Source organism: Hemiscyllium ocellatum, unplaced genomic scaffold (genome assembly GCF_020745735.1).
Source record: "Hemiscyllium ocellatum isolate sHemOce1 unplaced genomic scaffold, sHemOce1.pat.X.cur. scaffold_864_pat_ctg1, whole genome shotgun sequence".
NCBI lineage: Eukaryota > Metazoa > Chordata > Chondrichthyes > Orectolobiformes > Hemiscylliidae > Hemiscyllium > Hemiscyllium ocellatum.
The window spans coordinates 22239-94327 of record NW_026869278.1 but is presented as its reverse complement, the minus strand read 5'-3'; positions in this window follow the sequence as shown (position 1 = coordinate 94327).

Genomic DNA, 72089 nt, shown 5'->3' with positions numbered 1-72089 from the left:
GCAATTATTTAATCTCAGGGGCAATGCACTGGATTTATTTACAATGGAGGGGTTTGTCATTATTTAATCTCTGGGCAGTGCACTGGATGTATTTACAATGGAGGGGTTTGCAATTATTTAATCTCTGGGAAATGCACTGGATTTATTTACAATGGAGGGTTTGTAAATATTTAATCACTGGGCAATGCACTGGATTTATTTACAATGGAGGGGTTTGCAATTATTTAATCTCTGGGCAATGCACTGGATTTATTTACAATGGAGGGATTTGTGATTATTTAATCTCAGGCGCAATGAACTGGATTTATTTACAATTGAGGGGTTTATAATTAATTCATCTCAGGGCAATGCACTGGACTTATTTACAATGGAGGGGTTTGCAATTATTTAATCTCAGGGCAATGCACTGGATTTATTTACAATGGAGGGGTTTGCAATTATTTAATCTCAGGGCAATGCACTGGATTTATTTACAATGGAGGGGTTTGTAATTATCTAATCTCTGGGAAATGCACTGGATTTATTTACAATGGAGGGGTTGGCAATTATTTAATCTCAGGGCAATGCACTGGATTTATTTACAATGGAGGGGTTTGTAATTATTTAATCTCAGGGGCAATGCACTGGATTTATTTACAATGGAGGGGTTTGCAATTATTTAAACTCAGGGACAATGCACTGGATTTATTTACAATGGAGGGGTTTGCAATTATTTAATCTCTGGGCAATGCACTGGATTTATTTACAATGGAGGGTTTGTAATTATTTAATCTCTGGGCAATGCACTGGATTTATTTACAATGGAGGGGTTTGCAATCATTTAATCTCGGGGCAATGCACTGGATTTATTTACAATGGAGGGGTTTGCAATTATTTAATCACTGGGCAATGCACTGGATTTATTTACAATGGAGGGGTTGGCAATTATTTAATCACTGGGCAATGCACTGGATATATTTACAATGGAGGGGTTTGTAATTATTTAATCTCAGGGCAATGCACTGGATTTATTTACAATGTAGGGGTTTGCAAATATTTAATCACTGGGCAATGCACTGGATTTATTTACAATGGAGGGGTTTGCAATTATTTAATCACTGGGCAATGCACTGGATTTATTTACAATGGAGTGTTTTGCAATTATTTAATCTCTGGGCAATGCACTGGATTTATTTACAATGGAGGGGTTTGCAATTATTTAATCTCTGGGCAATGCACTGGATTTATTTACAATGGAGGTGTTTGCAATTATTTAATCTCAGGCAATGCACTGGATTTATTTACAATGGAGGGGTTGGCAATTATTTACTCACTGGGCAACGCACTGGATTTATTTACAATGGAGGGGTTTGTAATTATTTAATCTCTGGGCAATGCACTGGATTTATTTACAATGGAGGGGTTTGCAATTATTTAATCACTGGTCAATGCACTGGATTTATTTACAATGGAGGGGATTGTAATTATTTAATCTCTGGGCAATGCACTGGATTTATTTACAATGGAGGGGATTGTAATTATTTAATCTCTGGGCAATGCACTGGATTTATTTACAATGGAGGAGTTTGTAATTATTTAATCTCTGGGCAATGCACTGGATTTATTTACAATGGAGGGGTTTGTAATTATTTAATCACTGGCAATGCACTGGATTTATTTACAATGGAGGGGTTTGCAATTATTTAATCTCTGGGCAATGCACTGGATTTATTTACAATGGAGGGATTTGTAATTATTTAATCTCAGGCGCAATGAACTGGATTTATTTACAATTGAGGGGTTTGTAATTAATTCATCTCAGGGCAATGCACTGGACTTATTTACAATGGAGGGGTTTGCAATTATTTAATCTCAGGGCAATGCACTGGATTTATTTACAATGGAGGGGTTGGCAATTATTTAATCTCAGGGGCAATGCACTGGATTTATTTACAATGGAGGGGTTTGTAATTATTTAATCTCTGGGCAATGCACTGGATTTATTTACAATGGAGGGGTTGGCAATTATTTAATCTCAGGGCAATGCACTGGATTTATTTACAATGGAGGGGTTTGCAATTATTTAATCACTGGGCAATGCACTGGATTTATTCACAGTGGAGGGGTTTGTAATTATTTAATCACTGGTCAATGCACTGGATTTATTTACAATGGAGGGGTTTGCAATTATTTAATCTCTGGGCAATGCACTGGATTTATTTACAATGGAGGGGGTTGTAATTATTTAATCTCAGGCACAATGCACTGGATTTATTTACAATAGAGGGGTTTGCAATTATAATCTCTGGGCAATGCACTGGATTTATTTACAATGGAGGGTTTTGCAATTATTTAATCTCAGGGCAATGCATTGGATTTATTTACAATGTAGGGGTTTGCAAATATTTAATCACTGGGCAATGCACTGGATTTATTTACAATGGAGGGGTTTGCAATTATTTAATCTCAGGGCAATGCACTGGATTTATTTACAATGTAGGGGTTTGCAAATATTTAATCACTGGGCAATGCACTGGATTTATTTGCAATGGATGGGTTTGCAAGTATTTAATCACTGGGCAATGCACTGGATTTATTTACAATGGAGGGTTTGCAATTATTTAATCTCAGGGCAATGCACTGGATTTATTTACAATGGAGGGGTTTGCAATTATTTAATCTCTGGGTAATTGCACTGGATTTATTTACAATGGAGGTGTTTGCAAGTATTTAATCTCAGGGGCAATGCACTGGATTTATTTACAATGGAGGGGTTTGCAATTATTTAATCACTGGTCAATGCACTGGATTTATTTACAATGGAGGGGTTTGTAATTATTTAACCTCAGGGGCAATGCACTGGATTTATTTTCAATGGAGGGGTTTGCAATTATTTAATCTCTGGGCAATGCACTGGATTTATTTACAATGGAGGGGCTTGCAATTATTTAATCTCTGGGCAATGCACTGGATTTATTTACAATGGAGGGGTTGGCAATTATTTAATCTCAGGGGCAATGCACTGGATTTATTTACAATGGAGGGGTTTGCAATTATTTAATCTCAGGCAATGCACTGGATTTATTTACAATGGAGGGGTTTGCAATTATTTAAACTCAGGGACAATGCACTGGATTTATTTACAATGGAGGGGTTTGTAATTATTTAATCACTGGTCAATGCACTGGATTTATTTACAATGGAGGGGTTTGCAATTATTTAATCTCTGGGCAATGCACTGGATTTATTTACAATGGAGGGGATTGCAATTATTTAATCTCTGGGCAATGCACTGGATTTATTTACAATGGAGGGGTTTGCAATTATTTAATCTCGGGCAATGCACTGGATTTATTTACAATGGAGGGGTTTGCAATTATTTAATCACTGGTCAATGCACTGGATTTATTTACAATGGAGGGGATTGTAATTATTTAATCTCTGGGCAATGCACTGGATTTATTTACAATGGAGGGGATTGTAATTATTTAATCTCTGGGCAATGCACTGGATTTATTTACAATGGAGGAGTTTGTAATTATTTAATCTCTGGGCAATGCACTGGATTTATTTACAATGGAGGGGTTTGCAATTATTTAATCTCAGGGGCAATGCACTGGATTTATTTACAATGGAGGCGTTTGTAAGTATTTAATCACTGGGCTATGCACTCAATTTAATTACAATGGAGGGGTTTGCAATAATTTAATTTCTGGGCAATGCACTGGATTTATTTATAATGGAAGGGTTTGCAATTATTTAATCTCAGGGGCAATGCACTGGATTTATTTACAATGGAGGGGTTTGCAATTATTTAATCACTGGCAATGCACTGGATTTATTTACAATGGAGGGGTTTGCAATTATTTAATCTCTGGCAATGCACTGGATTTATTTACAATGGAGGGGTTTGTAATTATTTAATCACTGGAAATGCACTGGATATACTTACAATGGAGGGGTTTGCAATTATTTAATCACTGGCAATGCACTGGATTTATTTACAATGGAGGGGTTGCAATTATTTAATCACTGGGCAATGCATTGGATTTATTTACAATGGAGGGTTTGTAATTATTTAATCACTGGCAATGCACTGGATATATTTACAATGGAGGGGTTTGCAATTATTTAATCTCTGGGCAATGCACTGGATTTATTTACATTGGAGGGGTTCGAAATTATTTAATCTCTGGGCAATGCACTGGATTTATTTACAATGGAGGGGTTTGCAATTATTTAATCACTGGGCAATGCACTGGATTTATTTACAGTGGAGGGGTTTGCAATTATTTAATCTCAGGGCAATGCACTGGATTTATTTACAATGGAGGGGTTTGCAATAATTTAATCTCAGGGCAATGCACTGGATTTATTTACAATGGAGGGGTTTGCAATTATTTAATCACTGGGCAATGCACTGGATTTATTTACAATGGAGGGGTTTGCAATTATTTAATCTCTGGGCAATGCACTGGATTTATTTACAATGGAGGGGTTTGTAATTATTTAATCTCTGTGTAATGCACTGGATTTATTTACAATGGAGGGATTTGTAATTATTTAATCTCTGGGCAATGCACTGGATTTATTTACAATGGAGGGGTTTGCGATTATTGAATCTCTGGGAAATGCACTGGATTTATTTACAATGGAGGGGTTTGCAATTATTTAATCACTGGGCAATGCACTGGATTCATTTAGAATGGAGGGGTTTGCAATTATTTAATCACTGGGCAATGCACTCGATTTATTTACAATGGAGGGGTTTGCAATTATTTAATCTCTGGGCAATGCACTGGATTTATTTACAATGGAGGGGTTTGCAATTATTTAATCTCAGGGGCAATGCACTGGATTTATTTACAATGGAGGGGTTTGTAATTATTTAATCTCTGGGCAGTGCACTGGATGTATTTACAATGGAGGGGTTTGCAATTATTTAATCTCTGGGCAATGCACTGGATTTATTTACAATGGAGGGGTTTGTAAATATTTAATCACTGGGCAATGCACTGGATTTATTTACAATGGAGGGGTTTGCAATTATTTAATCTCTGGGCAATGCACTGGATTTATTTACAATGGAGGGATTTGTGATTATTTAATCTCAGGCGCAATGAACTGGATTTATTTACAATTGAGGGGTTTGTAATTAATTCATCTCAGGGCAATGCACTGGACTTATTTACAATGGAGGGGTTTGCAATTATTTAATCTCAGGGCAATGCACTGGATTTATTTACAATGGAGGGGTTGGCAATTATTTAATCTCAGGGGCAATGCACTGGATTTATTTACAATGGAGGGGTTTGTAATTATTTAATCTCTGGGCAATGCACTGGATTTATTTACAATGGAGGGGTTGGCAATTATTTAATCTCAGGGCAATGCACTGGATTTATTTACAATGGAGGGGTTTGTAATTATTTAATCTCAGGGGCAATGCACTGGATTTATTTACAATGGAGGGGTTTGCAATTATTTAAACTCAGGGACAATGCACTGGATTTATTTACAATGGAGGGGTTTGCAATTATTTAATCTCTGGGCAATGCACTGGATTTATTTACAATGGAGGGGATTGCAATTATTTAATCTCTGGGCAATGCACTGGATTTATTTACAATGGAGGGGTTTGCAATCATTTAATCTCGGGGCAATGCACTGGATTTATTTACAATGGAGGGGTTTGCAATTATTTAATCACTGGGCAATGCACTGGATTTATTTACAATGGAGGGGTTGGCAATTATTTAATCACTGGGCAATGCACTGGATATATTTACAATGGAGGGGTTTGTAATTATTTAATCACTGGGCAATGTACTGGATTTATTTACAATGGAGGGGTTTGCAATTATTTAATCACTGGGCAATGCACTAGATTCATTTCCAGTGGAGGGGTTTGTAATTATTTAATCACTGGGCAATGCACTGGATTTATTTACAATGGAGGGGTTTGCAATTATTTAATCTCTGGGCAATGCACTGGATTTATTTACAATGGAGGGGTTTGTAATTATTTAATCTCTGGCAATGCACTGGATTTATTTACAAATGGAGGGGTTTGCAATTATTTAATCTCAGGGGCAAGGCACTGGATATATTTACAATGGAGGGGTTTGCAATTATTTAATCTCAGGCAATGCACTGGATTTATTTACAATGGAGGGGTTTGCAATTATTTACTCACTGGGCAACGCACTGGATTTATTTACAATGGAGGGGTTTGTAATTATTTAATCTCTGGGCAATGCACTGGATTTATTTACAATGGAGGGGTTTGCAATTATTTAATCACTGGTCAATGCACTGGATTTATTTACAATGGAGGGGATTGTAATTATTTAATCTCTGGGCAATGCACTGGATTTATTTACAATGGAGGGGATTGTAATTATTTAATCTCTGGGCAATGCACTGGATTTATTTACAATGGAGGAGTTTGTAATTATTTAATCTCTGGGCAATGCACTGGATTTATTTACAATGGAGGGGTTTGTAATTATTTAATCACTGGCCAATGCACTGGATTTATTTACAATGGAGGGGTTTGCAATTATTTAATCTCTGGGCAATGCACTGGATTTATTTACAATGGAGGGATTTGTGATTATTTAATCTCAGGCGCAATGAACTGGATTTATTTACAATTGAGGGGTTTGTAATTAATTCATCTCAGGGCAATGCACTGGACTTATTTACAATGGAGGGGTTTGCAATTATTTAATCTCAGGGCAATGCACTGGATTTATTTACAATGGAGGGGTTTGCAATTATTTAATCTCAGGGCAATGCACTGGATTTATTTACAATGGAGGGGTTTGTAATTATTTAATCTCTGGGCAATGCACTGGATTTATTTACAATGGAGGGGTTTGCAATTATTTAATCTCAGGGCAATGCACTGGATTTATTTACAATGGAGGGGTTTGCAATTATTTAATCACTGGGCAATGCACTGGATTTATTCACAGTGGAGGGGTTTGTAATTATTTAATCACTGGTCAATGCACTGGATTTATTTACAATGGAGGGGTTTGCAATTATTTAATCTCTGGGCAATGCACTGGATTTATTTACAATGGAGGGGGTTGTAATTATTTAATCTCAGGCACAATGCACTGGATTTATTTACAATAGAGGGGTTTGCAATTATAATCTCTGGGCAATGCACTGGATTTATTTACAATGGAGGGTTTTGCAATTATTTAATCTCAGGGCAATGCACTGGATTTATTTACAATGTAGGGGTTTGCAAATATTTAATCACTGGGCAATGCACTGGATTTATTTACAATGGAGGGGTTTGCAATTATTTAATCTCAGGGCAATGCACTGGATTTATTTACAATGTAGGGGTTTGCAAATATTTAATCACTGGGCAATGCACTGGATTTATTTACAATGGAGGGGTTTGCAATTATTTAATCACTGGGCAATGCACTGGATTTATTTACAATGGAGTGTTTTGCAATTATTTAATCTCAGGGCAATGCACTGGATTTATTTACAATGGAGGGGTTTGCAATTATTTAATCTCTGGGTAATTGCACTGGATTTATTTACAATGGAGGTGTTTGCAAGTATTTAATCTCAGGGGCAATGCACTGGATTTATTTACAATGGAGGGGTTTGCAATTATTTAATCTCTGGCAATGCACTGGATTTATTTACAATGGAGGGGTTTGTAATTATTTAATCTCAGGGGCAATGCACTGGATTTATTTTCAATGGAGGGGTTTGCAATTATTTAATCTCTGGGCAATGCACTGGATTTATTTACAATGGAGGGGCTTGCAATTATTTAATCTCAGGGCAATGCACTGGATTTATTTACAATGGAGGGGTTGGCAATTATTTAATCTCAGGGGCAATGCACTGGATTTATTTACAATGGAGGGGTTGGCAATTATTTAATCTCAGGGCAATGCACTGGATTTATTTACAATGGAGGGGTTTGCAATTATTTAAACTCAGGGACAATGCACTGGATTTATTTACAATGGAGGGGTTTGTAATTATTTAATCACTGGTCAATGCACTGGATTTATTTACAATGGAGGGGTTTGCAATTATTTAATCTCTGGGCAATGCACTGGATTTATTTACAATGGAGGGGATTGTAATTATTTAATCTCTGGGCAATGCACTGGATTTATTTACAATGGAGGGGTTTGCAATCATTTAATCTCGGGGCAATGCACTGGATTTATTTACAATGGAGGGGTTTGCAATTATTTAATCACTGGTCAATGCACTGGATTTATTTACAATGGAGGGGATTGTAATTATTTAATCTCTGGGCAATGCACTGGATTTATTTACAATGGAGGGGATTGTAATTATTTAATCTCTGGGCAATGCACTGGATTTATTTACAATGGAGGAGTTTGTAATTATTTAATCTCTGGGCAATGCACTGGATTTATTTACAATGGAGGGGTTTGCAATTATTTAATCTCAGGGGCAATGCACTGGATTTATTTACAATGGAGGCGTTTGTAAGTATTTAATCACTGGGCTATGCACTCAATTTAATTACAATGGAGGGGTTTGCAATAATTTAATTTCTGGGCAATGCACTGGATTTATTTATAATGGAAGGGTTTGCAATTATTTAATCTCAGGGCAATGCACTGGATTTATTTACAATGGAGGGGTTTGCAATTATTTAATCACTGGCAATGCACTGGATATACTTACAATGGAGGGGTTTGCAATTATTTAATCACTGGCAATGCACTGGATTTATTTACAATGGAGGGGATTGTAATTATTTAATCACTGGAAATGCACTGGATATACTTACAATGGAGGGGTTTGCAATTATTTAATCTCTGGCAATGCACTGGATTTATTTACAATGGAGGGGATTGCAATTATTTAACCACTGGGCAATGCATTGGATTTATTTACAATGGAGGGGTTTGTAATTATTTAATCTCTGGCAATGCACTGGATTTATTTACAATGGAGGGGTTTGCAATTATTTAATCTCTGGGCAATGCACTGGATTTATTTACATTGGAGGGGTTTGCAATTATTTAATCTCTGGGCAATGCACTGGATTTATTTACAATGGAGGGGTTTGCAATTATTTAATCACTGGGCAATGCACTGGATTTATTTACAGTGGAGGGGTTTGCAATTATTTAATCTCAGGGCAATGCACTGGATTTATTTACAATGGAGGGGTTTGCAATAATTTAATCTCAGGGCAATGCACTGGATTTATTTACAATGGAGGGGTTTGCAATTATTTAATCTCTGGGCAATGCACTGGATTTATTTACAATGGAGGGGTTTGTAATTATTTAATCTCTGTGTAATGCACTGGATTTATTTACAATGGAGGGATTTGTAATTATTTAATCTCTGGGCAATGCACTGGATTTATTTACAATGGAGGGGTTTGCGATTATTGAATCTCTGGGAAATGCACTGGATTTATTTACAATGGAGGGGTTTGCAATTATTTAATCACTGGGCAATGCACTGGATTCATTTAGAATGGAGGGGTTTGCAATTATTTAATCACTGGGCAATGCACTCGATTTATTTACAATGGAGGGGTTTGCAATTATTTAATCTCTGGGCAATGCACTGGATTTATTTACAATGGAGGGGTTTGCAATTATTTAATCTCAGGGCAATGCACTGGATTTATTTACAATGGAGGGGTTTGTCATTATTTAATCTCTGGGCAGTGCACTGGATGTATTTACAATGGAGGGGTTTGCAATTATTTAATCTCTGGGCAATGCACTGGATTTATTTACAATGGAGGGGTTTGTAATTATTTAATCACTGGGCAATGCACTGGATTTATTTACAATGGAGGGGTTTGCAATTATTTAATCTCTGGGCAATGCACTGGATTTATTTACAATGGAGGGATTTGTGATTATTTAATCTCAGGCGCAATGAACTGGATTTATTTACAATTGAGGGGTTTGTAATTAATTCATCTCAGGGCAATGCACTGGACTTATTTACAATGGAGGGGTTTGCAATTATTTAATCTCAGGGCAATGCACTGGATTTATTTACAATGGAGGGGTTGGCAATTATTTAATCTCAGGGGCAATGCACTGGATTTATTTACAATGGAGGGGTTTGTAATTATTTAATCTCTGGGCAATGCACTGGATTTATTTACAATGGAGGGGTTGGCAATTATTTAATCTCAGGGCAATGCACTGGATTTATTTACAATGGAGGGGTTTGTAATTATTTAATCTCAGGGCAATGCACTGGATTTATTTACAATGGAGGGGTTTGCAATTATTTAAACTCAGGGACAATGCACTGGATTTATTTACAATGGAGGGGTTTGCAATTATTTAATCTCTGGGCAATGCACTGGATTTATTTACAATGGAGGGGATTGTAATTATTTAATCTCTGGGCAATGCACTGGATTTATTTACAATGGAGGGGTTTGCAATCATTTAATCTCGGGGCAATGCACTGGATTTATTTACAATGGAGGGGTTTGCAATTATTTAATCACTGGGCAATGCACTGGATTTATTTACAATGGAGGGGTTGGCAATTATTTAATCACTGGGCAATGCACTGGATATATTTACAATGGAGGGGTTTGTAATTATTTAATCACTGGGCAATGTACTGGATTTATTTACAATGGAGGGGTTTGCAATTATTTAATCACTGGGCAATGCACTAGATTCATTTCCAGTGGAGGGGTTTGCAATTATTTAATCACTGGGCAATGCCCTGGATTTATTTACAATGGAGGGGTTTGCAATTATTTAATCACTGGGCAATGCACTGGATTTATTTACAATGGAGGGGTTTGTAATTATTTAATCTCTGGGCAATGCACTGCATTTATTTACAAATGGAGGGGTTTGCAATTATTTAATCTCAGGGCAATGCACTGGATATATTTACAATGGAGGGGTTTGCAATTATTTAATCTCAGGCAATGCACTGGATTTATTTACAATGGAGGGGTTTGCAATTATTTACTCACTGGGCAACGCACTGGATTTATTTACAATGGAGGGGTTTGTAATTATTTAATCTCTGGGCAATGCACTGGATTTATTTACAATGGAGGGGTTTGCAATTATTTAATCACTGGTCAATGCACTGGATTTATTTACAATGGAGGGGATTGTAATTATTTAATCTCTGGGCAATGCACTGGATTTATTTACAATGGAGGGGATTGTAATTATTTAATCTCTGGGCAATGCACTGGATTTATTTACAATGGAGGAGTTTGTAATTATTTAATCTCTGGGCAATGCACTGGATTTATTTACAATGGAGGGGTTTGCAATTATTTAATCTCAGGGGCAATGCACTGGATTTATTTACAATGGAGGCGTTTGTAAGTATTTAATCACTGGGCTATGCACTCAATTTAATTACAATGGAGGGGTTTGCAATAATTTAATTTCTGGGCAATGCACTGGATTTATTTATAATGGAAGGGTTTGCAATTATTTAATCTCAGGGCAATGCACTGGATTTATTTACAATGGAGGGGTTTGCAATTATTTAATCTCTGGGCAATGCATTGGATTTATTTACAATGGAGGGGTTTGTAATTATTTAATCACTGGCAATGCACTGGATATACTTACAATGGAGGGGTTTGCAATTATTTAATCACTGGCAATGCACTGGATTTATTTACAATGGAGGGGATTGCAATTATTTAACCACTGGGCAATGCATTGGATTTATTTACAATGGAGGGGTTTGTAATTATTTAATCACTGGCAATGCACTGGATTTATTTACAATGGAGGGGTTTGCAATTATTTAATCTCTGGGCAATGCACTGGATTTATTTACAATGGAGGGGTTTGCAATTATTTAATCTCTGGGCAATGCACTGGATTTATTTACAATGGAGGGGTTTGCAATTATTTAATCACTGGTCAATGCACTGGATTTATTTACAATGGAGGGGATTGCAATTATTTAATCTCTGGGCAATGCACTGGATTTATTTACAATGGAGGGGATTGCAATTATTTAATCTCTGGGCAATGCACTGGATTTATTTACAATGGAGGGGTTTGCAATTATTTAATCTCTGGGCAATGCACTGGATTTATTTACAATGGAGGGGTTTGCAATTATTTAATCTCAGGGCAATGCACTGGATTTATTTACAATGGAGGGGTTTGTAATTATTTAATCACTGGGCTATGCACTCAATTTAATTACAATGGAGGGATTTGCAATAATTTAATTTCTGGGCAATGCACTGGATTTATTTATAATGGAAGGGTTTGCAATTATTTAATCTCAGGGGCAATGCACTGGATTTATTTACAATGGAGGGGTTTGCAATTATTTAATCACTGGCAATGCACTGGATATACTTACAATGGAGGGGTTTGCAATTATTTAATCACTGGCAATGCACTGGATTTATTTACAATGGAGGGGATTGCAATTATTTAACCACTGGGCAATGCATTGGATTTATTTACAATGGAGGGGTTTGTAATTATTTAATCACTGGCAATGCACTGGATATATTTACAATGGAGGGGTTTGCAATTATTTAATCTCTGGGCAATGCACTGGATTTATTTACAGTGGAGGGGTTTGCAATTATTTAATCTCAGGGCAATGCACTGGATTTATTTACAATGGAGGGGTTTGCAATTATTTAATCTCAGGGCAATGCACTGGATTTATTTACAATGGAGGGGTTTGCAATTATTTAATCACTGGGCAATGCACTGGATTTATTTACAATGGAGGGGTTTGCAATTATTTAATCTCTGGGCAATGCACTGGATTTATTTACAATGGAGGGGTTTGTAATTATTTAATCTCTGTGTAATGCACTGGATTTATTTACAATGGAGGGTTTGTAATTATTTAATCTCTGGGCAATGCACTGGATTTATTTACAATGGAGGGGTTTGCGATTATTGAATCTCTGGGAAATGCACTGGATTTATTTACAATGGAGGGGTTTGCAATTATTTAATCACTGGGCAATGCACTGGATTCATTTAGAATGGAGGGGTTTGCAATTATTTAATCTCAGGGGCAATGCACTGGATTTATTTACAATGGAGGGGTTTGTAAGTATTTAATCACTGGGCAATGCACTCGATTTATTTACAATGGAGGGGTTTGCAATTATTTAATCTCTGGGCAATGCACTGGATTTATTTACAATGGAGGGGTTTGCAATTATTTAATCTCAGGGCAATGCACTGGATTTATTTACAATGGAGGGGTTTGTCATTATTTAATCTCTGGGCAATGCACTGGATTTATTTACAATGGAGGCGTTTGCAATTATTTAATCTCAGGGCAATGCACTGGATTTATTTACAATGGAGGGATTTGTAATTATTTAATCTCTGGGCAGTGCACTGGATGTATTTACAATGGAGGGGTTTGCAATTATTTAATCTCTGGGAAATGCACTGGATTTATTTACAATGGAGGGGTTTGTAATTATTTAATCACTGGCCAATGCACTGGATTTATTTACAATGGAGGGGTTTGCAATTATTTAATCTCAGGGGCAATGCACTGGATTTATTTACAATGGAGGGGTTTGCAATTATTTAACCACTGGGCAATGCATTGGATTTATTTACAATGGAGGGGTTTGTAATTATTTAATCACTGGCAATGCACTGGATTTATTTACAATGGAGGGGTTTGCAATTATTTAATCTCTGGGCAATGCACTGGATTTATTTACAATGGAGGGGTTTGCAATTATTTAATCTCTGGGCAATGCACTGGATTTATTTACAATGGAGGGGTTTGTAAATATTTAATCACTGGCCAATGCACTGGATTTATTTACAATGGAGGGGTTTGCAATTATTTAATCTCTGGGCAATGCACTGGATTATTTACAATGGAGGGGTTTGCAATTATTTAATCACTGGGCAATGCACTGGATTTATTTACAATGGAGGGGTTTGCAATTATTTAATCTCTGGGCAATGCATTGGATTTATTTACAATGGAGGGGTTTGCAATTATTTAATCTCTGGGCAATGCATTGGATTTATTTACAATGGAGGGGTTCGTGATTATTTAATCTCAGGCGCAATGAACTGGATTTATTTACAATGGAGGGGTTTGTAATTAATTCATCTCAGGGCAATGCACTGGACTTATTTACAATGGAGGGGTTTGCAATTATTTAATCTCTGGGCAATGCACTGGATTTATTTACAATGGAGGGGGTTGTAATTATTTAATCTCAGGGCAATGCACTGGATTTATTTACAATAGAGGGGTTTGCAATTATTTAATCTCCGGGCAATGCACTGGATGGATTTACAATGGAGGGGTTTGCAATTATTTAATCTCTGGGCAATGCACTGGATTTATTTACAATGGAGGGGTTTGTAATTATTTAATCTCAGGGCAATGCACTGGATTTATTTACAATGGAGGGGTTTGCAATTATTTAATCTCAGGGCAATGCACTGGATTTATTTACAATGGAGGGGTTTGTAATTATTTAATCTCAGGGCAATGCACTGGATTTATTTACAATGGAGGGGTTTGTAATTATCTAATCTCTGGGCAATGCACTGGATTTATTTACAAAGGAGGGGTTTGCAATTATTTAATCTCTGGGCAATGCACTGGATTTATTTACAATGGAGGGGTTTGCAATTATTTAATCACTGGGCAATGCACTGGATACATTTACAATGGAGGGGTTTGCAATTATTTAATCACTGGCAATGCACTGGATTTATTTACAATGGAGGGGTTTGTAATTATTTAATCACTGGTAAATGCACTGGATTTATTTACAATGGAGGGGTTTGCAATTATTTAATCTCTGGGCAATGCACTGGATTTATTTACAATGGAGGGGGTTGTAATTATTTAATCTCAGGGCAATGCACTGGATTTATTTACAATAGAGGGGTTTGCGATTATAATCTCTGGGCAATGCACTGGATTTATTTACAATGGAGGGGTTTGCAATTATTTAATCTCAGGGCAATGCACTGGATTTATTTACAATGTAGGGGTTTGCAAATATTTAATCACTGGGCAATGCACTGGATTTATTTACAATGGAGGGGTTTGCAATTATTTAATCACTGGGCAATGCACTGGATTTATTTACAATGGAGGGGTTTGCAATTATTTAATCTCAGGGGCAATGCACTGGATTTATTTACAATGGAGGGGTTTGCAATTATTTAATCTCTGGGCAATGCACTGGATTTATTTACAATGGAGGTGTTTGCAAGTATTTAATCACTGGGCAATGCACTGGATTTATTTACAATGGAGGGTTTGCAATTATTTAATCTCTGGGCAACCCACTGGATTTATTTACAATGGAGGGGTTTGTAATTATTTAATCACTGGGAAATGCACTGGATTTATTTACAATGGAGGGGTTTGTAATTATTTAATCTCTGGGCAATGCACTGGATTTATTTAAAATGGAGGGGTTTGCAATTATTTAATCACTGGGCAATGCAGTGGATTTATTTACAATGGAGGGGTTTGCAATTATTTAATCTCTGGGCAATGCACTGGATTTATTTACAATGGAGGGGTTTGCAATTATTTAATCTCTGGGCAATGCACTGGATTTATTTACAATGTAGGGGTTTGCAAATATTTAATCACTGGGCAATGCACTGGATTTATTTACAATGGAGGGGTTTGTAATTATTTAATCTCGGGGCAATGAACTGGATTTATTTACAATGGAGGGGTTTGCAATTATTTAATCTCTGGGCAATGCACTGGATTTATTTACAATGGAGGGGTTTGCAATTATTTAATCACTGGGCAATGCACTGGATTTATTTACAATGGAGGGGTTTGCAATTATTTAATCTCTGGGCAATGCACTGGATTTATTTACAATGGAGGGGTTTGTAATTATTTAATCTCAGGGCAATGCACTGGATTTATTTACAATGGAGGGGTTTGCAATTATTTAATCTCAGGGCAATGCACTGGATTTATTTACAATGGAGGGGTTTGCAATTATTTAATCTCTGGGCAATGCACTGGATTTATTTACAATGGAGGGGTTTGCAATTATTTAATCACTGGGCAATGCACTGGATTCATTTAGAATGGAGGGGTTTGCAATTATTTAATCACTGGTCAATGCACTGGATTTATTTACAATGGAGGGGTTTGTAATTATTTAACCTCAGGGGCAATGCACTGGATTTATTTACAATTGAGGGGTTTGCAATTATTTAATCTCAGGGCAATGCACTGGATTTATTTACAATGGAGGGGTTGGCAATTATTTAATCTCAGGGGCAATGCACTGGATTTATTTACAATGGAGGGGTTTGTAAATATTTAATCACTGGCCAATGCACTGGATTTATTTACAATGGAGGGGTTTGCAATTATTTAATCTCTGGGCAATGCACTGGATTTATTTACAATGGAGGGGTTTGCAATTATTTAATCACTGGGCAATGCACTGGATTTATTTACAATGGAGGGGTTTGCAATTATTTAATCTCTGGGCAATGCACTGGATTTATTTACAATGGAGGGGTTTGCAATTATTTAATCTCTGGGCAATGCACTGGATTTATTTACAATGGTGGGGTTTGCAATTATTTAATCTCTGGGCAATGCACTGGATTTATTTACAATGGAGGGGTTTGCAATTATTTAATCTCTGGGCAATGCACTGGATTTATTTACAATGGAGGGGTTTGTAATTATTTAATCTCAGGGCAATGCACTGGACTTATTTACAATGGAGGGTTTGCAATTATTTAATCTCTGGGCAATGCACTGGATTTATTTACAATGGAGGGGTTTGCATTATTTAATCTCAGGGCAATGCACTGGATATATTTACAATGGAGGGGTTTGCAATTATTTAATCTCTGGGCAATGCACTGGATTTATTTACAATGGAGGGGTTGCAATTATTTAATCTCTGGCACAATGCACTGGATTTATTTACAATGGAGGGGTTTGCAATTATTTAATCTCCGGGCAATGCACTGGATGGATTTACAATGGAGGGGTTTGCAATTATTTAATCTCTGGGCAATGCACTGGATTTATTTACAATGGAGGGGTTTGCAATTATTTAATCTCAGGGCAATGCACTGGATTTATTTACAATGGAGGGGTTTGCAATTATTTAATCTCAGGGCAATGCACTGGATTTATTTACAATGGAGGGGTTTGCAATTATTTAATCTCTGGGCAATGCACTGGATTTATTTACAATGGAGGGGTTGGCAATTATTTAATCTCAGGGCAATGCACTGGATTTATTTACAATGGAGGGGTTTGCAATTATTTAATCACTGGGCAATGCACTGGATTTATTTACAATGGAGGGGTTTGCAATTATTTAATCTCTGGGCAATGCACTGGATTTATTTACAATGGAGGGGTTTGTAATTATTTAATCACTGGTCAATGCACTGGATTTATTTACAATGGAGGGGTTTGCAATTATTTAATCTCTGGGCAATGCACTGGATTTATTTACAATGGAGGGGTTTGTAATTATTTAATCTCAGGGCAATGCACTGGATTTATTTACAATAGAGGGGTTTGCAATTATTTAATCTCTGGGCAATGCACTGGATTTATTTACAATGGAGGGGTTTGTAATTATTTAATCTCAGGGCAATGCACTGGATTTATTTACAATGGAGGGGTTTGCAATTATTTAATCTCTGGGCAATGCACTGGATTTATTTACAATGGAGGGGTTTGTAATTATTTAAACACTGGGCAATGCACTGGATTTATTTACAATGGAGGGGTTTGCAATTATTTAATCTCTGGGCAATGCACTGGATTTATTTACAATGTAGGGGTTTGCAAATATTTAATCACTGGGCAATGCACTGGATTTATTTGCAATGGAGGGGTTTGCAATTATTTAATCTCTGGGCAATGCATTGGATTTATTTACAATGGAGTGGTTTGCAATTATTTAATCTCAGGGGCAATGCACTGGATTTATTTACAATGGAGGGGTTTGTAAGTATTTAATCACTGGGCAATGCACTCGATTTATTTACAATGGAGGGGTTTGCAATTATTTAATCTCTGGGCAATGCACTGGATTTATTTACAATGGAGGGGTTTGTAATTATTTAATCTCTGGGCAATGCACTGTATTTATTTACAATGGAGGGGTTTGCAATTATTTAATCTCTGGGCAATGCACTGGATTTATTTACAATGGAGGGGTTTGCAATTATTTAATCACTGGGCAATGCACTGGATTTATTTAGAATGGAGGGGTTTGCAATTATTTAATCTCTGGGCAATGTACTAGATATATTTACAATGGAGGGGTTTGCAATTATTTAATCTCTGGGCAATGCACTGGATATATTTACAATGGAGGGGTTTGCAATTATTTAATCACTGGGCAATGCACTGGATTTATTTACAATGGAGGGATTTGTGATTATTTAATCTCAGGCGCAATGAACTGGATTTATTTACAATTGAGGGGTTTGTAATTAATTCATCTCAGGGCAATGCACTGGACTTATTTACAATGGAGGGGTTTGCAATTATTTAATCTCAGGGCAATGCACTGGATTTATTTACAATGGAGGGGTTTGCAATTATTTAATCTCAGGGCAATGCACTGGATTTATTTACAATGGAGGGGTTTGTAATTATTTAATCTCTGGGCAATGCACTGGATTTATTTACAATGGAGGGGTTGGCAATTATTTAATCTCAGGGCAATGCACTGGATTTATTTACAATGGAGGGGTTTGCAATTATTTAATCACTGGGCAATGCACTGGATTTATTCACAGTGGAGGGGTTTGTAATTATTTAATCACTGGTCAATGCACTGGATTTATTTACAATGGAGGGGTTTGCAATTATTTAATCTCTGGGCAATGCACTGGATTTATTTACAATGGAGGGGTTGTAATTATTTAATCTCAGGGCAATGCACTGGATTTATTTACAATAGAGGGGTTTGCAATTATAATCTCTGGGCAATGCACTGGATTTATTTACAATGGAGGGGTTTGCAATTATTTAATCTCAGGGCAATGCACTGGATTTATTTACAATGTAGGGGTTTGCAAATATTTAATCACTGGGCAATGCACTGGATTTATTTACAATGGAGGGGTTTGCAATTATTTAATCACTGGGCAATGCACTGGATTTATTTACAATGGAGTGGTTTGCAATTATTTAATCTCAGGGGCAATGCACTGGATTTATTTACAATGGAGGGGTTTGCAATTATTTAATCTCTGGGCAATGCACTGGATTTATTTACAATGGAGGTGTTTGCAAGTATTTAATCACTGGGCAATGCACTGGATTTATTTACAATGGAGGGGTTTGCAATTATTTAATCTCTGGGCAATGCACTGGATTTATTTACAATGGAGGGGTTTGTAATTATTTAATCTCAGGGCAATGCACTGGATTTATTTACAATGGAGGGGTTTGCAATTATTTAATCACTGGTCAATGCACTGGATTTATTTACAATGGAGGGGTTTGTAATTATTTAATCTCAGGGCAATGCACTGGATTTATTTTCAATGGAGGGGTTTGCAATTATTTAATCTCTGGGCAATGCACTGGATTTATTTACAATGGAGGGGCTTGCAATTATTTAATCTCAGGGCAATGCACTGGATTTATTTACAATGGAGGGGTTGGCAATTATTTAATCTCAGGGGCAATGCACTGGATTTATTTACAATGGAGGGGTTGGCAATTATTTAATCTCAGGGCAATGCACTGGATTTATTTACAATGGAGGGGTTTGCAATTATTTAAACTCAGGGACAATGCACTGGATTTATTTACAATGGAGGGTTTGTAATTATTTAATCACTGGTCAATGCACTGGATTTATTTACAATGGAGGGGTTTGCAATTATTTAATCTCTGGGCAATGCACTGGATTTATTTACAATGGAGGGGATTGCAATTATTTAATCTCTGGGCAATGCACTGGATTTATTTACAATGGAGGGGTTTGCAATCATTTAATCTCGGGGCAATGCACTGGATTTATTTACAATGGAGGGGTTTGCAATTATTTAATCTCTGGGCAATGCACTGGATTTATTTACAATGGAGGGGTTTGCAATTATTTAATCACTGGGCAATGCACTGGATTTATTCACAATGGAGGGGTTGGCAATTATTTAATCACTGGGCAATGCACTGGATATATTTACAATGGAGGGGTTTGTAATTATTTAATCACTGGGCAATGTACTGGATTTATTTACAATGGAGGGGTTTGCAATTATTTAATCACTGGGCAATGCACTAGATTCATTTCCAGTGGAGGGGTTTGTAATTATTTAATCACTGGGCAATGCCCTGGATTTATTTACAATGGAGGGGTTTGCAATTATTTAATCACTGGGCAATGCACTGGATTTATTTACAATGGAGGGGTTTGTAATTATTTAATCTCTAGGCAATGCACTGCATTTATTTACAAATGGAGGGGTTTGCAATTATTTAATCTCAGGAGCAAGGCACTGGATATATTTACAATGGAGGGGTTTGCAATTATTTAATCTCAGGCAATGCACTGGATTTATTTACAATGGAGGGGTTTGCAATTATTTACTCACTGGGCAACGCACTGGATTTATTTACAATGGAGGGGTTTGTAATTATTTAATCTCTGGGCAATGCACTGGATTTATTTACAATGGAGGGGTTTGCAATTATTTAATCACTGGTCAATGCACTGGATTTATTTACAATGGAGGGGATTGTAATTATTTAATCTCTGGGCAATGCACTGGATTTATTTACAATGGAGGGGATTGTAATTATTTAATCTCTGGGCAATGCACTGGATTTATTTACAATGGAGGAGTTTGTAATTATTTAATCTCAGGGCAATGCACTGGATTTATTTACAATGGAGGGGTTTGCAATTATTTAATCTCAGGGGCAATGCACTGGATTTATTTACAATGGAGGCGTTTGTAAGTATTTAATCACTGGGCTATGCACTCAATTTAATTACAATGGAGGGGTTTGCAATAATTTAATTTCTGGGCAATGCACTGGATTTATTTACAATGGAGGGTTTGCAATTATTTAATCTCAGGGCAATGCACTGGATTTATTTACAATGGAGGGGTTTGCAATTATTTAATCTCTGGGCAATGCATTGGATTTATTTACAATGGAGGGGTTTGTAATTATTTAATCACTGGAATGCACTGGATATACTTACAATGGAGGGGTTTGCAATTATTTAATCACTGGCAATGCACTGGATTTATTTACAATGGAGGGGATTGCAATTATTTAACCACTGGGCAATGCATTGGATTTATTTACAATGGAGGGGTTTGTAATTATTTAATCACTGGCAATGCACTGGATATATTTACAATGGAGGGGTTTGCAATTATTTAATCACTGGGCAATGCACTGGATTTATTTACAATGGAGGGGTTTGCAATTATTTAATCTCAGGGCAATGCACTGGATTTATTTACAATGGAGGGGTTTGCAATAATTTAATCTCAGGGCAATGCACTGGATTTATTTACAATGGAGGGGTTTGCAATTATTTAATCACTGGGCAATGCACTGGATTTATTTACAATGGAGGGGTTTGCAATTATTTAATCTCTGGGCAATGCACTGGATTTATTTACAATGGAGGGGTTTGTAATTATTTAATCTCTGTGTAATGCACTGGATTTATTTACAATGGAGGGATTTGTAATTATTTAATCTCTGGGCAATGCACTGGATTTATTTACAATGGAGGGGTTTGCGATTATTGAATCTCTGGGAAATGCACTGGATTTATTTACAATGGAGGGGTTTGCAATTATTTAATCACTGGGCAATGCACTGGATTCATTTAGAATGGAGGGGTTTGCAATTATTTAATCTCAGGGGCAATGCACTGGATTTATTTACAATGGAGGGGTTTGTAATTATTTAATCACTGGGCAATGCACTCGATTTATTTACAATGGAGGGGTTTGCAATTATTTAATCTCTGGGCAATGCACTGGATTTATTTACAATGGAGGGGTTTGCAATTATTTAATCTCAGGGGCAATGCACTGGATTTATTTACAATGGAGGGGTTTGTCATTATTTAATCTCTGGGCAATGCACTGGATTTATTTACAATGGAGGCGTTTGCAATTATTTAATCTCAGGCACAATGCACTGGATTTATTTACAATGGAGGGGTTTGTAATTATTTAATCTCTGGGCAGTGCACTGGATGTATTTACAATGGAGGGGTTTGCAATTATTTAATCTCTGGGCAATGCACTGGATTTATTTACAATGGAGGGGTTTGTAAATATTTAATCACTGGCCAATGCACTGGATTTATTTACAATGGAGGCGTTTGCAATTATTTAATCTCTGGGCAATGCACTGGATTTATTTACAATGGAGGGATTTGTGATTATTTAATCTCAGGCGCAATGAACTGGATTTATTTACAATTGAGGGGTTTGTAATTAATTCATCTCAGGGCAATGCACTGGACTTATTTACAATGGAGGGGTTTGCAATTATTTAATCTCAGGGCAATGCACTGGATTTATTTACAATGGAGGGGTTGGCAATTATTTAATCTCAGGGGCAATGCACTGGATTTATTTACAATGGAGGGGTTTGTAATTATTTAATCTCTGGGCAATGCACTGGATTTATTTACAATGGAGGGGTTGGCAATTATTTAATCTCAGGGCAATGCACTGGATTTATTTACAATGGAGGGGTTTGCAATTATTTAATCACTGGGCAATGCACTGGATTTATTCACAGTGGAGGGGTTTGTAATTATTTAATCACTGGTCAATGCACTGGATTTATTTACAATGGAGGGGTTTGCAATTATTTAATCTCTGGGCAATGCACTGGATTTATTTACAATGGAGGGGGTTGTAATTATTTAATCTCAGGCAATGCACTGGATTTATTTACAATAGAGGGGTTTGCAATTATAATCTCTGGGCAATGCACTGGATTTATTTACAATGGAGGGGTTTGCAATTATTTAATCTCAAGGCAATGCATTGGATTTATTTACAATGGAGGGGTTTGCAATATTTAATCACTGGGCAATGCACTGGATTTATTTACAATGGAGGGGTTTGCAATTATTTAATCTCAGGGCAATGCACTGGATTTATTTACAATGGAGGGGTTTGCAATTATTTAATCTCTGGGCAATGCACTGGATTTATTTACAATGGAGGTGTTTGCAAGTATTTAATCACTGGGCAATGCACTGGATTTATTTACAATGGAGGGGTTTGCAATTATTTAATCTCTGGGCAATGCACTGGATTTATTTACAATGGAGGGGTTTGCAATTATTTAATCTCTGGGCAATGCACTGGATTTATTTACAATGGAGGGGTTTGCAATTATTTAATCACTGGTCAATGCACTGGATTTATTTACAATGGAGGGGCTTGCAATTATTTAATCTCAGGGCAATGCACTGGATTTATTTACAATGGAGGGGTTGGCAATTATTTAATCTCAGGGGCAATGCACTGGATTTATTTACAATGGAGGGGTTGGCAATTATTTAATCTCAGGGCAATGCACTGGATTTATTTACAATGGAGGGGTTTGCAATTATTTAAACTCAGGGACAATGCACTGGATTTATTTACAATGGAGGGTTTGCAATTATTTAATCACTGGTCAATGCACTGGATTTATTTACAATGGAGGGGTTTGCAATTATTTAATCTCTGGGCAATGCACTGGATTTATTTACAATGGAGGGGATTGTAATTATTTAATCTCTGGGCAATGCACTGGATTTATTTACAATGGAGGGGTTTGCAATCATTTAATCTCGGGGCAATGCACTGGATTTATTTACAATGGAGGGGTTTGCAATTATTTAATCTCTGGGCAATGCACTGGATTTATTTACAATGGAGGGGTTTGCAATTATTTAATCTCTGGGCAATGCACTGGATTTATTTACAATGGAGGGGTTTGCAATTATTTAATCACTGGGCAATGCACTGGATATATTTACAATGGAGGGGTTTGTAATTATTTAATCACTGGGCAATGTACTGGATTTATTTACAATGGAGGGGTTTGCAATTATTTAATCACTGGGCAATGCACTAGATTCATTTCCAGTGGAGGGGTTTGTAATTATTTAATCACTGGGCAATGCCCTGGATTTATTTACAATGGAGGGGTTTGCAATTATTTAATCACTGGGCAATGCACTGGATTTATTTACAATGGAGGGGTTTGTAATTATTTAATCTCTAGGCAATGCACTGGATTTATTTACAAATGGAGGGGTTTGCAATTATTTAATCTCTGGGCAATGCACTGGATTTATTTACAATGGAGGGGTTTGCAATTATTTAATCTCTGGCAATGCACTGGATTTATTTACAATGGAGGGGTTTGCAATTATTTACTCACTGGGCAACGCACTGGATTTATTTACAATGGAGGGGTTTGTAATTATTTAATCTCTGGGCAATGCACTGGATTTATTTACAATGGAGGGGTTTGCAATTATTTAATCACTGGTCAATGCACTGGATTTATTTACAATGGAGGGGATTGTAATTATTTAATCTCTGGGCAATGCACTGGATTTATTTACAATGGAGGAGTTTGTAATTATTTAATCTCTGGGCAATGCACTGGATTTATTTACAATGGAGGGGTTTGCAATTATTTAATCTCAGGGCAATGCACTGGATTTATTTACAATGGAGGGGTTTGTAAGTATTTAATCACTGGGCTATGCACTCAATTTAATTACAATGGAGGGGTTTGCAATTATTTAATCTCTGGGCAATGCACTGGATTTATTTACAATGGAGGGTTTGCAATTATTTAATCTCAGGGCAATGCACTGGATTTATTTACAATGGAGGGGTTTGCAATTATTTAATCTCTGGGCAATGCATTGGATTTATTTACAATGGAGGGGTTTGTAATTATTTAATCACTGGGCAATGCACTGGATATACTTACAATGGAGGGGTTTGCAATTATTTAATCTCTGGCAATGCACTGGATTTATTTACAATGGAGGGGATTGCAATTATTTAACCACTGGGCAATGCATTGGATTTATTTACAATGGAGGGGTTTGTAATTATTTAATCACTGGCAATGCACTGGATATATTTACAATGGAGGGGTTTGCAATTATTTAATCTCTGGGCAATGCACTGGATTTATTTACAATGGAGGGGTTTGCAATTATTTAATCACTGGGCAATGCACTGGATTTATTTACAGTGGAGGGGTTTGCAATTATTTAATCTCAGGGCAATGCACTGGATTTATTTACAATGGAGGGGTTTGCAATAATTTAATCTCAGGGCAATGCACTGGATTTATTTACAATGGAGGGGTTTGCAATTATTTAATCTCTGGGCAATGCACTGGATTTATTTACAATGGAGGGGTTTGCAATTATTTAATCTCTGGGCAATGCACTGGATTTATTTACAATGGAGGGGTTTGCAATTATTTAATCTCTGGGCAATGCACTGGATTCATTTAGAATGGAGGGGTTTGCAATTATTTAATCTCTGGGCAATGCACTGGATTTATTTACAATGGAGGGGTTTGTAAGTATTTAATCACTGGGCAATGCACTCGATTTATTTACAATGGAGGGGTTTGCAATTATTTAATCTCTGGGCAATGCACTGGATTTATTTACAATGGAGGGGTTTGCAATTATTTAATCTCAGGGGCAATGCACTGGATTTATTTACAATGGAGGGGTTTGTCATTATTTAATCTCTGGGCAATGCACTGGATTTATTTACAATGGAGGGGTTTGCAATTATTTAATCTCAGGGCAATGCACTGGATTTATTTACAATGGAGGGGTTTGTAATTATTTAATCTCTGGGCAGTGCACTGGATGTATTTACAATGGAGGGGTTTGCAATTATTTAATCTCTGGGCAATGCACTGGATTTATTTACAATGGAGGGGTTTGTAAATATTTAATCACTGGGCAATGCACTGGATTTATTTACAATGGAGGGGTTTGCAATTATTTAATCTCTGGGCAATGCACTGGATTTATTTATAATGGAGGGATTTGTAATTATTTAATCTCAGGCGCAATGAACTGGATTTATTTACAATTGAGGGGTTTGTAATTAATTCATCTCAGGGCAATGCACTGGACTTATTTACAATGGAGGGGTTTGCAATTATTTAATCTCAGGGCAATGCACTGGATTTATTTACAATGGAGGGGTTGGCAATTATTTAATCTCAGGGGCAATGCACTGGATTTATTTACAATGGAGGGGTTTGCAATTATTTAATCTCAGGGCAATGCACTGGATTTATTTACAATGTAGGGGTTTGCAAATATTTAATCACTGGGCAATGCACTGGATTTATTTACAATGGAGGGGTTTGCAATTATTTAATCTCAGGGCAATGCACTGGATTTATTTACAATGTAGGGGTTTGCAAATATTTAATCTCTGGGCAATGCACTGGATTTATTTACAATGGAGGGGTTTGCAATTATTTAATCACTGGGCAATGCACTGGATTTATTTACAATGGAGTGGTTTGCAATTATTTAATCTCAGGGCAATGCACTGGATTTATTTACAATGGAGGGGTTTGCAATTATTTAATCTCTGGGCAATGCACTGGATTTATTTACAATGGAGGGGTTTGCAATTATTTAATCACTGGGCAATGCACTGGATTTATTTACAATGGAGGGGTTTGCAATTATTTAATCTCTGGGCAATGCACTGGATTTATTTACAATGGAGGGGCTTGTAATTATTTAATCTCAGGGCAATGCACTGGATTTATTTACAATGGAGGGGTTTGCAATTATTTAATCACTGGTCAATGCACTGGATTTATTTACAATGGAGGGGTTTGTAATTATTTAACCTCAGGGGCAATGCACTGGATTTATTTTCAATGGAGGGGTTTGTAATTATTTAATCTCTGGGCAATGCACTGGATTTATTTACAATGGAGGGGTTTGCAATTATTTAATCTCTGGGCAATGCACTGGATTTATTTACAATGGAGGGGTTTGCAATTATTTAATCTCTGGGCAATGCACTGGATTTATTTACAATGGAGGGGTTTGCAATTATTTAATCTCAGGCAATGCACTGGATTTATTTACAATGGAGGGGTTTGTAATTATTTAATCTCAGGGCAATGCACTGGATTTATTTACAATGGAGGGGTTTGCAATTATTTAATCTCTGGGCAATGCACTGGATTTATTTACAATGGAGGGGTTTGCAATTATTTAATCTCAGGGCAATGCACTGGATTTATTTACAATGGAGGGGTTGTAATTATTTAATCTCAGGGCAATGCACTGGATTTATTTACAATGGAGGGGTTTGTAATTATTTAATCTCTGGGCAATGCACTGGATTTATTTACAATGGAGGGGTTTGCAATTATTTAATCTCTGGGCAATGCACTGGATTTATTTACAATGGAGGGGTTTGTAATTATTTAATCACTGGGCAATGCACTGGATTTATTTACAATGGAGGGGTTTGCAATTATTTAATCTCTGGGCAATGCACTGGATTTATTTACAATGGAGGGATTTGTGATTATTTAATCTCAGGGCAATGAACTGGATTTATTTACAATTGAGGGGTTTGTAATTAATTCATCTCAGGGCAATGCACTGGACTTATTTACAATGGAGGGGTTTGCAATTATTTAATCTCTGGGCAATGCACTGGATTTATTTACAATGGAGGGGTTTGCAATTATTTAATCTCAGGGCAATGCACTGGATTTATTTACAATGGAGGGGTTTGTAATTATTTAATCTCTGGGCAATGCACTGGATTTATTTACAATGGAGGGGTTGGCAATTATTTAATCTCAGGGCAATGCACTGGATTTATTTACAATGGAGGGGTTTGCAATTATTTAATCACTGGGCAATGCACTGGATTTATTCACAGTGGAGGGGTTTGTAATTATTTAATCACTGGTCAATGCACTGGATTTATTTACAATGGAGGGGTTTGCAATTATTTAATCTCTGGGCAATGCACTGGATTTATTTACAATGGAGGGGTTTGTAATTATTTAATCTCAGGGCAATGCACTGGATTTATTTACAATGGAGGGGTTTGCAATTATTTAATCTCTGGGCAATGCACTGGATTTATTTACAATGGAGGGGTTTGCAATTATTTAATCTCAGGGCAATGCATTGGATTTATTTACAATGTAGGGGTTTGCAAATATTTAATCACTGGGCAATGCACTGGATTTATTTACAATGGAGGGGTTTGCAATTATTTAATCTCAGGGCAATGCACTGGATTTATTTACAATGGAGGGGTTTGCAATTATTTAATCTCTGGGCAATGCACTGGATTTATTTACAATGGAGGTGTTTGCAAGTATTTAATCACTGGGCAATGCACTGGATTTATTTACAATGGAGGGGTTTGCAATTATTTAATCTCTGGGCAATGCACTGGATTTATTTACAATGGAGGGGTTTGTAATTATTTAATCTCAGGGGCAATGCACTGGATTTATTTACAATGGAGGGGTTTGCAATTATTTAATCACTGGTCAATGCACTGGATTTATTTACAATGGAGGGGCTTGCAATTATTTAATCTCAGGGCAATGCACTGGATTTATTTACAATGGAGGGGTTTGCAATTATTTAATCTCAGGGCAATGCACTGGATTTATTTACAATGGAGGGGTTGGCAATTATTTAATCTCAGGGCAATGCACTGGATTTATTTACAATGGAGGGGTTTGCAATTATTTAAACTCAGGGACAATGCACTGGATTTATTTACAATGGAGGGGTTTGCAATTATTTAATCACTGGTCAATGCACTGGATTTATTTACAATGGAGGGGTTTGCAATTATTTAATCTCTGGGCAATGCACTGGATTTATTTACAATGGAGGGGTTTGTAATTATTTAATCTCTGGGCAATGCACTGGATTTATTTACAATGGAGGGGTTTGCAATCATTTAATCTCGGGGCAATGCACTGGATTTATTTACAATGGAGGGGTTTGCAATTATTTAATCTCTGGGCAATGCACTGGATTTATTTACAATGGAGGGGATTGCAATTATTTAATCACTGGGCAATGCACTGGATTTATTTACAATGGAGGGGTTTGCAATTATTTAATCTCTGGGCAATGCACTGGATATATTTACAATGGAGGGGTTTGTAATTATTTAATCACTGGGCAATGTACTGGATTTATTTACAATGGAGGGGTTTGCAATTATTTAATCACTGGGCAATGCACTAGATTCATTTCCAGTGGAGGGGTTTGTAATTATTTAATCTCTGGGCAATGCACTGGATTTATTTACAATGGAGGGGTTTGCAATTATTTAATCACTGGGCAATGCACTGGATTTATTTACAATGGAGGGGTTTGCAATTATTTAATCTCAGGGCAATGCACTGGATTTATTAACAATGGAGGGGTTTGTAATTATTTAAACACTGGGCAATGCACTGGATTTATTTACAATGGAGGGGTTTGTAATTATTTAATCTCAGGGCAATGCACTGGATTTATTTACAATGGAGGGGTTTGCAATTATTTAATCTCAGGGCAATGCACTGGATTTATTTACAATGGAGGGGTTTGTAATTATTTAAACACTGGGCAATGCACTGGATTTATTTACAATGGAGGGGTTTGCAATTATTTAATCTCAGGGCAATGCACTGGATTTATTTACAATGGAGGGGTTTGTAATTATTTAAACACTGGGCAATGCACTGGATTTATTTACAATGGAGGGGTTTGCAATCATTTAATCATTGGCAATGCACTGGATTTATTTACAATGGAGGGGTTTGTAATTATTTAATCTCTGGGCAATGCACTGGATTTATTTACAGTGGAGGGGTTTGTAATTATTTAATCTCTGGGCAATGCACTGGATTTATTTACAATGGAGGGGTTTGCAATTATTTAATCTCAGGGCAATGCACTGGATTTATTTACAATGGAGGGGTTTGCAATTATTTAATCTCTGGGCAATGCACTGGATTTATTTACAATGGAGGGGTTTGCAATTATTTAATCACTGGGCAATGCACTGGATTTATTTACAATGGAGGGGTTTGCAATTATTTAATCTCTGGGCAATGCACTGGATGTATTTACAATGGAGGGGTTTGCAATTATTTAATCTCTGGGCAATGCACTGGATTTATTTACAATGGAGGGGTTTGCAATTATTTAATCTCTGGGCAACGCACTGGATTTATTTACAATGGAGGCGTTTGCAATTATTTAATCTCAGGCACAATGCACTGGATTTATTTACAATGGAGGGGTTTGTAATTATTTAATCTCTGGGCAATGCACTGGATTTATTTACAATGGAGGGGTTTGCAATTATTTAATCTCTGGGCAATGCACTGGATTTATTTACAATGGAGGGGTTTGCAATTATTTAATCTCAGGGCAATGCACTGGATTTATTTACAATGGAGGGGTTTGCAATTATTTAATCACTGGGCAATGCACTGGATTTATTTACAATGGAGGGGTTTGCAATTATTTAATCACTGGCAATGCACTGGATATATTTACAATGGAGGGGTTTGCAATTATTTAATCTCTGGGCAATGCACTGGATTTATTTACAATGGAGGCGTTTGTCATTATTTAATCTCTGGGCAATGCACTGGATTTATTTACAATGGAGGCGTTTGCAATTATTTAATCTCAGGCACAATGCACTGGATTTATTTACAATGGAGGGATTTGTAATTATTTAATCTCTGGGCAATGCACTGGATTTATTTACAATGGAGGGGTTTGCAATTATTTAATCTCTGGGCAATGCACTGGATTTATTTACAATGGAGGGGTTTGTAATTATTTAATCACTGGGCAATGCACTGGATTTATTTACAATGGAGGGGTTTGCAATTATTTAATCTCAGGGCAATGCACTGGATTTATTTACAATGGAGGGGTTTGTAATTATTTAATCTCAGGGCAATGCACTGGATTTATTTACAATGGAGGGGTTTGCATTATTTAATCTCTGGGCAATGCACTGGATTTATTTACAATGGAGGGGTTTGCAATTATTTAATCTCAGGGCAATGCACTGGATTTATTTACAATGGAGGGGTTTGTAATTATTTAATCTCTGGGCAATGCACTGGATTTATTTACAATGGAGGGGTTTGCAATTATTTAATCTCTGGGCAATGCACTGGATTTATTTACAATGGAGGGGTTTGCAATTATTTAATCTCAGGGCAATGCACTGGATTTATTTACAATGGAGGGGTTTGCAATTATTTAATCTCTGGGCAATGCACTGGATTTATTTACAATGGAGGGGTTTGCATTATTTAATCTCTGGGCAATGCACTGGATTTATTTACAATGGAGGCGTTTGCAATTATTTAATCTCAGGCACAATGCACTGGATTTATTTACAATGGAGGGGTTTGCAATTATTTAATCTCAGGGCAATGCACTGGATTTATTTACAATGGAGGGGTTTGCAATTATTTAATCACTGGGCACTGCACTGGATTTATTTACAATGGAGGGGTTTGTAATTATTTAATCACTGGCAATGCACTGGATATATTTACAATGGAGGGGTTTGCAATTATTTAATCTCTGGGCAATGCACTGGATTTATTTACAATGGAGGGGTTTGCATTATTTAATCTCTGGGCAATGCACTGGATTTATTTACAATGGAGGGGTTTGCAATTATTTAATCTCAGGGCAATGCACTGGATTTATTTACAATGGAGGGATTTGTAATTATTTAATCTCTGGGCAATGCACTGGATTTATTTACAATGGAGGGGTTTGCAATTATTTAATCTCTGGGCAATGCACTGGATTTATTTACAATGGAGGGGTTTGTAATTATTTAATCACTGGGCAATGCACTGGATTTATTTACAATGGAGGGGTTTGCAATTATTTAATCTCAGGGCAATGCACTGGATTTATTTACAATGGAGGGGTTTGTAATTATTTAATCTCAGGCACAATGCACTGGATTTATTTACAATGGAGGGGTTTGCATTATTTAATCTCTGGGCAATGCACTGGATTTATTTACAATGGAGGCGTTTGCAATTATTTAATCTCAGGGCAATGCACTGGATTTATTTACAATGGAGGGATTTGTAATTATTTAATCTCTGGGCAGTGCACTGGATTTATTTACAATGGAGGGGTTTGCAATTATTTAATCTCTGGGCAATGCACTGGATTTATTTACAATGGAGGGGTTTGCAATTATTTAATCTCAGGGCAATGCACTGGATTTATTTACAATGGAGGGGTTTGTAATTATTTAATCTCAGGGCAATGCACTGGATTTATTTACAATGGAGGGGTTTGCATTATTTAATCTCTGGGCAATGCACTGGATTTATTTACAATGGAGGCGTTTGCAATTATTTAATCTCAGGGCAATGCACTGGATTTATTTACAATGGAGGGATTTGTAATTATTTAATCTCTGGGCAATGCACTGGATTTATTTACAGTGGAGGGGTTTGCGATTATTGAATCTCTGGGGAATGCACTGGATTTATTTACAATGGAGGGGTTTGCAATTATTTAATCACTGGGCAATGCACTGGATTCATTTAGAATGGAGGGGTTTGCAATTATTTAATCTCAGGGCAATGCACTGGATTTATTTACAATGGAGGGGTTTGTAAGTATTTAATCACTGGGCAATGCACTCGATTTATTTACAATGGAGGGGTTTGCAATTATTTAATCTCTGGGCAATGCACTGGATTTATTTACAATGGAGGGGTTTGCAATTATTTAATCTCAGGGCAATGCACTGGATTTATTTACAATGGAGGGGTTTGTAATTATTTAATCTCTGGCACAATGCACTGGATTTATTTACAATGGAGGGGTTTGCAATTATTTAATCTCTGGGCATTGCACTGGATTTATTTACAATGGAGGGGTTTGCAATTATTTAATCTCTGGGCAATGCACTGGATTTATTTACAATGGAGGGGTTTGCAATTATTTAATCTCTGGGCAATGCACTGGATTTATTTACAATGGAGGGGCTTGTAATTATTTAATCTCAGGGGCAATGCACTGGATTTATTTACAATGGAGGGGTTTGCAATTATTTAATCACTGGTCAATGCACTGGATTTATTTACAATGGAGGGGTTTGTAATTATTTAACCTCAGGGGCAATGCACTGGATTTATTTTCAATGGAGGGGTTTGTAATTATTTAATCTCTGGGCAATGCACTGGATTTATTTACAATGGAGGGGTTTGCAATTATTTAATCTCTGGGCAATGCACTGGATTTATTTACAATGGAGGGGTTTGCAATTATTTAATCTCTGGGCAATGCACTGGATGGATTTACAATGGAGGGGTTTGCAATTATTTAATCTCTGGCACAATGCACTGGATTTATTTACAATGGAGGGGTTTGTAATTATTTAATCTCAGGGCAATGCACTGGATTTATTTACAATGGAGGGGTTTGTAATTATTTAATCTCTGGGCAATGCACTGGATTTATTTACAATGGAGGGGTTTGCAATTATTTAATCTCAGGGCAATGCACTGGATTTATTTACAATGGAGGGGGTTGTAATTATTTAATCTCAGGCACAATGCACTGGATTTATTTACAATGGAGGGATTTGTAATTATTTAATCTCTGGGCAGTGCACTGGATGTATTTACAATGGAGGGGTTTGCAATTATTTAATCTCTGGGCAATGCACTGGATTTATTTACAATGGAGGGGTTTGTAATTATTTAATCACTGGGCAATGCACTGGATTTATTTACAATGGAGGCGTTTGCAATTATTTAATCTCTGGGCAATGCACTGGATTTATTTACAATGGAGGGTTTGTAATTATTTAATCTCAGGGCAATGAACTGGATTTATTTACAATTGAGGGGTTTGTAATTAATTCATCTCAGGGCAATGCACTGGACTTATTTACAATGGAGGGGTTTGCAATTATTTAATCTCAGGGCAATGCACTGGATTTATTTACAATGGAGGGGTTGGCAATTATTTAATCTCAGGGCAATGCACTGGATTTATTTACAATGGAGGGGTTTGTAATTATCTAATCTCTGGGAAATGCACTGGATTTATTTACAATGGAGGGGTTGGCAATTATTTAATCTCAGGGCAATGCACTGGATTTATTTACAATGGAGGGGTTTGCAATTATTTAATCACTGGGCAATGCACTGGATTTATTCACAGTGGAGGGGTTTGTAATTATTTAATCACTGGTCAATGCACTGGATTTATTTACAATGGAGGGGTTTGCAATTATTTAATCTCTGGGCAATGCACTGGATTTATTTACAATGGAGGGGGTTGTAATTATTTAATCTCAGGCAATGCACTGGATTTATTTACAATGGAGGGGTTTGCAATTATTTAATCTCTGGGCAATGCACTGGATTTATTTACAATGGAGGGTTTTGCAATTATTTAATCTCAGGGCAATGCACTGGATTTATTTACAATGTAGGGGTTTGCAAATATTTAATCACTGGGCAATGCACTGGATTTATTTACAATGGAGGGGTTTGCAATTATTTAATCTCAGGGCAATGCACTGGATTTATTTACAATGGAGGGGTTTGCAATTATTTAATCTCTGGGCAATGCACTGGATTTATTTACAATGGAGGTGTTTGCAAGTATTTAATCACTGGGCAATGCACTGGATTTATTTACAATGGAGGGGTTTGCAATTATTTAATCTCTGGGCAATGCACTGGATTTATTTACAATGGAGGGGTTTGTAATTATTTAATCTCAGGGCAATGCACTGGATTTATTTACAATGGAGGGGTTTGCAATTATTTAATCACTGGTCAATGCACTGGATTTATTTACAATGGAGGGGCTTGCAATTATTTAATCTCAGGGCAATGCACTGGATTTATTTACAATGGAGGGGTTTGCAATTATTTAATCTCAGGGCAATGCACTGGATTTATTTACAATGGAGGGGTTGGCAATTATTTAATCTCAGGGCAATGCACTGGATTTATTTACAATGGAGGGGTTTGCAATTATTTAAACTCAGGGACAATGCACTGGATTTATTTACAATGGAGGGGTTTGTAATTATTTAATCACTGGTCAATGCACTGGATTTATTTACAATGGAGGGGTTTGCAATTATTTAATCTCTGGGCAATGCACTGGATTTATTTACAATGGAGGGATTTGTAATTATTTAATCTCTGGGCAGTGCACTGGATTTATTTACAATGGAGGGGTTTGCAATCATTTAATCTCGGGGCAATGCACTGGATTTATTTACAATGGAGGGGTTTGCAATTATTTAATCTCTGGGCAATGCACTGGATTTATTTACAATGGAGGGGATTGCAATTATTTAATCACTGGGCAATGCACTGGATTTATTTACAATGGAGGGGTTGGCAATTATTTAATCACTGGGCAATGCACTGGATATATTTACAATGGAGGGGTTTGTAATTATTTAATCACTGGGCAATGTACTGGATTTATTTACAATGGAGGGGTTTGCAATTATTTAATCACTGGGCAATGCACTAGATTCATTTCCAGTGGAGGGGTTTGTAATTATTTAATCTCTGGGCAATGCACTGGATTTATTTACAATGGAGGGGTTTGCAATTATTTAATCACTGGGCAATGCACTGGATTTATTTACAATGGAGGGGTTTGCAATTATTTAATCTCAGGGCAATGCACTGGATTTATTAACAATGGAGGGGTTTGTAATTATTTAAACACTGGGCAATGCACTGGATTTATTTACAATGGAGGGGTTTGTAATTATTTAATCTCAGGGCAATGCACTGGATTTATTTACAATGGAGGGGTTTGCAATTATTTAATCTCAGGGCAATGCACTGGATTTATTTACAATGGAGGGGTTTGTAATTATTTAACACTGGGCAATGCACTGGATTTATTTACAATGGAGGGGTTTGCAATTATTTAATCTCAGGGCAATGCACTGGATTTATTTACAATGGAGGGGTTTGTAATTATTTAAACACTGGGCAATGCACTGGATTTATTTACAATGGAGGGGTTTGCAATCATTTAATCATTGGCAATGCACTGGATTTATTTACAATGGAGGGGTTTGTAATTATTTAATCTCTGGGCAATGCACAGGATTTATTTACAGTGGAGGGGTTTGTAATTATTTAATCTCTGGGCAATGCACTGGATTTATTTACAATGGAGGGGTTTGCAATTATTTAATCTCAGGCACAATGCACTGGATTTATTTACAATGGAGGGGTTTGTAATTATTTAATCTCTGGGCAATGCACTGGATTTATTTACAATGGAGGGGTTTGCAATTATTTAATCACTGGGCAATGCACTGGATTTATTTACAATGGAGGGGTTTGCAATTATTTAATCTCTGGGCAATGCACTGGATTTATTTACAATGGAGGGGTTTGCAATTATTTAATCTCTGGGCAATGCACTGGATTTATTTACAATGGAGGGGTTTGCAATTATTTAATCTCTGGGCAACGCACTGGATTTATTTACAATGGAGGCGTTTGCAATTATTTAATCTCAGGCACAATGCACTGGATTTATTTACAATGGAGGGGTTTGTAATTATTTAATCTCTGGGCAGTGCACTGGATGTATTTACAATGGAGGGGTTTGCAATTATTTAATCTCTGGGCAATGCACTGGATTTATTTACAATGGAGGGGTTTGTAATTATTTAATCACTGGGCAATGCACTGGATTTATTTACAATGGAGGGGTTTGCAATTATTTAATCTCAGGGCAATGCACTGGATTTATTTACAATGGAGGGGTTTGCAATTATTTAATCACTGGGCACTGCACTGGATTTATTTACAATGGAGGGGTTTGTAATTATTTAATCACTGGCAATGCACTGGATTTATTTACAATGGAGGGGTTTGCAATTATTTAATCTCTGGGCAATGCACTGGATTTATTTACAATGGAGGCGTTTGTCATTATTTAATCTCTGGGCAATGCACTGGATTTATTTACAATGGAGGCGTTTGCAATTATTTAATCTCAGGCACAATGCACTGGATTTATTTACAATGGAGGGATTTGTAATTATTTAATCTCTGGGCAATGCACTGGATTTATTTACAATGGAGGGGTTTGCAATTATTTAATCTCTGGGCAATGCACTGGATTTATTTACAATGGAGGGGTTTGTAATTATTTAATCACTGGGCAATGCACTGGATTTATTTACAATGGAGGGGTTTGCAATTATTTAATCTCAGGGCAATGCACTGGATTTATTTACAATGGAGGGGTTTGTAATTATTTAATCTCAGGGCAATGCACTGGATTTATTTACAATGGAGGGGTTTGTCATTATTTAATCTCTGGGCAATGCACTGGATTTATTTACAATGGAGGCGTTTGCAATTATTTAATCTCAGGCACAATGCACTGGATTTATTTACAATGGAGGGATTTGTAATTATTTAATCTCTGGGCAGTGCACTGGATTTATTTACAATGGAGGGGTTTGCAATTATTTAATCTCTGGGCAATGCACTGGATTTATTTACAATGGAGGGGTTTGCAATTATTTAATCTCAGGGCAATGCACTGGATTTATTTACAATGGAGGGGTTTGTAATTATTTAATCTCAGGCACAATGCACTGGATTTATTTACAATGGAGGGGTTTGCATTATTTAATCTCTGGGCAATGCACTGGATTTATTTACAATGGAGGCGTTTGCAATTATTTAATCTCAGGCACAATGCACTGGATTTATTTACAATGGAGGGATTTGTAATTATTTAATCTCTGGGCAATGCACTGGATTTATTTACAGTGGAGGGGTTTGCGATTATTGAATCTCTGGGGAATGCACTGGATTTATTTACAATGGAGGGGTTTGCAATTATTTAATCACTGGGCAATGCACTGGATTTATTTACAATGGAGGGGTTTGCAATTATTTAATCTCAGGGCAATGCACTGGATTTATTTACAATGGAGGGGTTTGTAAGTATTTAATCACTGGGCAATGCACTCGATTTATTTACAATGGAGGGGTTTGCAATAATTTAATCTCTGGGCAATGCACTGGATTTATTTACAATGGAGGGGTTTGCAATTATTTAATCTCAGGGCAATGCACTGGATTTATTTACAATGGAGGGGTTTGTAATTATTTAATCTCAGGCACAATGCACTGGATTTATTTACAATGGAGGGGTTTGTAATTATTTAATCTCTGGGCAATGCACTGGATTTATTTACAATGGAGGGGTTTGCAATTATTTAATCTCTGGGCAATGCACTGGATTTATTTACAATGGAGGGGTTTGTAATTATTTAATCTCTGGGCAATGCACTGGATTTATTTACAATGGAGGGGTTTGCAATTATTTAATCTCTGGGCAATGCACTGGATTTATTTACAATGGAGGGGTTTGTAATTATTTAATCACTGGCAATGCACTGGATTTATTTACAATGGAGGGGTTTGCAATTATTTAATCTCTGGGCAATGCACTGGATTTATTTACAATGGAGGGGTTTGCAATTATTTAATCTCAGGGTCAATGCACTGGATTTATTTACAATGGAGGGGTTTGTAATTATTTAATCTCAGGCACATGCACTGGATTTATTTACAATGGAGGGGTTTGTAATTATTTAATCTCTGGGCAATGCACTGGATTTATTTACAATGGAGGGGTTTGCAATTATTTAATCTCTGGGCAATGCACTGGATTTATTTACAATGGAGGGGTTTGTAATTATTTAATCACTGGGCAATGCACTGGATTTATTTACAGTGGAGGGGTTTGCAATTATTTAATCTCAGGGCAATGCACTGGATTTATTTACAATGGAGGGGTTTGCAATTATTTAATCTCTGGGCAATGCACTGGATTTATTTACAATGGAGGGGTTTGTAATTATTTAATCACTGGCAATGCACTGGATTTATTTACAATGGAGGGGTTTGCAATTATTTAATCTCTGGCAATGCACTGGATTTATTTACAATGGAGGGGTTTGTAATTATTTAATCTCAGGCACAATGCACTGGATATATTTACAATGGAGGGGTTTGTCATTATTTAATCTCTGGGCAATGCACTGGATTTATTTACAATGGAGGGGTTTGCAATTATTTAATCTCAGGCAAATGCACTGGATTTATTTACAATGGAGGGGTTTGTAATTATTTAATCTCTGGGCAATGCACTGGATTTATTTACAATGGAGGGGTTTGCAATTATTTAATCTCTGGGCAATGCACTGGATTTATTTACAATGGAGGGGTTTGCAATTATTTAATCTCAGGGCAATGCACTGGATTTATTTACAATGGAGGGGTTTGTAATTATTTAATCTCAGGGCAATGCACTGGATTTATTTACAATGGAGGGGTTTGTAATTATTTAATCTCTGGGCAATGCACTGGATTTATTTACAATGGAGGGGTTTGCAATTATTTAATCTCTGGGCAATGCACTCGATTTATTTACAATGGAGGGGTTTGTAATTATTTAATCACTGGGCAATGCACTGGATTTATTTACAATGGAGGCGTTTGCAATTATTTAATCTCAGGCAATGCACTGGATTTATTTACAATGGAGGGGTTTGTAATTATTTAATCTCTGGGCAATGCACTGGATTTATTTACAATGGAGGGATTTGTAATTATTTAATCTCTGGGCAGTGCACTGGATGTATTTACAATGGAGGGGTTTGCAATTATTTAATCTCTGGGCAATGCACTGGATTTATTTACAATGGAGGGGTTTGTAATTATTTAATCACTGGGCAATGCACTGGATTTATTTACAATGGAGGGGTTTGCAATAATTTAATCTCTGGGCAATGCACTGGATTTATTTACAATGGAGGGGTTTGCAATTATTTAATCTCAGGGCAATGCACTGGATTTATTTACAATGGAGGGGTTTGTAATTATTTAATCTCAGGGCAATGAACTGGATTTATTTACAATGGAGGGGTTTGCAATTATTTAATCTCTGGGCAATGCACTGGATTTATTTACAATGGAGGGGTTTGCAATTATTTAATCTCAGGGCAATGCACTGGATTTATTTACAATGGAGGGGTTTGCAATTATTTAACCACTGGGCAATGCACTGGATTTATTTACAATGGAGGGGTTTGTAATTATTTAATCACTGGCAATGCACTGGATTTATTTACAATGGAGGGGTTTGCAATTATTTAATCACTGGCAATGCACTGGATTTATTTACAATGGAGGGGTTTGTAATTATTTAATCTCAGGCAATGCACTGGATTTATTTACAATGGAGGGGTTTGCAATTATTTAATCTCTGGGCAATGCACTGGATTTATTTACAATGGAGGGGTTTGTAATTATTTAATCACTGGGCAATGCACTGGATTTATTTACAATGGAGGGGTTTGCAATTATTTAATCTCTGGGCAATGCACTGGATTTATTTACAATGGAGGGGTTTGCAATTATTTAATCTCTGGGCAATGCACTGGATTTATTTACAATGGAGGGGTTTGCAATTATTTAACCACTGGGCAATGCACTGGATTTATTTACAATGGAGGGGTTTGTAATTATTTAATCACTGGCAATGCACTGGATTTATTTACAATGGAGGGGTTTGCAATTATTTAATCACTGGCAATGCACTGGATTTATTTACAATGGAGGGGTTTGTAATTATTTAATCTCAGGCAATGCACTGGATTTATTTACAATGGAGGGGTTTGCAATTATTTAATCTCTGGGCAATGCACTGGATTTATTTACAATGGAGGGGTTTGTAATTATTTAATCACTGGGCAATGCACTGGATTTATTTACAATGGAGGGGTTTGTAATTATTTAATCTCTGGGCAATGCACTGGATTTATTTACAATGGAGGGGTTTGTAATTATTTAATCTCAGGGCAATGCACTGGATTTATTTACAATGGAGGGGTTTGCAATTATTTAATCTCAGGGCAATGCACTGGATTTATTTACAATGGAGGGGTTTGCAATTATTTAATCTCTGGGCAATGCACTGGATTTATTTACAATGGAGGGGTTTGCAATTATTTAATCACTGGGCAATGCACTGGATTTATTTACAGTGGAGGGGTTTGCAATTATTTAATCTCAGGGCAATGCACTGGATTTATTTACAATGGAGGGGTTTGCAATAATTTAATCTCAGGGCAATGCACTGGATTTATTTACAATGGAGGGGTTTGCAATTATTTAATCACTGGCAATGCACTGGACTTATTTACAATGGAGGGGTTTGCAATTATTTAATCACTGGCAATGCACTGGATTTATTTACAATGGAGGGTTTGTAATTATTTAATCTCTGTGTAATGCACTGGATTTATTTACAATGGAGGGGTTTGTAATTATTTAATCTCAGGCAATGCACTGGATTTATTTACAATGGAGGTGTTTGTAATTATTTAACCTCAGGGGCAATGCACTGGATTTATTTACAATGGAGGGGTTTGCAATTATTTAATCTCTGGGCAATGCACTGGATTTATTTACAATGGAGGGGTTTGCAATTATTTAATCACTGGGCAATGCACTGGATTTATTTACAATGGAGGGGTTTGTAATTATTTAACCTCAGGGGCAATGCACTGGATTTATTTACAATGGAGGGGTTTGCAATTATTTAATCTCTGGGCAATGCACTGGATTTATTTACAATGGAGGGGTTTGCAATTATTTAATCTCTGGGCAATGCACTGGATTTATTTACAATGGAGGCGTTTGCAATTATTTAATCTCAGGGCAATGCACTGGATTTATTTACAATGGAGGGATTTGTAATTATTTAATCTCTGGGCAATGCACTGGATTTATTTACAATGGAGGGGTTTGCAATTATTTAATCTCTGGGAAATGCACTGGATTTATTTACAATGGAGGGGTTTGTAAATATTTAATCACTGGGCAATGCACTGGATTTATTTACAGTGGAGGGGTTTGCAATTATTTAATCTCAGGGCAATGCACTGGATTTATTTACAATGGAGGGGTTTGTAATTATTTAAACACTGGGCAATGCACTGGATTTATTTACAATGGAGGGGTTTGCAATCATTTAATCATTGGCAATGCACTGGATTTATTTACAATGGAGGGGTTTGTAATTATTTAATCTCTGGGCAATGCACTGGATTTATTTACAATGGAAGGGTTTGTAATTATTTAATCTCTGGGCAATGCACTGGATATATTTACAATGGAGGGGTTTGCAATTATTTAATCTCAGGCACAATGCACTGGATTTGTTTACAATGGAGGGGTTTGTAATTATTTAATCTCTGGGCAATGCACTGGATTTATTTACAATGGAGGGGTTTGCAATTATTTAATCTCTGGGCAATGCACTGGATTTATTTACAATGGAGGGGTTTGCAATTATTTAATCTCTGGGCAATGCACTGGATGGATTTACAATGGAGGGGTTTGCAATTATTTAATCTCAGGCACAATGCACTGGATTTATTTACAATGGAGGGGTTTGTAATTATTTAATCTCAGGGCAATGCACTGGATTTATTTACAATGGAGGGGTTTGTAATTATCTAATCTCTGGGAAATGCACTGGATTTATTTACAATGGAGGGGTTGGCAATTATTTAATCTCAGGGACAATGCACTGGATTTATTTACAATGGAGGGGTTTGCAATTATTTAATCTCAGGGCAATGCACTGGATTTATTTACAATGGAGGGGATTGTAATTATTTAATCTCAGGGCAATGCACTGGATTTATTTACAATGGAGGGGATTGTAATTATTTAATCTCTGGGCAATGCACTGGATTTATTTACAATGGAGGGTTTGCAATTATTTAATCTCAGGGCAATGCACTGGATTTATTTACAATGGAGGGGTTTGTAATTATTTAATCTCAGGGCAATGCACTGGATTTATTTACAATGGAGGGGTTTGTAATTATTTAATCTCAGGGCAATGCACTGGATTTATTTACAATGGAGGGGTTTGCAATTATTTAATCTCTGGGCAATGCACTGGATTTATTTACAATGGAGGGGTTTGTAATTATTTAATCTCTGGGCAATGCATTGGATTTATTTACAATGGAGGGGTTTGCAATTATTTAATCTCAGGGCAATGCACTGGATTTATTTACAATGGAGGGGTTTGCAATTATTTAATCTCTGGGCAATGCACTGGATTTATTTACAATGGAGGGGTTTGTAATTATTTAATCTCTGGGCAATGCACTGGATTTATTTACAATGGAGGGTTTGCAATTATTTAATCTCAGGGCAATGCACAGGATTTATTTACAATGGAGGGGTTTGTAATTATTTAATCTCTGGGCAATGCACTGGATTTATTTACAATGGAGGGGTTTGCAATTATTTAATCTCAGGCACAATGCACTGGATTTATTTACAATGGAGGGATTTGTAATTATTTAATCTCTGGGCAATGCACTGGATTTATTTACAATGGAGGTGTTTGCAATTATTTAATCTCTGGGAAATGCACTGGATTTATTTACAATGGAGGGGTTTGTAATTATTTAATCTCTGGGCAATGCACTGGATTTATTTACAGTGGAGGGGTTTGCAATTATTTAATCTCAGGGCAATGCACTGGATTTATTTACAATGGAGGGGTTTGTAATTATTTAATCTCTGGGTAATGCACTGGATTTATTTACAATGGAGGGGTTTGCAATTATTTAATCTCAGGGCAATGCACTGGATTTATTTACAATGGAGGGGTTTGTAATTATTTAATCTCTGGGTAATGCACTGGATTTATTTACAATGGAGGGGTTTGCAATTATTTAATCTCAGGGCAATGCACTGGATTTATTTACAATGGAGGGGTTTGCAATTATTTAATCTCAGGGCAATGCACTGGATTTATTTACAATGGAGGGGTTTGTAATTATTTAATCTCTGGGTAATGCACTGGATTTATTTACAATGGAGGGGTTTGCAATTATTTAATCTCAGGGCAATGCACTGGATTTATTTACAATGGAGGGGTTTGTAATTATTTAAACACTGGGCAATGCACTGGATTTATTTACAATGGAGGGGTTTGCAATTATTTAATCTCAGGGCAATGCACTGGATTTATTTACAATGGAGGGGTTTGTAATTATTTAAACACTGGGCAATGCACTGGATTTATTTACAATGGAGGGGTTTGCAATTATTTAATCTCAGGAGCAAGGCACTGGATTTATTTACAATGGAGGGGTTTGTAATTATTTAATCTCTGGGCAATGCACTGGATTTATTTACAATGGAGGGGTTTGCAATTATTTAATCTCTGGGCAATGCACTGGATTTATTTACAATGGAGGGGTTTGCAATTATTTAATCTCTGGGCAATGCACTGGATTTATTTACAATGGAGGGGTTTGCAATTATTTAATCTCTGGGAATGCACTGGATTTATTTACAATGGAGGGGTTTGCAATTATTTAATCTCTGGGCAACGCACTGGATTTATTTACAATGGAGGCGTTTGCAATTATTTAATCTCAGGCACAATGCACTGGATTTATTTACAATGGAGGGGTTTGTAATTATTTAATCTCTGGGCAGTGCACTGGATGTATTTACAATGGAGGGGTTTGCAATTATTTAATCTCTGGGAAATGCACTGGATTTATTTACAATGGAGGGGTTTGTAAATATTTAATCACTGGCCAATGCACTGGATTTATTTACAATGGAGGGGTTTGCAATTATTTAATCTCAGGGCAATGCACTGGATTTATTTACAATGGAGGGGTTTGCAATTATTTAACCACTGGGCACTGCATTGGATTTATTTACAATGGAGGGGTTTGTAATTATTTAATCACTGGCAATGCACTGGATTTATTTACAATGGAGGGGTTTGCAATTATTTAATCTCTGGGCAATGCACTGGATTTATTTACAATGGAGGCGTTTGCAATTATTTAATCTCTGGGCAGTGCACTGGATTTATTTACAATGGAGGGGTTTGTAAATATTTAATCACTGGCCAATGCACTGGATTTATTTACAATGGAGGGGTTTGCAATTATTTAATCACTGGGCAATGCACTGGATTTATTTATAATGGAGGGATTTGTGATTATTTAATCTCTGGGCAATGCACTGGATTTATTTACAATGGAGGGGTTTGCAATTATTTAATCACTGGGCAATGCACTGGATTTATTTACAATGGAGGGATTTGTGATTATTTAATCTCAGGGCAATGAACTGGATTTATTTACAATGGAGGGGTTTGTAATTATCTAATCTCTGGGAAATGCACTGGATTTATTTACAATGGAGGGGTTGGCAATTATTTAATCTCAGGGCAATGCACTGGATTTATTTACAATGGAGGGGTTTGCAATTATTTAATCACTGGGCAATGCACTGGATTTATTTCCAGTGGAGGGGTTTGTAATTATTTAATCTCAGGGCAATGCACTGGATTTATTTACAATGGAGGGGTTTGCAATTATTTAATCACTGGGCAATGCACTGGATTTATTTACAATGGAGGGGTTTGCAATTATTTAATCACTGGGCAATGCACTGGATTTATTTACAATGGAGGGGTTTTCAATTATTTAATCACTGGGCAATGCCCTGGATTTATTTACAATGGAGGGGTTTGCAATTATTTAATCACTGGGCAATGCACTGGATATATTTACAATGGAGGGGTTTGTAATTATTTAATCACTGGGCAATGTACTGGATTTATTTACAATGGAGGGGTTTGCAATTATTTAATCACTGGGCAATGCACTGGATTTATTTACAGTGGAGGGGTTTGTAATTATTTAATCACTGGGCAATGCACTGGATTTATTTACAATGGAGGGGTTTGCAATTATTTAATCTCTAGGCAATGCACTGGATTTATTTACAAATGGAGGGGTTTGCAATTATTTAATCTCAGGAGCAAGGCACTGGATATATTTACAATGGAGGGGTTTGCAATTATTTAATCTCAGGCAATGCACTGGATTTATTTACAATGGAGGGGTTTGCAATTATTTACTCACTGGGCAATGCACTGGATTTATTTACAATGGAGGGGTTTGTAATTATTTAATCTCAGGGCAATGCACTGGATTTATTTACAATGGAGGGGTTTGCAATTATTTAATCTCTGGGCAATGCACTGGATTTATTTACAATGGAGGGGTTTGCAATTATTTAATCTCTGGGCAATGCACTGGATTTATTTACAATGGAGGGGTTTGTAATTATTTAATCTCAGGGCAATGCACTGGATTTATTTACAATGGAGGGGTTTGTAATTATTTAATCTCTGGGCAATGCACTGGATTTATTTACAATGGAGGGGTTTGCAATTATTTAATCTCAGGGCAATGCACTGGATTTATTTACAATGGAGGGGTTTGTAATTATTTAATCTCTGGGCAATGCACTGGATTTATTTACAATGGAGGGGTTTGCAATTATTTAATCTCAGGCACAATGCACTGGATTTATTTACAATGGAGGGATTTGTAATTATTTAATCTCTGGGCAATGCACTGGATTTATTTACAATGGAGGGGTTTGCAATTATTTAATCTCTGGGAAATGCACTGGATTTATTTACAATGGAGGGGTTTGTAATTATTTAATCTCTGGGCAATGCACTGGATTTATTTACAGTGGAGGGGTTTGCAATTATTTAATCTCAGGGCAATGCACTGGATTTATTTACAATGGAGGGGTTTGCAATTATTTAATCTCAGGGCAATGCACTGGATTTATTTACAATGGAGGGGTTTGTAATTATTTAAACACTGGGCAATGCACTGGATTTATTTACAATGGAGGGGTTTGTAATTATTTAATCTCTGGGTAATGCACTGGATTTATTTACAATGGAGGGGTTTGCAATTATTTAATCTCAGGGCAATGCACTGGATTTATTTACAATGGAGGGGTTTGTAATTATTTAACACTGGGCAATGCACTGGATTTATTTACAATGGAGGGGTTTGCAATTATTTAATCTCAGGGCAATGCACTGGATTTATTTACAATGGAGGGGTTTGCAATTATTTAAACACTGGGCAATGCACTGGATTTATTTACAATGGAGGGGTTTGCAATTATTTAATTTCAGGCACAATGCACTGGATTTATTTACAATGGAGGGGTTTGTAATTATTTAATCTCTGGGCAATGCACTGGATTTATTTACAATGGAGGGGTTTGCGATTATTTAATCTCTGGGCAATGCACTGGATTTATTTACAATGGAGAGATTTGCAATTATTTAATCTCTGGGCAACGCACTGGATTTATTTACAATGGAGGGGTTTGCAATTATTTAATCTCTGGGACATGCACTGGATTTATTTACAATGGAGGGGTTTGCAATTATTTAATCTCTGGGCAACGCACTGGATTTATTTACAATGGAGGGTTTGCAATTATTTAATCTCAGGCACAATGCACTGGATTTATTTACAATGGAGGGGTTTGTAATTATTTAATCTCTGGGCAGTGCACTGGATGTATTTACAATGGAGGAGTTTGCGATTATTTAATCTCTGGGAAATGCACTGGATTTATTTACAATGGAGGGGTTTGTAAATATTTAATCACTGGCCAATGCACTGGATTTATTTACAATGGAGGGGTTTGCAATTATTTAATCTCAGGGGCAATGCACTGGATTTATTTACAATGGAGGGGTTTGCAATTATTTAACCACTGGGCACTGCATTGGATTTATTTACAATGGAGGGGTTTGTAATTATTTAATCACTGGCAATGCACTGGATATATTTACAATGGAGGGGTTTGCAATTATTTAATCTCTGGGTAATGCACTGGATTTATTTACAATGGAGGGTTTGCAATTATTTAATCTCTGGGCAGTGCACTGGATTTATTTACAATGGAGGGGTTTGTAAATATTTAATCACTGGCCAATGCACTGGATTTATTTACAATGGAGGGGTTTGCAATTATTTAATCACTGGGCAATGCACTGGATTTATTTATAATGGAGGGATTTGTGATTATTTAATCTCAGGGCAATGCACTGGATTTATTTACAATGGAGGGGTTTGCAATTATTTAATCACTGGGCAATGCACTGGATTTATTTACAATGGAGGGATTTGTGATTATTTAATCTCAGGCGCAATGAACTGGATTTATTTACAATGGAGGGGTTTGCAATTATTTAATCACTGGGCAATGCACTGGATTTATTTACAATGTAGGGGTTTGCAATTATTTAATCTCTGGGAAATGCACTGGATTTATTTACAATGGAGGGGTTTGCAATTATTTAATCACTGGGCAATGCACTGGATTTATTTACAATGGAGGGGTTTGCAATTATTTAATCACTGGGCAATGCACTGGATTCATTTAGAATGGAGGGGTTTTCAATTATTTAATCACTGGGCAATGCACTGGATTTATTTACAATGGAGGGGTTTGCAATTATTTAATCACTGGGCAATGCACTGGATATATTTACAATGGAGGGGTTTGTAATTATTTAATCACTGGGCAATGTACTGGATTTATTTACAATGGAGGGGTTTGCAATTATTTAATCACTGGGCAATGCACTGGATTTATTTACAGTGGAGGGGTTTGTAATTATTTAATCACTGGGCAATGCACTGGATTTATTTACAATGGAGGGGTTTGCAATTATTTAATCTCTAGGCAATGCACTGCGTTTATTTACAAATGGAGGGGTTTGCAATTATTTAATCTCAGGGCAATGCACTGGATATATTTACAATGGAGGGGTTTGCAATTATTTAATCTCAGGCACATGCACTGGATTTATTTACAATGGAGGGGTTGGCAATTATTTACTCACTGGGCAACGCACTGGATTTATTTACAATGGAGGGGTTTGTAATTATTTAATCTCAGGGCAATGCACTGGATTTATTTACAATGGAGGGGTTTGCAATTATTTAATCTCAGGGCAATGCACTGGATTCATTTACAATGGAGGGGTTTGCAATTATTTAATCTCTGGGCAATGCACTGGATTTATTTACAATGGAGGGGTTTGTAATTATTTAATCTCAGGGCAATGCACTGGATTTATTTACAATGTAGGGGTTTGCAATTATTTAATCACTGGGCAATGCACTGGATTTATTTACAATGGAGGGGTTTGCAATTATTTAATCTCTGGGCAATGCACTGGATTTATTTACAATGGAGGGGTTTGCAATCATTTAATCTCTGGGCAATGCACTGGATTTATTTACAATGGAGGGGTTTGCAATTATTTAATCTCAGGGCAATGCACTGGATTTATTTACAATGGAGGGGTTTGCAATTATTTAATCTCAGGGGAATGCACTGGATTTATTTACAATGGAGGGGTGTGCAATTATTTAATCACTGGGCAATGCACTGGATTTATTTACAATGGAGGGGTTTGCAATTATTTAATCTCAGGGAAATGCACTGGATTTATTTACAATGGAGGGGTTTGCAATTATTTAATCTCGGGGCAATGAACTGGATTTATTACAATGGAGGGGTTTGCAATTATTTAATCTCAGGGCAATGCACTGGATTTATTTACAATGGAGGGGTTTGCAATTATTTAATCTCTGGGCAATGCACTGGATTTATTTACAATGGAGGGGTTTGCAATTATTTAATCACTGGGCAATGCACTGGATTTATTTACAATGGAGAGGTTTGTAATTATTTAATCTCAGGGCAATGCACTGGATTTATTTACAGTGGAGGGGTTTGCAATTATTTAATCTCAGGCACAATGCACTGGATTTATTTACAATGGAGGGGTTTGTAATTATTTAATCTCAGGCACAATGCACTGGATTTATTTACAATGGAGGGGTTTGTCATTATTTAATCTCTGGGCAATGCACTGGATTTATTTACAATGGAGGCGTTTGCAATTATTTAATCTCAGGCACAATGCACTGGATTTATTTACAATGGAGGGATTTGTAATTATTTAATCTCTGGGCAGTGCACTGGATTTATTTACAATGGAGGGGTTTGCTATAATTTAATCTCTGGGCAATGCACTGGATTTATTTACAATGGAGGGGTTTGTAAATATTTAATCACTGGCCAATGCACTGGATTTATTTACAATGGAGGGGTTTGCAATTATTTAATCTCTGGGCAATGCACTGGATTTATTTACAATGGAGGGGTTTGCAATTATTTAATCTCAGGGGCAATGCACTGGATTTATTTACAATGGAGGGGTTTGTAATTATTTAATCTCAAGCACAATGCACTGGATTTATTTACAATGGAGGGGTTTGTAATTATTTAATCTCTGGGCAATGCACTGGATTTATTTACAATGGAGGGGTTTGCGATTATTTAATCTCTGGGCAATGCACTGGATTTATTTACAATGGAGGGGTTTGTAATTATTTAATCACTGGGCAATGCACTGGATTTATTTACAATGGAGGGGTTTGTAATTATTTAATCTCAGGCACAATGCACTGGATTTATTTACAATGGAGGGGTTTGTCATTATTTAATCTCTGGGCAATGCACTGGATTTATTTACAATGGAGGGTTTGCAATTATTTAATCTCAGGCACATGCACTGGATTTATTTACAATGGAGGGATTTGTAATTATTTAATCTCTGGGCAATGCACTGGATTTATTTACAATGGAGGGGTTTGCAATTATTTAATCACTGGGCAATGCACTGGATTTATTTACAATGGAGGGGTTTGCAATTATTTAATCACTGGGCAATGCACTGGATTTATTTACAATGGAGGGGTTTTCAATTATTTAATCACTGGGCAATGCCCTGGATTTATTTACAATGGAGGGGTTTGCAATTATTTAATCACTGGGCAATGCACTGGATATATTTACAATGGAGGGGTTTGTAATTATTTAATCACTGGGCAATGTACTGGATTTATTTACAATGGAGGGGTTTGCAATTATTTAATCACTGGGCAATGCACTGGATTTATTTACAGTGGAGGGGTTTGTAATTATTTAATCACTGGGCAATGCACTGGATTTATTTACAATGGAGGGGTTTGCAATTATTTAATCTCTAGGCAATGCACTGGATTTATTTACAATGGAGGGGTTTGCAATTATTTAATCTCAGGAGCAAGGCACTGGATATATTTACAATGGAGGGGTTTGCAATTATTTAATCTCAGGCACATGCACTGGATTTATTTACAATGGAGGGGTTGCAATTATTTAATCACTGGGCAATGCACTGGATTTATTTACAATGGAGGGGTTTGTAATTATCTAATCTCTGGGAAATGCACTGGATTTATTTACAATGGAGGGGTTTGCAATTATTTAATCTCAGGGCAATGCACTGGATTAATTTACAATGGAGGGGTTTACGATTATTTAATCTCTGGGCAATGCACTGGATTTATTTACAATGGAGGGGTTTGTAATTATTTAATCTCTGGGCAATGCACTGGATTTATTTACAATGGAGGGGTTTGCAATTATTTAATCTCAGGGCAATGCACAGGATTTATTTACAATGGAGGGGTTTGTAATTATTTAATCTCTGGGCAATGCACTGGATTTATTTACAATGGAGGCGTTTGCAATTATTTAATCTCAGGCACAATGCACTGGATTTATTTACAATGGAGGGATTTGTAATTATTTAATCTCTGGGCAATGCACTGGATTTATTTACAATGGAGGTGTTTGCGATTATTTAATCTCTGGGCAATGCACTGGATTTATTTACAATGGAGGGGTTTGTAATTATTTAATCTCTGGGCAATGCACTGGATTTATTTACAGTGGAGGGGTTTGCAATTATTTAATCTCAGGGCAATGCACTGGATTTATTTACAATGGAGGGGTTTGCAATTATTTAATCTCAGGGCAATGCACTGGATTTATTTACAATGGAGGGGTTTGTAATTATTTAATCTCTGGGTAATGCACTGGATTTATTTACAATGGAGGGGTTTGCAATTATTTAATCTCAGGGCAATGCACTGGATTTATTTACAATGGAGGGGTTTGCAATTATTTAATCTCAGGGCAATGCACTGGATTTATTTACAATGGAGGGGTTTGTAATTATTTAATCTCTGGGTAATGCACTGGATTTATTTACAATGGAGGGGTTTGCAATTATTTAATCTCAGGGCAATGCACTGGATTTATTTACAATGGAGGGGTCTGTAATTATTTTAACACTGGGCAATGTACTGGATTTATTTACAATGGAGGGGTTTGCAATTATTTAATCTCAGGGCAATGCACTGGATTTATTTACAATGGAGGGGTTTGTAATTATTTAACACTGGGCAATGCACTGGATTTATTTACAATGGAGGCATTTGCAATTATTTAATTTCAGGCACAATGCACTGGATTTGTTTACAATGGAGGGGTTTGTAATTATTTAATCTCTGGGCAATGCACTGGATTTATTTACAATGGAGGGGTTTGCGATTATTTAATCTCTGGGCAATGCACTGGATTTATTTACAATGGAGGGATTTGCAATTATTTAATCTCTGGGAAATGCACTGGATTTATTTACAATGGAGGGGTTTGCAATTATTTAATCTCTGGGAAATGCACTGGATTTATTTACAATGGAGGGGTTTGCAATTATTTAATCTCTGGGCAATGCACTGGATTTATTTACAATGGAGGCGTTTGCAATTATTTAATCTCAGGCACAATGCACTGGATTTATTTACAATGGAGGGGTTTGTAATTATTTAATCTCTGGGCAGTGCACTGGATGTATTTACAATGGAGGAGTTTGCGATTATTTAATCTCTGGGAAATGCACTGGATTTATTTACAATGGAGGGGTTTGTAAATATTTAATCACTGGCCAATGCACTGGATTTATTTACAATGGAGGGGTTTGCAATTATTTAATCTCAGGGGCAATGCACTGGATTTATTTACAATGGAGGGGTTTGCAATTATTTAACCACTGGGCACTGCATTGGATTTATTTACAATGGAGGGGTTTGTAATTATTTAATCACTGGCAATGCACTGGATATATTTACAATGGAGGGGTTTGCAATTATTTAATCTCTGGGTAATGCACTGGATTTATTTACAATGGAGGGGTTTGCAATTATTTAATCTCTGGGCAGTGCACTGGATTTATTTACAATGGAGGGGTTTGTAAATATTTAATCACTGGCCAATGCACTGGATTTATTTACAATGGAGGGGTTTGCAATTATTTAATCACTGGGCAATGCACTGGATTTATTTATAATGGAGGGATTTGTGATTATTTAATCTCAGGGCAATGCACTGGATTTATTTACAATGGAGGGGTTTGCAATTATTTAATCACTGGGCAATGCACTGGATTTATTTATAATGGAGGGATTTGTGATTATTTAATCTCAGGCGCAATGAACTGGATTTATTTACAATGGAGGGGTTTGTAATTATCTAATCTCTGGGAAATGCACTGGATTTATTTACAATGGAGGGGTTGGCAATTATTTAATCTCAGGGACAATGCACTGGATTTATTTACAATGGAGGGGTTTGCAATTATTTAATCACTGGGCAATGCACTGGATTTATTTACAGTGGAGGGGTTTGTAATTATTTAATCTCAGGGACAATGCACTGGATTTATTTACAATGGAGGGGTTTGCAATTATTTAATCACTGGGCAATGCACTGGATTTATTTACAATGGAGGGGTTTGCAATTATTTAATCACTGGGCAATGCACTGGATATATTTACAATGGAGGGGTTTGTAATTATTTAATCACTGGGCAATGTACTGGATTTATTTACAATGGAGGGGTTTGCAATTATTTAATCACTGGGCAATGCACTGGATTCATTTCCAGTGGAGGGGTTTGTAATTATTTAATCACTGGGCAATGCCCTGGATTTATTTACAATGGAGGGGTTTGCAATTATTTAATCTCTAGGCAATGCACTGCATTTATTTACAAATGGAGGGGTTTGCAATTATTTAATCTCAGGAGCAAGGCACTGGATATATTTACAATGGAGGGGTTTGCAATTATTTAATCTCAGGCACATGCACTGGATTTATTTACAATGGAGGGGTTGGCAATTATTTACTCACTGGGCAACGCACTGGATTTATTTACAATGGAGGGGTTTGTAATTATTTAATCTCAGGGCAATGCACTGGATTTATTTACAATGGAGGGGTTTGCAATTATTTAATCTCTGGGCAATGCACTGGATTCATTTACAATGGAGGGGTTTGCAATTATTTAATCTCTGGGCAATGCACTGGATTTATTTACAATGGAGGGGTTTGTAATTATTTAATCTCAGGGCAATGCACTGGATTTATTTACAATGTAGGGGTTTGCAATTATTTAATCACTGGGCAATGCACTGGATTTATTTACAATGGAGGGGTTTGCAATTATTTAATCTCTGGGCAATGCACTGGATTTATTTACAATGGAGGGGTTTGCAATCATTTAATCTCTGGGCAATGCACTGGATTTATTTACAATGGAGGGGTTTGCAATTATTTAATCTCAGGGCAATGCACTGGATTTATTTACAATGGAGGGGTTTGCAATTATTTAATCTCAGGGGAACCCACTGGATTTATTTACAATGGAGGGGTTTGCAATTATTTAATCACTGGGCAATGCACTGGATTTATTTACAATGGAGGGGTTTGCAATTATTTAATCTCAGGGCAATGCACTGGATTTATTTACAATGGAGGGGTTTGCAATTATTTAATCTCTGGGCAATGCACTGGATTTATTTACAATGGAGGGGTTTGCAATTATTTAATCACTGGGCAATGCACTGGATTTATTTACAATGGAGGGGTTTGTAATTATTTAATCTCAGGGCAATGCACTGGATTTATTTACAATGTAGGGGTTTGCAATTATTTAATCACTGGGCAATGCACTGGATTTATTTACAGTGGAGGGGTTTGCAATTATTTAATCTCAGGCACAATGCACTGGATTTATTTACAATGGAGGGGTTTGTAATTATTTAATCTCAGGCACAATGCACTGGATTTATTTACAATGGAGGGGTTTGTCATTATTTAATCTCTGGGCAATGCACTGGATTTATTTACAATGGAGGCGTTTGCAATTATTTAATCTCAGGCACAATGCACTGGATTTATTTACAATGGAGGGATTTGTAATTATTTAATCTCAGGCACAATGCACTGGATTTATTTACAATGGAGGGGTTTGTAATTATTTAATCTCAGGCACAATGCACTGGATTTATTTACAATGGAGGGGTTTGTCATTATTTAATCTCTGGGCAATGCACTGGATTTATTTACAATGGAGGCGTTTGCAATTATTTAATCTCAGGGGCAATGCACTGGATTTATTTACAATGGAGGGGTTTGTAATTATTTAATCTCAAGCACAATGCACTGGATTTAATTACAATGGAGGGGTTTGTAATTATTTAATGTCTGGGCAATGCACTGGATTTATTTACAATGGAGGGGTTTGCGATTATTTAATCTCAGGGCAATGCACTGGATTTATTTACAATGGAGGGGTTTGTAATTATTTAATCACTGGGCAATGCACTGGATTTATTTACAATGGAGGGGTTTGTAATTATTTAATCTCAGGCACAATGCACTGGATTTATTTACAATGGAGGGGTTTGTCATTATTTAATCTCTGGGCAATGCACTGGATTTATTTACAATGGAGGGGTTTGCGATTATTGAATCTCTGGGAAATGCACTGGATTTATTTACAATGGAGGGGTTTGCAATTATTTAATCACTGGGCAATGCACTGGATTCATTTAGAATGGAGGGGTTTGCAATTATTTAATCTCAGGGGCAATGCACTGGATTTATTTACAATGGAGGGGTTTGTAAGTATTTAATCACTGGGCAATGCACTCGATTTATTTACAATGGAGGGGTTTGCAATAATTTAATCTCTGGGCAATGCACTGGATGTATTTACAATGGAAGGGTTTGCAATTATTTAATCTCAGGGGCAATGCACTGGATTTATTTACAATGGAGGGGTTTGTAATTATTTAATCTCAAGCACAATGCACTGGATTTAATTACAATGGAGGGGTTTGTAATTATTTAATGTCTGGGCATTGCCCTGGATTTATTTACAATGGAGGGGTTTGCGATTATTTAATCTCTGGGCAATGCACTGGATTTATTTACAATGGAGGGGTTTGTAATTATTTAATCACTGGGCAATGCACTGGATTTATTTACAGTGGAGGGGTTTGCAATTATTTAATCTCAGGGCAATGCACTGGATTTATTTACAATGGAGGGGTTTGCAATAATTTAATCTCTGGACAATGCACTGGATTTATTTACAATGGAGGGATTTGTAAATATTTAATCACTGGCAATGCACTGGATTTATTTACAATGGAGGGGTTTGCCATCATTTAATAACTGGCAATGCACTGGATTTATTTACAATGGAGGGGTTTGTAATTATTTAATCTCAGGCACAATGCACTGGATTTATTTACAATGGAGGGGTTTGTCATTATTTAATCTCTGGGCAATGCACTGGATTTATTTACAATGGAGGGGTTGGCAATTATTTAATCTCAGGCACAGTGCACTGGATTTATTTACAATGGAGGGATTTGTAATTATTTAATGTCTGGGCAGTGCACTAGATGTATTTACAATGGAGGAGTTTGCGATTATTTAATCTCTGGGAAATGCACTGGATTTATTTACAATGGAGGGGTTTGTAAATATTTAATCACTGGCCAATGCACTGGATTTATTTACAATGGAGGGGTTTGCTATAATTTAATCTCTGGGCAATGCACTGGATGTATTTACAATGGAACGGTTTGCAATTATTTAATCTCAGGGGCAATGCACTGGATTTATTTACAATGGAGGGGTTTGTAATTATTTAATCTCAAGCACAATGAACTGGATTTAATTACAATGGAGGGGTTTGTAATTATTTAATGTCTGGGCAATGCACTGGATTTATTTACAATGGAGGGGTTTGCGATTATTTAATCTCTGGGCAATGCACTGGATTTATTTACAATCGAGGGGTTTGTAATTATTTAATCACTGGGCAATGCACTGGATTTATTTACAGTGGAGGGGTTTGCAATTATTTAATCTCAGGGCAATGCACTGGATTTATTTACAATGGAGGGGTTTGCAATAATTTAATCTCTGGGCAATGCACTGGATTAATTTACAATGGAGGGATTTGTAAATATTTAATCACTGGCAATGCACTGGATTTATTTACAATGGAGGGGTTTGCAATCATTTAATAACTGGCAATGCACTGGATTTATTTACAATGGAGGGGTTTGTAATTATTTAATCTCAGGCACAATGCACTGGATTTATTTACAATGGAGGGGTTTGTCATTATTTAATCTCTGGGCAATGCACTGGATTTATTTACAATGGAGGCGTTTGCAATTATTTAATCTCAGGCACAATGCACTGGATTTATTTACAATGGAGGGATTTGTAATTATTTAATCTCTGGGCAGTGCACTGGATTTATTTACAATGGAGGGGTTTGCTATAATTTAATCTCTGGGCAATGCACTGGATTTATTTACAATGGAAGGGTTTGCAATTATTTAATCTCAGGGGCAATGCACTGGATTTATTTACAATGGAGGGGTTTGTAATTATTTAATCTCAAGCACAATGCACTGGATTTAATTACAATGGAGGGGTTTGTAAATATTTAATGTCTGGGCAATGCACTGGATTTATTTACAATGGAGGGGTTTGCGATTATTTAATCTCTGGGCAATGCACTGGATTTATTTACAATGGAGGGGTTTGTAATTATTTAATCACTGGGCAATGCACTGGATTTATTTACAATGGAGGGGTTTGTAATTATTTAATCTCAGGCACAATGCACTGGATTTATTTACAATGGAGGGGTTTGTCATTATTTAATCTCTGGGCAATGCACTGGATTTATTTACAATGGAGGCGTTTGCAATTATTTAATCTCAGGCACAATGCACTGGATTTATTTACAATGGAGGGATTTGTAATTATTTAATCTCTGGGCAGTGCACTAGATGTATTTACAATGGAGGAGTTTGCGATTATTTAATCTCTGGGAAATGCACTGGATTTATGTACAATGGAGGGGTTTGTAAATATTTAATCACTGGCCAATGCACTGGATTTATTTACAATGGAGGGGTTTGCTATAATTTAATCTCTGGGCAATGCACTGGATGTATTTACAATGGAACGGTTTGCAATTATTTAATCTCAGGGGCAATGCACTGGATTTATTTACAATGGAGGGGTTTGTAATTATTTAATCTCAAGCACAATGAACTGGATTTAATTACAATGGAGGGGTTTGTAATTATTTAATGTCTGGGCAATGCACTGGATTTATTTACAATGGAGGGGTTTGCGATTATTTAATCTCTGGGCAATGCACTGGATTTATTTACAATCGAGGGGTTTGTAATTATTTAATCACTGGGCAATGCACTGGATTTATTTACAGTGGAGGGGTTTGCAATTATTTAATCTCAGGGCAATGCACTGGATTTATTTACAATGGAGGGGTTTGCAATAATTTAATCTCTGGGCAATGCACTGGATTTATTTACAATGGAGGGATTTGTAAATATTTAATCACTGGCAATGCACTGGATTTATTTACAATGGAGGGGTTTGCAATCATTTAATAACTGGCAATGCACTGGATTTATTTACAATGGAGGGGTTTGTAATTATTTAATCTCAGGCACAATGCACTGGATTTATTTACACTGGAGGGGTTTGTCATTATTTAATCTCTGGGCAATGCACTGGATTTATTTACAATGGAGGCGTTTGCAATTATTTAATCTCAGGCACAATGCACTGGATTTATTTACAATGGAGGGATTTGTAATTATTTAATCTCTGGGCAGTGCACTGGATTTATTTACAATGGAGGGGTTTGCTATAATTTAATCTCTGGGCAATGCACTGGATTTATTTACAATGGAAGGGTTTGCAATTATTTAATCTCAGGGGCAATGCACTGGATTTATTTACAATGGAGGGGTTTGTAATTATTTAATCTCAAGCACAATGCACTGGATTTAATTACAATGGAGGGGTTTGTAATTATTTAATGTCTGGGCAATGCACTGGATGTATTTACAATGGAGGGGTTTGCGATTATTTAATCTCTGGGCAATGCACTGGATTTATTTACAATGGAGGGGTTTGTAATTATTTAATCACTGGGCAATGCACTGGATTTATTTACAATGGAGGGGTTTGTAATTATTTAATCTCAGGCACAATGCACTGGATTTATTTACAATGGAGGGGTTTGTCATTATTTAATCTCTGGGCAATGCACTGGATTTATTTACAATGGAGGCGTTTGCAATTATTTAATCTCAGGCACAATGCACTGGATTTATTTACAATGGAGGGATTTGTAATTATTTAATCTCTGGGCAGTGCACTGGATGTATTTACAATGGAGGAGTTTGCGATTATTTAATCTCTGGGAAATGCACTGGATTTATTTACAATGGAGGGGTTTGTAAATATTTAATCACTGGCCAATGCACTGGATTTATTTACAATGGAGGGGTTTGCAATTATTTAATCTCAGGGGCAATGCACTGGATTTATTTACAATGGAGGGGTTTGCAATTATTTAACCACTGGGCAATGCACTGGATTTATTTACAATGGAGGGGTTTGTAATTATTTAATCACTGGCAATGCATTGGATTTATTTACAATGGAGGGGTTTGTAATTATTTCATCACTGGCAATGCACTGGATTTATTTACAATGGAGGGGTTTGTAATTATTTAATCTCAGGCAGAATGCACTGGATTTATTTACAATGGAGGGGTTTGTAATTATTTAATCTCTGGGCAATGCACTGGATTTATTTACAATGGAGGGGTTTGTAATTATTTAATCACTGGGTAATGCACTGGATTTATTTACAATGGAGGGGTTTGTAATTATTTAATCTCTGGGAAATGCACTGGATTTATTTACAATGGAGGGGTTTGTAAGTATTTAATCTCAGGGACAATGCACTGGATTTATTTACAATGGAGGGGTTTGCAATTATTTAATCTCAGGGCAATGCACTGGATTTATTTACAATGGAGGGGTTTGCGATTATTTAATCTCTGGGCAATGCACTGGATTTATTTACAATGGAGGGATTTGTAAATATTTAATCACTGGCAATGCACTGGACTTATTTACAATGGAGGGGTTTGCAATCATTTAATAACTGGCAATGCACTGGATTTATTTACAATGGAGGGGTTTGCAATCATTTAATCTCAGGGCAATGCACTGGATTTATTTACAATGGAGGGGTTTGTAATTATTTAATCTCAGGCACAATGCACTGGATTTATTTACAATGGAGGTGTTTGTCATTATTTAATCTCTGGGCAATGCACTGGATTTATTTACAATGGAGGCGTTTGCAATTATTTAATCTCAGGCACAATGCACTGGATTTATTTACAATGGAGGGATTTGTAATTATTTAATCTCTGGGCAATGCACTGGATTTATTTACAATGGAGGGGTTTGCGATTATTTAATCTCTGGGAAATGCACTGGATTTATTTACAATGGAGGGGTTTGTAAATATTTAATCACTGGGCAATGCACTGGATTTATTTACAGTGGAGGGGTTTGCAATTATTTAATCTCAGGGGCAATGCACTGGATTTATTTACAATGGAGGGGTCTGTAATTATTTTAACACTGGGCAATGTACTGGATTTATTTACAATGGAGGGGTTTGCAATCATTTAATCATTGGCAATGCAATGGATTTATTTACAATGGAGGGGTTTGTAATTATTTAATCTCTGGGTAATGCACTGGATTTATTTACAGTGGAAGGGTTTGTAATTATTTAATATCTGGGCAATGCACTGGATTTATTTACAATGGAGGCATTTGCAATTATTTAATTTCAGGCACAATGCACTGGATTTGTTTACAATGGAGGGGTTTGTAATTATTTAATCTCTGGGCAATGCACTGGATTTATTTACAATGGAGGGGTTTGTAATTATCTAATCTCTGGGAAATGCACTGGATTTATTTACAATGGAGGGGTTGGCAATTATTTAATCTCAGGGACAATGCACTGGATTTATTTACAATGGAGGGGTTTGCAATTATTTAATCTCAGGGCAATGCACTGGATTTATTTACAATGGAGGCGATTGTAATTATTTAATCTCAGGGCAATGCACTGGATTTATTTACAATGGAGGGGATTGTAATTATGTAATCTCTGGGCAATGCACTGGATTTATTTACAATGGAGGGTTTTGCAATTATTTAATCTCAGGGCAACGCACTGGATTTATTTACAATGGAGGCGTTTGTAATTATTTAATCTCAGGGCAACGCACTGGATTTATTTACAATGGTGGGGTTTGTAATTATTTAATCTCAGGGGCAAAGCACTGGATTAATTTACAATGGAGGGGTTTACGATTATTTAATCTCTGGGCAATGCACTTGATTTATTTACAATGGAGGGGTTTGCAATTATTTAATCTCTGGGCAATGCACTGGATTTACTTACAATGGAGGGGTTTGTAATTATCTAATCTCTGGGAAATGCATTGGATTTATTTACAATGGAGGGGTTTGCAATTATTTAATCTCAGGGGCAAAGCACTGGATTAATTTACAATGGAGGGGTTTACGATTATTTAATCTCTGGGCAATGCACTGGATTTATTTACAATGGAGGGGTTTGTAATTATCTAATCTCTGGGCAATGCACTGGATTTATTTACAATGGATGGGTTTGCGATTATTTAATCTCAGGGCAACGCACAGGATTTATTTACAATGGAGGGGTTTGTAATTATTTAATCTCTGGGCAATGCACTGGATGTATTTACAATGGAGGCGTTTGCAATTATTTAATCTCAGGCACAATGCACTGGATTTATTTACAATGGAGGGATTTGTAATTATTTAATCTCTGGGCAATGCACTGGATTTATTTACAATGGAGGTGTTTGCGATTATTTAATCTCTGGGAAATGCACTGGATTTATTTACAATGGAGGGGTTTGCAATTATTTAATCTCAGGGCAATGTACTGGATTTATTTACAATGGAGGGGTTTGCAATTATTTAATCTCAGGGCAATGCACTGGATTTACTAACAATGGAGGGGTCTGTAATTATTTTAACACTGGGCAATGTACTGGATTTATTTACAATGGAGGGGTTTGTAATTATTTAATCTCTGGGTAATGCACTGGATTTATTTACAATGGAGGGGTTTGCAATTATTTAATCTCAGGGGCAATGCATTGGATTTATTTACAATGGAGGGGTTTGCAATTATTTAATCTCAGGGCAATGCACTGGATTTATTTACAATGGAGGGGTCTGTAATTATTTTAACACTGGGCAATGTACTGGATTTATTTACAATGGAGGGGTTTGCAATTATTTAATCTCAGGGCAATGCACTGGATTTATTTACAATGGAGGGGTCTGTAATTATTTTAACACTGGGCAATGTACTGGATTTATTTACAATGGAGGGGTTTGCAATCATTTAATCATTGGCAAAGCAATGGATTTATTTACAATGGAGGGGTTTGTAATTATTTAATCTCTGGGTAATGCACTGGATTTATTTACAGTGGAAGGGTTTGTAATTATTTAATATCTGGGCAATGCACTGGATTTATTTACAATGGAGGCATTTGCAATTATTTAATTTCAGGCACAATGCACTGGATTTGTTTACAATGGAGGGGTTTGTAATTATTTAATCTCTGGGCAATGCACTGGATTTATTTACAATGGAGGGGTTTGCGATTATTTAATCACTGGGCAATGCACTGGATTTATTTACAATGGAGAGATTTGCAATTATTTAATCTCTGGGCAACGCACTGGATTTATTTACAATGGAGGGGTTTGCAATTATTTAATCTCTGGGAAATGCACTGGATTTATTTACAATGGAGGGGTTTGCAATTATTTAATCTCTGGGCAACGCACTGGATTTATTTACAATGGAGGCGTTTGCAATTATTTAATCTCAGGCACAATGCACTGGATTTATTTACAATGGAGGGGTTTGTAATTATTTAATCTCTGGGCAGTGCACTGGATGTATTTACAATGGAGGAGTTTGCGATTATTTAATCTCTGGGAAATGCACTGGATTTATTTACAATGGAGGGGTTTGTAAATATTTAATCACTGGCCAATGCACTGGATTTATTTACAATGGAGGGGTTTGCAATTATTTAATCTCAGGGGCAATGCACTGGATTTATTTACAATGGAGGGGTTTGCAATTATTTAACCACTGGGCACTGCATTGGATTTATTTACAATGGAGGGGTTGGCAATTATTTAATCACTGGCAATGCACTGGATATATTTACAATGGAGGGGTTTGCAATTATTTAATCTCTGGGTAATGCACTGGATTTATTTACAATGGAGGCGTTTGCAATTATTTAATCTCTGGGCAGTGCACTGGATTTATTTACAATGGAGGGGTTTGTAAATATTTAATCACTGGCCAATGCACTGGATTTATTTACAATGGAGGGGTTTGCAATTATTTAATCACTGGGCAATGCACTGGATTTATTTATAATGGAGGGATTTGTGATTATTTAATCTCAGGGCAATGCACTGGATTTATTTACAATGGAGGGGTTTGCAATTATTTAATCACTGGGCAATGCACTGGATTTATTTATAATGGAGGGATTTGTGATTATTTAATCTCAGGCGCAATGAACTGGATTTATTTACAATGGAGGGGTTTGTAATTATCTAATCTCTGGGAAATGCACTGGATTTATTTACAATGGAGGGGTTGGCAATTATTTAATCTCAGGGACAATGCACTGGATTTATTTACAATGGAGGGGTTTGCAATTATTTAATGTCTGGGCAATGCACTGGATTTATTTCCAGTGGAGGGGTTTGTAATTATTTAATCTCAGGGACAATGCACTGGATTTATTTACAATGGAGGGGTTTGCAATTATTTAATCACTGGGCAATGCACTGGATTTATTTACAATGGAGGGGTTTGCAATTATTTAATCACTGGGCAATGCACTGGATTCATTTAGAATGAAGGGGTTTTCAATTATTTAATCACTGGGCAATGCCCTGGATTTATTTACAATGGAGGGGTTTGCAATTATTTAATCACTGGGCAATGCACTGGATATATTTACAATGGAGGGGTTTGTAATTATTTAATCACTGGGCAATGTACTGGATTTATTTACAATGGAGGGGTTTGCAATTATTTAATCACTGGGCAATGCACTGGATTCATTTCCAGTGGAGGGGTTTGTAATTATTTAATCACTGGGCAATGCCCTGGATTTATTTACAATGGAGGGGTTTGCAATTATTTAATCTCTAGGCAATGCACTGCATTTATTTACAAATGGAGGGGTTTGCAATTATTTAATCTCAGGAGCAAGGCACTGGATATATTTACAATGGAGGGGTTTGCAATTATTTAATCTCAGGCACATGCACTGGATTTATTTACAATGGAGGGGTTGGCAATTATTTACTCACTGGGCAACGCACTGGATTTATTTACAATGGAGGGGTTTGTAATTATTTAATCTCAGGGCAATGCACTGGATTTATTTACAATGGAGGGGTTTGCAATTATTTAATCTCTGGGCAATGCACTGGATTCATTTACAATGGAGGGGTTTGCAATTATTTAATCTCTGGGCAATGCACTGGATTTATTCACAATGGAGGGGTTTGTAATTATTTAATCTCAGGGCAATGCACTGGATTTATTTACAATGTAGGGGTTTGCAATTATTTAATCACTGGGCAATGCACTGGATTTATTTACAATGGAGGGGTTTGCAATTATTTAATCTCTGGGCAATGCACTGGATTTATTTACAATGGAGGGGTTTGCAATCATTTAATCTCTGGGCAATGCACTGGATTTATTTACAATGGAGGGGTTTGCAATTATTTAATCTCAGGGCAATGCACTGGATTTATTTACAATGGAGGGGTTTGCAATTATTTAATCTCAGGGCAACCCACTGGATTTATTTACAATGGAGGGGTGTGCGATTATTTAATCACTGGGCAATGCACTGGATTTATTTACAATGGAGGGGTTTGCAATTATTTAATCTCTGGGCAATGCACTGGATTTATTTACAATGGAGGGGTTTGCAATTATTTAATCACTGGGCAATGCACTGGATTTATTTACAATGGAGGGGTTTGTAATTATTTAATCTCAGGGCAATGCACTGGATTTATTTACAATGTAGGGGTTTGCAATTATTTAATCACTGGGCAATGCACTGGATTTATTTACAGTGGAGGGGTTTGCAATTATTTAATCTCTGGGCAATGCACTGGATTCATTTACAATGGAGGGGTTTGCAATTGTTTAATCTCAGGGAAATGCACTGGATTTATTTACAATGTAGGGGTTTGCAAATATTTAATCTCGGGGCAATGAACTGGATTTAATTACAATGGAGGGGTTTGCAATTATTTAATCACTGGGCAATGCACTGGATTTATTTACAATGGAGGGGTTTGCAATTATTTAATCTCAGGGCAATGCACTGGATTTATTTACAATGGAGGGGTTTGCAATTATTTAATCTCTGGGCAATGCACTGGATTTATTTACAATGGAGGGGTTTGCAATTATTTAATCACTGGGCAATGCACTGGATTTATTTACAATGGAGGGGTTTGTAATTATTTAATCTCAGGGCAATGCACTGGATTTATTTACAATGTAGGGGTTTGCAATTATTTAATCACTGGGCAATGCACTGGATTTATTTACAGTGGAGGGGTTTGCAATTATTTAATCACTCGTCAATGCACTGGATTTACTTACAATGGAGGGGTTTGCAATCATTTAATCTCTGGGCAATGCACTGGATTTATTTAAAATGGAGGGGTTTGTAAATATTTAATCTCAGGGACAATTCATTGGATTTATTTACAATGGAGGGGTTTGTAATTATTTAATCTCTGGGCAATGCACTGGATTTATTTACAATGGAGGGATTTGCGATTATTTAATCTCAGGACAACGCACTGGATTTATTTACAATGGAGGGGTTTGCAATTATTTAATCACTGGGCAATGCACTGGGTGTACTTACACTGGGGGGATTTATAATTGTTTAATCTCTGGGAAATGCACTGGTTTTATTTACAATGGAGGGGTTTGTACGTATTCAATCTCAGGCTCAATGCATTGGATTTATTTAGAACGGAGGGGTTTGCAATAATTTAATCACTGGGCAATGTACTGGATTTATTTACAATGGAGGGGTTTGTAATTATTTAATCTCAGGGCAATGCACTGGATTTATTTACAATGGAGGGGTTTGCAATTATTTAATCTCAGGGCAATGCACTGGATTTATTTACAATGGAGGGGTTTGTAATTATTTAATCTCAGGGACAATTCACTGGATTTATTTACAATGGGGGGGTTTGCGATTATTTAATCTCAGGGCAATGCACTGGATTTATTTACAATGGAGGGGTTTGCAATTGTTTAATCTCAGGGGCAATGCACTGGATTTATTTACAATGGAGGGGTTTGTAATTATTTAATCTCATGGCAACGCACTGGATTTTTCTACAATGGAGGGGTTTGCAATTGTTTAATCTCTGGGCAATGCACTGGATTTAATTACAATGGAGGGGTTTGCAATTATTTAATCTCAGGACAATGCGCTGGATTTATTCACAATGGAAGGGTTTGTAATTATTTAATCACTGGGCAATGCACTGGATTTATCTACAATGGAGGCGTTTGCCATTATTTAATCACTGGGCAATGCACTGGGTGTATTTACAATGGAGGGGTTTGCGATTATTCACTCTCAGGACAACGCACTGGATTTATTTACAATGGAGGGGTTTGCAATTATTTAATCACTGGGCAACACACTGGGTGTACTTACACTGGGGGGATTTATAATTGTTTAATCTCTGGGAAATGCACTGGTTTTATTTACGATTGAGGGGTTTGTACTTATTTAATCTCAGGCTCAATGCATTGGATTTATTTAGAATGGAGGGGTTTGCAATAATTTAACCACTGGGCAATGCACTGGATTTATTTACAATGGAGGGGTTTGTACTTATTTCAACACTGGGCAATGCACTGGATGTATTTACAATGGAGGGGTTTGCAATTATTTAATCTCAGGGACAATTCACTGGATTTATTTACAATAGAGGGGTTTGCTATTATTTAATCTCAAGACAACGCACTGGATTTATTTAGAATGGAGGGGTTTGCAATTATTTAATCTCAGTGGCAATGCACTGGGTTTATTTACAATGGAGGGGTTTGCAATTATTTAATCTCATGGCAACGCACTGGATTTTTCTACAATGGAGGGGTTTGCAATTGTTTATTCTCTGGGCAATGCACTGGATTTATTTACAATAGAGGGTTTGCGATTATTTAATCTCCGGTCAACACACTGGATTTATTTACAATGGAGGGGTTTGCAATTATTTAATCACTGGGCAATGCACTGGATATATTTAAAATGGAGGGCTTTGCAATTATTTAATCTCAGGGCAATGCACTGGATTTATTTACAATGGAGGGGTTTGCAATTATTTAATCTCAGGGCAATGCACTGGATTTATTTACAATGGAGGGGTTTGCAATTATTTAATCTCTGGGCAATGCACTGGATTTATTTACAATGGAGGGGTTTGTAATTATTTAATCTCAGGGGCAATGCACTGGATTTATTTACAATGGAGGGGTTTGCAATTATTTAATCTCTGGGCAATGCACTGGATTTATTTACAATGGAGGGGTTTGCAATTATTTAATCTCTGGGCAATGCACTGGATTTATTTCGAATGGAGGTGTTTGCAATTATTTAATCACTGGGCAATGCAATGGATTTATTTACAATGGAGGGGTTTGCAATTATTTAATCACTGGGCAATGCACTGGATTTATTTACAATGGAGGGGTTTGCAATTATTTAATCACTGGGCAATGCACTGGATTTATTTACAATGGAGGGGTTTGCAATTATTTAATCTCTGGGCAATGCACTGGATTGTGTTCCAGTGGGTGGGGTTTGCAATTCTTTAATCACTGGGACAATGCACTGGATTTATTGACAGTGGAGGGGTTGGCAATTATTTAAACACTGGGCAATGCAATGGATTTATTTACAATGGAGGGGGTTTGCAATTATTTAATCTCTGGGCAATGTACTGGATTTATTTACAATGGAGGGGTTTGTGATTATTTAATCACTGGATTTGTGTACCATTGAACGCTGCAGGACTAATACACTGCAATTACTTGCCTTGACTCCTCGTGATCGCTGCAAACAAAACTAGCCCCATATCCCTCCAAACCCTTCCTATTCATATCCCCATCCAAATGCCTCTTCAACGTTGCAATTGTACCAGCCTCCACCACTTCCTCTGGCAGCTCATTCCACACACCTACCACCCTCTGGGTGAAAACGTTGCCCCTTCGGTCTCTTTTATATCTTTCCCCCTCTCACCCTCGACCTACGCCCCTCTAGATCTGGACTGCCCCACCCCAGGGGGGGAAAGACTTTGTCTATTTATCCTATCCATGCCCCCTGATTTTGTAAACCTCTATAAAGGTCACCCCCTCAGCCTCTGACGCTCCAGGGAAAACAGCCCCAGCCTCTCCCTGTCGCTCAAACCCTCCGACATCCTTATACATCTTTTCCCCATCCTTATTAATCCAACCCCCTGGAAACCCATTGGATTTAATTGCAATTGAGAGGTGTCTGCATTGATCTAACCCCCGGAGCCGTCCACTGGACTGATTTATAACTGAGTGGTTTTGCAATGATTTTAAATCGCTCAGCAAAATGCGTTCAGGGTTTCTATAATCACAGAGTCCTGCACGGATTGTTAAATCCAACGCAAGAATCAGGAAGTCTTTGCAATTGAGGGGTTTCTGCATTGATCTAGCCCCCTGAGCAGTGAAGGAGGCGTTTGGTATGCTTTCCTTTATTGAGTGCAGGGAGTTGGGAGGTCACGCTGCGGCTGTACAGGACATTGGTGAGGGGACATTGGTGAGGGGCCACTGCTGGAATATTGCGTGCAATTCCGGTCTTCCTCCGATCGGAAAGATGTTGTGGAAGGGTTCGGAAAAGATTTACCAGGATGATCGGAGGGTCTGAGCTCCAGGGAGAGGCTGAACAGGCTGGGGCTGTTTTCCCTGGAGCGTCGGAGGCTGAGGGGGTGACCTTATAGAGGTTTACAAAATTATGAGGGGCGTGGATAGGGTAAATAGGCAAAGTCTTTTCCCCCCTGGGATGGGGGAGTCCAGAACTAGAGGGGCACAGGTTTAGGGTGAGAGGGGGAAAGATATAAAAGAGACCGAAGGGGCAACGTTTTCACCCAGAGGGTGGTACGTGTATGGAATGAGCTGCCAGAGGATGTGGTGGAGGCTGGTACAATTGCAACGTTTAAGAGGCATTTGGATGGGTATATGAATAGGAAGGGTTTGGAGGGATATGGGCCAGGTACTGGGACTAGATGGGGGTTGGGATATCTGGGTCAGCATGGACTAGGTTGGACCGAAGGGTCTGTTTCCTTGTGGTACATGTCTCCGACTCTAATTGAATGATTTTGCATTCATTTAAAATCCAATTCAATACACCGAGATCATTTGCAATTAAAGAGTTTTGCATTAATTTCATCCTTTAAGAATGAACTGTGATTCTTTCCAATTGAGGAATTCTGCATTAATTTTAAAATCCAATGCAATATTCAGGGATTTAATTACAATTTGCACTAATTTAATCTCTGGGAAAACACACGGCGTTTATTGGCAAGTGAAAGGGATCTGCATTGATTCTAAATCCAACGCAAAATTCAGGGAGTATTTACAATTGGAGCAGACGTGCATTAACCTAATCCCAGAGTGATCCACTGGATTCACTTACAATCAAAGGGGTTTGCAGTGATTTCGAATCCAGAGCAACATCCAAGGACTAATTTACAACTGGAGGGGTTTTCAGGGATTATTTATAAATGAGCAGTTTGCATTCATTTAATCTCCGGGGAATGCATTAGATTTATTTGCAAATGAAGTGTTTTGCAATGATTTTAAACACTGTGCAATATTTAGGGATTATTTGCAATGAAAGGGTCTTGCATTGATTTTAAAAACTGTGCAATATTTTGGGGCTTATTTCCAATGAGAGAGTTTTGCATTGATTTTAAGAACTGTGCAATATTTAGGGATTATTTCGAATAAAAAGGGTCTTGCGTTGATTTTAAAAACTGCAATATTTAGGGATTATTTGCAATGAAAGGGTTTTGCATTGAGTTTAAGAACTGTGCAATATTTTGGGGCTTATTTCCAATGAGAGAGTTTTGCATTGATTTTAAAAACTGTGCAATATTTTGGGATTATTTCCAATGAGAGGGTTTTGCATTGCTTTTAAAAACTGTGCAATATTTAGGGATTATTTCCAATAAAAAGGGTCTTGCGTTGATTTTAAACAGTGTGCAATATTTGGGGCTCATTTCCAATGAGAGAGTTTTGCATTCATTTTAAAAACTGTGCAATATTTTGGGATTATTTGCAATGAGAGGGTTTTGCATTCATTTTAAAAACTGTGCAATATTTAGGGATTATTTGCAATGAAAGGGTTTTGCATTGAGTTTAAAAACTGTGCAATATTTAGGGATTATTTCCAATGAAAGAGTTTTGCATTGATCTTAAAAACTGTGCAATATTATTTGCAATGAGAGGGTTTTGCACTGATTTTAAACGCTGTGCAATATTTAGGGATTATTTCCAATGAGAGAGTTTTGCATTGATTTTAAAAACTGTGCAATATTTAGGGATTATTTCCAATGAGAGAGTTTTGCATTGATTTTAAACTGTACAATATTATTTGCAATGAGAGGGTTTTGCATTGATTTTAAAATCAGTGCAATATTGAGGGATTATTTCCAATGAGAGAGTTTTGCATTGATTTTAAACACTGTGCAATATTTAGGGATTATTTGCAATGAGAGGGTATTGCATTGATCTTAAAAACTGTGCAATATTTAGGGATTATTTCCAATGAGAGAGTTTTGCATTGATTTTAAAAACTGTGCAATATTTAGGGATTATTTCCAATGAGAGAGTTTTGCATTGATTTTAAACTGTACAATATTATTTGCAATGAGAGGGTTTTGCATTCATTTTAAAATCAGTGCAATATTGAGGGATTATTTCCAATGAGAGAGTTTTGCATTGATTTTAAACACTGTGCAATATTTAGGGGTTATTTGCAATGAGAGGGTATTGCATTGATTTTAAACTGTACAATATTATTTGCAATGAGAGGGTTTTGCATTGATTTTAAAATCAGTGCAATATTGAGGGATTATTTCCAATGAGAGAGTTTTGCATTCATTTTAAACACTGTGCAATATTTAGGGATTATTTGCAATGAGAGGGTTTTGCATTGAGTTTAAGAACTGTGCAATATTTAGGGATTTTTCCAATGAGAGGGTTCTGCATTGATCTTAAAAACTGTGCAATATTGAGGGATTATTTCCAATGAGAGAGTTTTGCATTCATTTTAAACACTGTGCAATATTTAGGGATTATTTCCAATGAGAGGGTTTTGCATTGAGTTTAAAAACTGTGCAATATTTAGGGATTATTTGCAATTAAAAGGGTCTTGCGTTGATTTTAAACAGTGTGCAATATTTAGGGATTATTTCCAATGAAAGAGTTTTGCATTGATCTTAAAAACTGTGCAATATTTTGGGATTATTTGCAATGAGAGGGTTTTGCATTGATCTTAAAAACTGTGCAATATTATTTGAAATGAAAGGGTTTTGCATTCATTTTAAAAACTGTGCAATATTTTGGGATTATTTGCAATGAGAGAGTTTTGCATTGATTTTAAAAACTG